Below are 66798 nucleotides of genomic sequence, written 5' to 3'. Positions count from 1 at the left end.
ATAGTAGTAATAGTAGAAGAAGTAGTAGTAGTAGTAGTAGTAGTAGTAGTAGTAGTAGTAGTAGTAGTAGCAATAGAAGAAGAAGAAGTAGTAGTAGTAGTAGTAGTAGTAGTAGTATAGTAGTAGTAGTAGTAGTAGTAGTAGTAGTAGTAGTAGTAGTAGTAGAAGAAGTAGTAGTAGTAGCAGTAGTAGTAGTAGTAGTTGTAATAGTAGAAGAAGAAGTAGTAGTAGTAGTAGTAGTAGTAGTAGTAGTAGTAGTAGTAGTAGTAGTAGTAGTAGTAGTAGTAGTAGTAGTATAGTAGTAGTAGTAGTAGTAGTAGTAGTAGTAGTAGTAGTAGTAGTAGTAGTAGTAGTATAGTTGTAGTAGTAGTAGTAGTAGTAGTAGTAGTAGTCATAATCATAGTTGTAGTAGTAGTAGTGGTAGTAGTAGTAGTAGTAGTAGTAGTAGTAGTAGTAGTAGTAGTAGTAGTAGGAGTAGTAGGAGTAGTAGTAGTAGTAGTAGCCTTTGTTGTAGCATAGATATATAAAAACGAAAAGTCTCAAATATTTCATGAATAAGGTGTAGAATGGCTGCTTTCGAGAACACAGGTAGGCCTGGTAATAATTTAAATGTATAATACCCTGCTCCTTATTTACCTCGTTGCTTGCACTGCCAGTAAAACGTGTAATTGTCATATTATAGGACATCATCAATATGACAGAGATACTGACGCCAACTTACAATGCAGAAGCGTTCGCCAAATCATTCATCCATATATCTTCCATTGACATATCACAGTCTATCAACAATACATCATTTTTTTTAGACGAACTAGAAATATTGACAGAATATTAGAGTGTGGATAGGAGTGCCAAGAACTGGTATTGTTGAATATTGCTTTGTATAGACATGCTGGCAACGAAATCGTCTATTCATTCGGCTCAAACCAGTAACCTCATTCCCGATATATTTTCAAAATAAATTGTACTTGTGAGTCGGTATATGCAGCGATCTAGCGATTCATTTACAAATTGATATTTCAAAGGACGTCAGTGCGAAAAAAAAGTGCAGAATGGTGTGATTGTTTATTTAAACTCATTTATGCCATCTGCTTGGGAATATTGTTGGTGATAGTGTGGAGGTTTTAATCGATCAACCAATACGAAGAGATGTATGACATTCCAAAATACATATCTGAAACTTTACCACGTTTCCAGTATTAGGCATATTTGCATACATAATTGATTATGATTGGATTGTATACCGGAACGACTCAACCTAATAACGCGTAACACTTGATTGAGTTAATTGAGACTTGGAAATTATTAATTTTCTCATTGGATTCTATTCATTTTCAACTTTACCATGAAGGTGGGATGTTATCAAGTTCAAATGCAACATTGGCTCGAGTGGAAGCTTAGGTTAGATCTGCATAATGCTTGATTTTGGATTGTGCTTCTTGTTTGCAAGCGTCAAACGTAAATCCTGTAGGTATAGTCATGACTTTCTTTCGAGTGACCGAGGTTCGTCACCACAAGACGCGGTCTCTGAGGAGCAAGAGATATTGGTTGTACCTTTGGAACCATTGGCCGACCATCACTCTGATCTATTCATTGGTCATCTGCATTCTTGTGACAATAAGAACCCACCAACGAGCGATTCAAGATATGCCTCTTCATCTGGAATATCCTGTAGATTGTGGTAAGATCTTGAAAGGGCATCCCAGAGAGATAGATCTCGTCTGGAAGCTCTACGAAGAGGTTGTCGAGATATCTGCGAATGGACTCATACCGATACCTTCGGACAGAGATGTGGCGGCTTATGCTGACAACTGCGACTTCTTCAAAGAACAGAGGCGATATCCGCGAAGGGCTGCTTCTTGGGAGGAAGAACAGTATCCTTTAGCATTTGTGATAGTCGTTCACCGCAATGCCGCGCAGGTGGAGAAGCTTCTGCGGGCGTTGTACCAACCGCAGAATGTATATGCCATTCACCCAGATGCCAAATCATCGCCTGATTTCTTAAAAGCTATCCGGAAATTGGCATCTTGTTTTGACAATGTATTCATCTGTTCTACGCTTGAGGATGTTCAATATGGAAGACACTCGCGTCTCATGGCGGACATAAACTGCATGCGAGACTTGATTAAGCATGAAGTGCAGTGGAAATATTTGATAAACCAATGTGGAGAGGCTTTCCCGCTGAAGACCAACTTGGAGATGGTTCGACAACTGAAGAGCTACAATGGCCTTAACGATGTTGAATCCTACCCGACAATCGGTAAGAAACTAAATAGATTTAACAGATACGGGTCGGACCGGAAGTTGGAGGTCGTCACCAGACTTCAGCACAACCCACCACCGGGTGACATTGAACTGTTCTCTGGAAACGCGTACAACTCCCTCACGCGAGGGTTCGTGGAGTATGTCCTGAGCGAGGAGTTGCCACAGAGGTTTCTGGAGTGGCTCGAGGATGCATGGTCTCCAGATGAACACTACTGGGCATCCCTGAACCGCATTCCTGGAACACCTGGAGGATTTGCTGGTAGTACCATGGACCTTACCACCTATGTCAACTGGAAGCATGATCACCGGCACGTCTGCAACGGCTGGATTATCCACCATCTTTGTGTGTTCAGTTCTACAGACCTTACCTTGATATCTTCCATGCCTCATCTTTTCGTCAACAAACTCTACTATTTCAAGGATCCAATAGCACTGCAGTGTCTTCAAGATTCGCTCACGAATAGAACTCACAAGGTTCATTTTTGGCTTCCTTGGTCATGGTGATGACGTATTGTTTGTCAAATTAGAATCTCTAACAGGACCATGGTCTATCTAAACGTTACGAAAACTTTCATCACGTACTGAAATATCATATCATTTTATTTTCATAGTGATGTCTTTGTATACATCGAGTCTTTTTTAATGATAAATTGTAATTTTTTTTGCGATACCTGATATTTCCTCTATTTAAAAAAAAATCGATATGGTTGGGGTTTAAAAACATCTGTAGGTCTATTTCTATACATTAGACCATAATTATCTATTGTTACTCCACTGTTTCGTTTCAGATTTGGATGCCCCCCCCCCTCTCTCTCTCTCTCTCTCTAACCGTCTCTTTCTCACCCCCTTCCCCCACCCTCTCCCCCACTCACTCATTTCTCTTCTTTTCATCTCGTTATGTCTTTGTTCGAATGATAGCATATCAGACCGTTTTAATGCCTATTATTTCATTTGATGTAAGTGAAGAAACGTAAAGTTTGTTCTTCAGAATCAATCGTATCGATTTTTTTTTTGCAATTCAGAAGAATATGGTAAAAGCTCCACTTCTAAATCCTGATTAGCAGTTGAAGACCATTGTATAATTTGTCTTCAAACCAGATCTGCATAACTGTCCTACGTAACCGACTTAACTAAAACACATAACACAAGAACAAATAGTATAAGAGCAAAAATAGGTGCATATGCAGGTACCAGTTTTAGTATTTTCATCTATCGCTGTTCAAGGGTAGGCCTACCTATATTAGTGTTATACCAGATTAAGAATTGCTATTGTGCATGATACCCGGATAATAATTATCCGGGTAATATCATGCTGTTAATCTATACAGCAAAACTGTGGTGTTAACCGGTGTACATAGAGGACCACATCAATTATTTTACACCAGCGTTAAACTGACAGTGTTAGTTTAACACCTATAGGTGTTATTACACCTTTCGTTGTTACATTTACACTCTTTGGTGTTATGTTCAATCCCTAGGGTGTAATTTTAACACCCCAGGGTATGGTCCTCTATAGACATCAACTGGTGTCATTTATAACACCACGGTTTTTACAGTCTGTGTATAATAAGGGAATATAAATAAACTATCACTGTTTGCTAGGAGCTTCCATTTACTTTTCTTTTTTCAATTTCATTTTGTAAATTTGTTGTATGAATGAAACAAAGTGAGGTATGAATTTAATTCATTTCATTTTCCTGTATTTTGTCAATATATTTGAATGGCTGAATAAATGAGATGATCTTTGGCTGGAAATCAACAATATTTGTTGCCCTCTTGTAGTTTTGATGACGTCAAACACTCGCCCAAGCCTGTGGATGCCAATTGGCCACCCTCCAAGATATAATGTGACATGCGCTTTTGACATTGGTTGAAAAGTTCAAAACTCTCCAGAACTTCACACAGCTGACTGTAGGAGATAAATGGGAGGTCAATCTTTCTCTCTCTTCCTCTCTCTTTCTTTCTTTCTTTCTTTCTTTCTTTATTTTTCTTTCTTTCTCTCTCTCTTTCTTTGTCACTCTCTCTATTTTTATCTGTTTTTTCCGTCTTCTTCATGATCTACACCTTAATTTGCTTCCCCCGGGACGCTGCTTCCACGATCTTCATTTTCCATCATTTATTTCGTTTATTGTTCTATTTTCAAATTTCAGCCCCCTCTCTTTCCCCCCCCCCCCTCCCTCTCCATTTTTTATCTTCTCGCCTCTTTCTTCCCCTCTCCCTTACTGTATCACCATCTCTCTCTCCCCCTCGCATTCTTCTACTCTCCGTTTATCTCTCTTCTCTCTATATTGAGTTCACATTACCGTCCATTCACTAGTGACTGTTCCTTCCAATGTGGTGAGAAAACAGCTGATGTGATTACATTAATTCGTGTACTAAATTTAGTTTAAATGAATGGATCGCGAATTCCTCGGCACTGAATTCAAACTGGTTCCAAAGTGCCAAAGATGGAATAAAATACAATTCGCTAGCCCCCCCCCCCCCCGCGCCACATACATTCACCAAATTTGTCTCAGCTTACCATTTTAGCAAAAGTTTAAATTTATTCCACTCATACCCGGAGCGGATACAGGGGGAGGGGTAGGTGAATGTGAATGCTGGAAGCCCTTTTATTAATGTTTTGCTTGTCGTTTTTCTTTGGGGAGGGGGTTTGATCCGCCACTGACTACTAAAATTACTACTACTACTACTACTACTACTACTACTACTACTACTACTACTACTACTACTACTACTACTACTACTACTACTACTACTACTACTACTACTACTTCTACTACTACTACTACTTCTACTACTACTACTACTTCTACTACTACTACTACTACTACTACTACTACTACTACTACTACTACTACTACTACTACTACTACTACTACTACTTCTACTACTACTACTACTACTACTACTACTACTACTACTACTACTACTACTACTACTACTACTACTTCTACTACTACTACTACTACTACTACTACTACTACTACTACTACTACTACTACTACTACTACTTCTACTACTACTACTACTTCTACTACTACTACTACTACTACTACTACTACTACTACTACTATTATTATCATTACTACTACTACTACTACTACTACTACTACTACTACTACTACTACTACTACTACTACTACTACTACTATTATTATTATTACTACTACTACTACTACTACTACTACTACTACTACTACTACTACTACTACTACTACTACTATTATTATTATTAATACTACTACTACTACAACTACTACTACTACTACTACTACTACTACTACTACTGCTGCTGCTGCTGCTGCTGCTACTACTACTAACTACTTCTACTACTGCCATCACTATCACCACCACCACCAGTGAATGAAGAAAATATATAAATATAAAAATCACTTTTCACATCTCAATCACATCTACACTTTTCACCCCACCTTTATATATTTTAATTTTTTCAAATTCAAATTCAAATTTATTTAAATTCAAATTTATTTTTTTCACTTCCATCAAACAAAAAAAAATTGTATACCATATATAACCATAAATATTTGTATCCGTTGCAAAAAAAAATAATAATACATAATTTATGTTGTGAAAAAAAAAACACTTAGACAATTTGGGCAACACATTGTAGGTTTTAAATATGTATACTATTTTTTAAAAGAAATTAAATTGTATATGGGCCCAGAAGTTATCAATCTCAAATCTTGACTGATTTATCAGATTTACATTTAGATTATTACCCTAAGCCAACGCTGAAACATATTAGTATTCATCAGGACCAGGTCTTATCCAGCTAAATGAAATTTGAAAACAAACATAAATAACAAAAATAACCAAGTTCCTTTATCTTTTAGGCCTATTGGTTTCAAACTTGATATTCTTATTGATTGTTGTTTTCATTTACTGCTAAGTGCCTGATGGTTATTTGATTTATTGTATCATATTTTCGTCAATTTCCGCCAAAATTGCCTGCCATATTTTGTTTGATATAAACTCTGCAAGATAATTGACGCCAGTATAAAAAGTTAATCTGTATTGTCATAGGCCTACGTGTACATAGCACAATGTAATGCCAGATATTACATGCCAAACTGTCAAGGCTATAGATGCAATGTTGCCAAAAATGTCCTGTTTCTTTGAGAATAATAACGATAAATGAATACTTCAAAGGTTCAGATTTTACAGCTGTTTTCCATGCGGCTCATTTCTTTCAGATCCAATCACTGACACCCAGCCGCCATGTTGGGCGTTGCCCACCCCCTCCCGACCAGATACCAGAGGATGCGTGCTCGCAGTGCGGATGCCGCTCTGACAGTGTGTGTTCCATCGATCAGAAATGCTGCTTTAATGGGTGTCAGTATACATGCATGAATCCCGTCAAACCACCGCCAGGTAAGTGGTCGTTTACCATGGTAATGATGTACCTCACCTCAAAGGGGGTAAAATGTGTTAGTTCTTGAGGAATTATTGAGAGCAGTAGACCCAATGGATTTAGACTTGGACCATCTTTGATATCAATCCCACTTTGTTACCCCAGTTATCTGAGTCCCCTCTCCCACCCTCTGTCTTTCTACCCTCCCCCTCTCTCTCTCTTTCTCTGTCTGTGTATCTCTCCCTCTCTGTCTCTCCTAATACTTAAGAATTGACTCCTCAATAGAGTTGAAACTTCAAATTTATGATCAAAATTGAATGAATTGTTGTTGTTGTTTGTTTTTTAACGGCGCTCTCATTAAAAAATAGAATATATGCGCCAATCAAAATTATTCTATCATATCAAAAAATGTTTTTTATTTTATAATTTTCAGTAGATAAGGTCTTATATTAATCACGAATTTTGTTATACCTCTAAACGAGGGATTTATTCATAATCCATCACCCATGTCATAATAAACTGAACATCACAATACATTTATCATTTTCTCTGGCAATCTCTTATCTGGCTTCTTCAATTCTTTTTTTGTAATTATTCTATTTTCCATTTCTCTTACAAAAAGGTATTTCAAACTTGAATCTCTTCTGCCTATACCATCTATCGCGACTTATATCAATCGCTACTTTCACTCTTAAAGTGACAGTGTGATTGGTTGATTCATTCAGGCACGGATTTAAGGGTGCGAACGCGGGCCTTGTCCCGACTCTTTTTTTGGGGGGAAGGGTCCTCTGTCTCGAAAAAATGGAAGGGAAATGCTTTACATGAGTGATGACAACCCCCTCTTTATTGCCATTTTTTGTTGTTCAGAAGGTGCCTCCTCATTATGGTAAATCCTAGATCCGCCCGTACATGCATGGCTTCAATGACTGTTAAAACAGTCTCTATACCCATACTACATGCACTACATAATGTACAAGAGTATAAACGAGTTCTTTGTATTTGCAGTAATTGAATGAGGTAAACTGATCTTAGGTTGATTTGCAGATATATATATATTGCAATGTCTGCGAACTAAATTGAATACACAAACTAAATCAATGCAGTGAATAACATCAATAAGGCATCGTTGCGTGATGGTATTCATATGGAGAAGGCTTCATATTGTCACAAACCCTTACAGGGGCGGCACCCAGGTATAGGGGAAGGGGGCACACTGCAAAAACTCCGGTGTTGATTTAACACCAGCCCGGAATCTATATAGGCCTATGTCCACACCAGAGAAGTATTGAAACAACACCAGTTTGGAATCAAACCGATGCTGTTTTAATACTAATTGGTGTTGTATAAACACATATCTGGTGTTAGACCAAAACGAAACTGATGTTGTTTAACACTTCTCTGGTGTTGACATGATATATTCCGGGCTGGTGTTAAATCAACACCAGAGTTTTTGCAGTGCAACTACCAAAATGTCATTTCCTTTCCTCACTGAAAGCATGGAAGTAATCATGACAATTAGACAATAAAGGCTACTTTTATTTGAATATTCATTTTTTTAATTATGTTTCATGTTTGTTCGTTTTCTGTTTTCCTTTTCGGTAGATTTTGCCCCGTTGTATAAAAGTTACTATTATGGTAACTCTACCATCCAATGGTAGCTACCATGGTAACAATGCTCATCAACCAATCAAAATCAAGTTACCATAATAGTAGCTTTTATGCAACTGGACCCAGAGCGTGTTACGTACGTGATATCGTAAAAAGTAAAAACAGAATGAATATAAATGATATGAAGGAAAATAAATCAATAATTGTTTTTTTTTTGTTTCAATCTTGTTTCATTCTACTGCAGCGTTTGACTGGTTAAATGAACCGATTCGGCAAAGAACTTCTGGTAAGTATCCTCGACTCTGGTACCCTTTCACGTATTTTATGTGGATTTTTTTTAAATATTTGATGTTGAACTGTTAACATTAATATACAGTAAGTAGCTCTACATTGTTAGTTCGAACAGAATGAACATATAACATTATAAGAGAAAACATACAACACTAGTATATTCACAGCATCGGATATGACAGGATTGTAATGATTTGGGGGGAAATGTTGATCGTTAAACAAAGAAAAAAAATTGTGAAAGAAAAGTTAGAGCAAAGAAAGGAACCCTATACCTGCATGTAGACGAACAAGATCATTCAATATAAATTTCGCATATTTGATTGTCACACAGCAATATGGGAAGAACGATTGTGACAGTTTATTTTTTAAAGGGTTAAACTTGGCGATGACCAGCTTTTGAGCTTGCCAAATATGATTAATTTAAAAATCAAGCCAAATGCAATTGGTGATTATGACGAGAATTCCCGAGGTCCTCCAAAACTGTAGATAATGATCATGAATTTAATCCCTCAAATGAACGGATGAAATATGACAGAAGAAAGAATGGAGGAAAATATGAAAATGACAAAGAATGGGAGAAGAAGTAGAAGAGGAGGAAAAGACGAGAAAGCATAAGAAGTATAGTGGTAAAAAAACGAGGGGGAGGAAAACAGTAAAAAGGGGAAGGAAAATAATAATGAACAAGACAAAATAGGAATACTGATACATGGACATGATGGAAGAATGTATGAAAGAGAAAAATGAATCAGATGATGATGACGACGATGATGATGATGATGACAGATGATGATGATGACAGATGATGATGATGGTGATGATGACGACGACGAATGATAGGAGAAAGGAATGAGATGGAGGAAGATTGCATAAAGGAGAAAGATATTTCATAATCAGGCAAAGAAAATAATAAAGCATTGGCAAAATTTGAAAAATCTTGACTTATTATGTTTTGTACTACATTCAGAGATAGAACGACAGGTATATATATACATAATATATATAGAGAGAGACAGAGAGCTGAGGAAGAGAGGGGAAGAGAAATGAAAAAAGGGAGGGGTAAAAGAGAAGAAGATTTGGAGAGAGAGAGAAAGGGTTTGGAATAAGGGGAGGGGTAGAGAGAGACCCGGAAAGGAATAATTTAAGGTGTTCTAGCGTAGTGCGTGTTGACCCATTTCCGTCATTAAACCTCAAACTTTCAAAAAGTTTTGAAATTTGAGCGTCATCTAAGACTTAATCTGATTTGAAGGTCCTCCAAAATGGAATTTAATAACTTCACCACTCTCCAGAGAAATACATCGATCGATTAACCGCATTTCAATCCTCTGAGACTTGAAATATTAGGTCTGAAATTTAGTTTTGGGTATATTCCGGTGAGAATTTCAGAATTTCCTTTGAGAAATATGGTCGAATTCTTTTCGAGCAGCGTTATATCTTTAGCAGTATTCGTATATCTTTCTTGCTGTGATCCGGGGTTGTGATGATGATAGCACAAACGTCATTTTGCAAATGGTGTCATAAGTTCTTCGCGATTATTTTTTTAGAGCTGATGTAGAACCTTTTTGTATTTAAGATTCAAACCTTCGTTTATCAACATCATTCTCCTGTGAGTTTTATATATATTTTAAATGCTTTTTATTGTATCAATGCTTTTCTCATGCAAGAATAAATTGTCTTACTAACAATTTCCCACTTTTCCATTATAAGAAGGGAATCCGATAGCGAGAAAATGTGTATTAATCACAGTTTTATAAAAGATCGCAAAATACAAACATTTACTAATATTCCAACTTCTTCCGTCCCCATATATATATATATATATTTTTTTTTTTCATAATGGAAATGAGTGAGTTCGGGAGTTTTTTTTTTTTTTTTATCAAAAATGATTTTTTTTTAATGGGTAGTCATCATTATCTTTGAGAACAATGCTGCTCAATTATAAGCGGTTTTTGGCAACCCATTTTTCTCGCTCAAGTTGATTTGATGTAAAAAAAAAAGTATTTGGCTGAAATGGCATGCCAACTATGCCAACATGTCCACGGGGTTAGGTTCAGGTGTTTTGTTCAATATATTTTGTTCATTCTTTCATTATTTTCTTTGAAGGTTAATTCCTCGTCATGGTATTTTGGCCAAGCCTTTTCTCGTTTCAGTTGGTTGGAATATTTTCCTATTAAAATAAAGAAAATTTCCTCTTTTAGCGAAATGGGCAATTAAGGAGCTACTTAAGGATTTTCGGTAGGAATGTAAATCTTTCATTTTGTAATTATCCTCATCTTAACAGGTGGATGAAAATCAATATTTCTCCGTTAAGAGTGGGCTAGGTGCATTTGACCTTTTTTTTTTACCGTTGGCAAAAATGACAACAGAATAGGGCAAAAGTTTAAGCTAAAATATCCTCTTTCGATTTATCGTCCTCTTCGTCATTTCTAATCTGTCGTTTAGAATCGGTTGAAGGCATTATTTCTCCTGTTCAAAGTTCGGATATGCTATCTTACAAAATGAAATGCCTATTTAATAATTTCTTCGATGGCATAAATTTAGGCGTTGTCTGGAAATCAGTTTTCCTATCTATGATGGATAACGTTTTTACTCGTCAGCTCTCCCTATATTATTTGCAACAATTTTGATTTTCTAATCGTCGTGTATTTTTATTTCTTTCCCCAGGTAACGCATGGTTAATAACTGGTCCTGAAAAGACTCACACAGGTTTGTTAGATTTATAGTTCAATGTTTTTGGTCGTGTTTATTCCTTCACGATTCGGTTTATTTTGATCGAGACCGAAGAGAGCCTTATTATGGTACATTTTTAATATTGATTCACATATTGGCGACCTCATATTTATTTTTGATGAACTTACCTAATGTGTCTGACATACCTCTAGTGTATCACGTATTACAGGTGACATTTTTATTGACTGCGAGGTACGCATGACTGTTGTAAACATTCACTACTCTAATATTGTTACGATGTTATATATCTCATCTACGTTTAACAGTATTTTCTTTTGAAATATTCTCTCTAATTTTTAACGTTATCATAATCATCTGAAGTCGTTTGATATCAATTCTAATTCTTGTTTCTTTAACTCAAGCAATTATATTCTTTTTTATCTTCACTCCATTATTTGTTTAGAGGAATCATGCAGCACATCAACGTTTGATGAGGGGGATGGTATCTTATTGGAATGTCCAACGGGCTATCGGTGTTACATCACATACGCAGGTGATGCGGAGAACAATATACCAAACAAAGGCATCTGTATTCAAATTAAATGATGACATCACCCATGATTGTATTAAACATCACAAGGGCTTGATTTGGTTGACCCCCACCAGTATATGTCAATGCGGTTTGTTCACTATTGAAGGGGCGGGGCAGATTACCACCCTGGCCGAACTCTTTGTGACTTTTTTTTTTGCTTTCCAGAAAATTTGGGACGGAAGAGTGCTTCTGAAAACAGTGATGACCTCCCCCACACCACCCCTTGTTATATTTATTTTGCCCCTCGTTATGAGGTTTGCCAGACGTGTACACCATTGGGTATATTTTCCTTTTTTCAAATGTAAATTTCATTTTCTCACTTCCGTGGGAAGAATTGAAATCCATATTAAGTCCAGTAGTTTGACATCGTATCAATGTTTGTGGGCCGGTTGCACAAAACGCTGCGATCAAACGCAACTCCAAATGTCGAACGAAACTTCAATTTCAACCAATGAAATGCGCGCATTGGGGACTTGTGCTTATAATTTCTTGAGTTGCGTTCAAACGCAACTGTTTCTGCAACGAGCTCCTGGTCATTTTGGGTAAAGGCATTATCATTCTCTCTCACATGGGGCTTTTTATTGGGGGTGGGGGATGTGTGTTTGCTTATCGATTGACATACGGGTGACCACACCCCCTCCCACCCACCATTATTTCTCAAGAAGTAAAAAAAAAAAAAAAAAGGAAAAATTCGAAGAAAAAGAAGGATGAAAAGGAAGAGAGAAGAAATAAGAACATAAAACGAGAAGTAAATGTCATGTAACTCTATATTACCCCTTTAATCATGGTAATTCAATATTAAGTTATTATTGAAATGGTCATGATCATGATGATCTTGCACTTAAAAACCCATTTACCGATGCCCTTATTCTCATAGACATTTGTGTCGTTATTTTGTTTTAAATAATGACGCGGGATTATCGGGTTTTATTATTCATTCACTTGAAATTACCGTAACATGTTCTTTATTCATTGTAGAATGCTACTATTAACGTGATTATAAATAGTGTGTAACTGTATTGCTGCACGTATGTACACTCAAAAGAATGTATTGTCGATGTTTTGTTTCGTTATGTTTTTGTGTTTTTGGTACTTTTGTAATGTAAATAGCCCTGTATGTTGATTCTATTATGTTTCCATATTTAATGAATTATACTGTATCATTCAATGACGTGATACTGATTACAGTGTGAATATATTACTGATGTTATTAAAGAATTACTGTGTGTAGAGTGATCATTATTTGTTGTAATTGAGAGTAAAATATTTTCCATTATGTTTCTGAACATGATTCGGATACTACTGCTAACATGACTTTTGCTGTTGAGATGACTTGCATGGGTTACAAGAAGGGTGTGATGCCTTGATCTCACCATTTTCCAAACGACTATTTACAACTTTAAACTTATTTTAGGGATCCGTGCACTATAATGCTTTACTTATTAGTTATGTTTCCGATCATTTATAGCAAGGTGGGCATAATGAGCAGATTCACGCTCAAAATACCTTCCTGATAGATGGTATGACGCGTTCAATTAACTATTTCCTCAATTTGTCATTTACCTACATGTAAGCATGTCTAAATCGAAGTATGACACAGATAAGATAATCCACACGTTAATCCTCTTGATCTGATATCAAGCGCTGCCGCACGTAAGATACATTGTTGTAAGGAGGGGTGTGGTGTCAGGGGGGGGGGGGGGGGAGGGGAGAGCCTGGAGAGGGGAAGAAAGAAAGAAAGAAAGACGAACGAATGGTGTAAAGAGAGGTATGCATGGGCTGTGTAACAACAGAGACCTAATACTCTATTATCATGAAACATTGTAACATGGAAATTTGAGGAATATGGCAATGGGGCAGCTATGTACGTGGTCACGAAATCAAAACTGTGGAAATGTGAAGAGAGAGAGATAGAGAGGAGTGAAATAAAAGAGAGAGGGGAGGATAGTGAGTGTGATAGAGAGAGAGGGGGGGGGAGGAGAGAAATGGGGAAGGGGTAAGCATTGAGGGAAGACTGGCGGAAAATAAAACGAGAGACATTCAGAGACAGAAAAAGAGCAAGAGAAATGATGGGTGAAGTAGAGTTTTAAGGTAAGAGTGCAAAGGGAATTGTAAAATAAGAGAGGGAAGAAAAAAGAGAAAGGGAAAGAGAGCGAGGGAGTCAAAGAGGATAGAAAAATATACAGCAGATAGTGATTAGAAGTTTGTTGATGTTCGTCAATGTAGAGTAGAAGGTTTGGGAGATTTTTCATCGAGAAAAAAAAGGCTCTCACAAATACCTCCATTGATTTACTTTTATAGAGGAGATTGTGAATGGGGAAAAAATATTGCTTTACAAGAATGGGATTAAAGTATCATTTCAAGAACATGGTTAAAAGGATCAGCTCGTCAAATCCCCTGTCATAAAGTGGCCTTGGTGTTACTGTAGATTATACATGTATACTAATGCCAAACACAGACCTTCACTATTAAAGTCAGTTCTATGGAGACTGGCATAGCTATGTTAGTGTGTGTTTGTATGTGTGGGTGGGGGTCAATAAAGGTGGATCGAGTTACCCCCCCCCCACACACACACTCTCACAGTATATTCAGAAACAAATCCTTAATTGATTGACATGTTTGTCAGTTTGAATTGCAAATGAATTGTGTCCAGGAACCATCCCTTGGAAGGATGTCAATACTCTCTACATCCATGGATGAAGATGAATTAAAAATATACAGCCGAGGCCAAAATATACACCCATGGAATTCAGTGAAATTTGTTCGCTTGCCAAACATCGTAAAATTTACTTTATCTTCAGAAATATAATAAATACTACCATGACGAAGCTGGTATCAAATGAAAGAGTGTATTAAGCTCTTTCACATAATTGGAATGCCATGCCATTGAGATTAAAGTATATTTCAGGTGGAATTTTCTTTGAAGAAAAGAAAATAATATTCGTGCCAAATGTATTCTATTGTTTGTTATTATATTTTCAAACATCGTTTCATAGAAATATATAAATGTCAAATCTATGACTTATATAACATTTTCTATCATGATATGTTACCACTGAACAAAAATTGTAATCTGAAATGTCTGTGTTGAGAAGTAACTAGCACAAATATGAAATGTTTTGACTAGTTTTTATTTTGAATTTGTCTAAACTATGAAGATTTTTTTTTGGGGGGGAGGAAATGGCACCTAAATATTTTTCAGCTCCTGATGACAAAGCAATGTGATGAAGGGGCATGACATACTCATTTATTTGATATCAAATTTGTCATAAAAGCACAAATATTTTATAAGATACGGTAAATTTTATGTTTGGCAAGTGTCAACTTTTCTTTGAATTTCCTGTGTGTATGTAAACTTCTGTCCTCAACTGTATATTGAGCTGCAACCTGCAAACCTGCTAAAAATGACAAAAATCTGTAAAAGCTTTGTGCAAATGCACAAAGCTGACTGACCTGATGAAACAAACCCCATTTTCCTTCTGTATTCTAATATATAAAAGTGAAAACTTTAGTTTTCAGAGAATCTCTCCCTTTAATATCAAGACTTGGACCAACACAAACAAACAGAAAGAAAACCTTTTATGTTTCTATAATTTCTTTCTTTATAAATATTTTTACATAACTTTTAATAATTAACAATACAAAATTAAGGATATTTATACAATTATTGCACAGATAGTAATTCAATATTATGCATGAAGAAAAGGAATCCATTTGGACATTCCATAGAATACTAAAAGGATTTTTGTTTTGTTTTTTAATCAAAACTCAAGCTTCCATCATCACCAAATCTGAGGGTGCGTTTATCCGCCACTTTTTAACCCTAGAATCATGATCTGAATCATGATTCAAATCATGATTCTGCAGAATCACGATTGCGTTTAGTCGAAATTGAATATAATCATGATTAGAATCACAAACATGAAACATGAAAAAAGGGGCGTTTGGAAAGACGTTTCTGCAGAATCACGTACGAAAATGTGCGAATAAACGATATCGTGATTACAATCATGATTCTATGACGTCATTTTGTCGGGCTACTTTAGGTTTGACTCTTGCCAAGCTCAAGACGCGCTATGCTCAGTGTATTTATACATAATATGATATGCATGCATTCTGTGTTGGGCATCGCATCGTCCTCTTCTTTCCATCTTTTTTGGTCATGTCTTCAACTTCAAGTGAACTAGTAAATGAACTAACTGAACAGACAATGATATCAATTGTTGTTGAGTTAACAAATGTCAATATGAAATTGGATCTACGCTAAAATTTACATCCGAACACAATTTTCGATAAACCGACAAGAAGAATAATAAGTAAACAAATTGTGGTATAATAGACTGAATTCGGAAGGTACAGGATTGATTTTTCGAGAGCCAAAACACGTGCGAAAAAAGTTGACCTAACTTCCTCTGTCAAACTGCGCACTGTGATGCGCACTGGATCGGTCCGAATCCGAGGAAAAACAGCTTTAAAATGAAGGTCGTCTGAACGCTGATTCTGTGGTATTGTGATTCATGTTTGTGTTTTGAATCATGATTCAAATCATGTTTCAAGTCATGATTCTGGCTTGAGGTCGCATAAATGCAGCCTGAGATACATGTATGGAAATGTCAAATTCTACATTTTCAAACTCTCAATCAATATTTTATTAAATACATGTAGTAAGAGAAATCATTCTTTAATCCCAATCATGAAATTTTACCAGTTTGGTAGGCTTTCACTTGCGAGGCTGCAAACTTCATCGGACCATTGTCGTTGTTATCGTCGCATCAATTGGATGAATCCTTTCAGTGATAAATTAGATGGTAATTTCTTCATTCATACATAATGAAATTTGAAGATCTCTTGAGCATTTAGTTATTGTTATGAATATCCATTTACTGGTTCTGTATCTTTTTTAAATATAAGGACTTTTGTAACATTCGAAATCCCTTTACTTTATTTTAACTTGGCTTTTCCAGGAGTCAATCCGACACCAACCCCCCTTGAAATTGAAAGAGTTTTGTGCAATTTATGAAAAGCACTATTTTCCATTTGTTTCTCCACTAATTCCTGTAAAAGGGGGGGGGGGGTTAGTGCCTGCGTGTGATTGCAAAAAGGGTTGTGTGACCCTGATTTACTTATCCAATTTTTCTTAAGCTTGGTTCCAAAAGATGTGAAAGACTTGAAAGAAAAAGTCATGAACGTTAACCTTGCATGCCAATATGGAGTAGTCATAAAACTTTGATGGGGGGTATATTGATCCCCCATTAAACCATGGATTAAACTAAGGGTTAAATTAGTTAGATTCGTGTAATTTCTATAGGCATACATGAATTAAGTTTGAAACTAACCATTCAAAAAGTATTGTTGCTTTGAAAGTGTACACAAGATACAAAAGGATAGTTTACCAGGAAAACGTTTCCTATTATATTTTCTTTTCCTAGCTGACACACTATCCCTAGCAGCTCAAATCACTGCACTATGCGCATCTTTATTAGTGCACTGCCAAGCTACATGTAGCAAGCAGCATATCCAAAAAGTTAGATGAACACATTTACAAAATGAAGATCCTATCCTTCTTTCTTATTACCTGTGTGATGTGATGAGGAATAAAACATTTGGAAGAGATATATAACAAATAAACAACTCATTCTCAGAACAAGCTAAAACTATTCACACTCAAGAACATCAACAGTACCCGACCTTCATTTTTGAGGAGCACGATCGTGCTGGCGCTCCTACCGCGCTCCTAAAAAAAATAAGGAGAACAAAATATCACGCTCCTAAAACAAAAAAAACAAAAAAAACCTTCACAAAAAGTTGCTGAAATTTCACATCTTACATTTATATTCATGAAATAGGCATCTATTTTCCATAATTCCTTGAAATTATTTTGATTTAGTTGGAAACTACCGAAAAAATGAAGAATATTCACCTCTTTCCTGACTCTGATTCGATGTTAAACTCTGTAAATATTGTACCTTGTACCTTGTAGTTTCAATCCCTGAAGTCCTCCACCAGGAAGGGTAACTCAGGGCTGACGAGAGTGGGAGTATTATTACTCTGTTTTGTTTTGTTGCAGGTTTTGCATGTTTAGTTTTGCTTTAAGTATGTCAGTGCTTTTGGAGGATACCATATCAGCTGTGAGGTTATTCCAGTGGGAGATTGCTTCAGGGAAGAAGGAATTAGCCAGTTGAGTAGTTGTGATGAACTTTGAAGTGACGTCATACAGTTCATCATGGGATCTTCTTAGTCTTGTTATTTTTCTTGTGGCATATTTATTTAAGTCAAGTTGAGTTTCTCCATGGATGATCTTATATAAGTTGATGATTCGGTGATTTCGCCTCCTTTCTTCGAGAGACATCCAGCCAAGTGTTGTCATTATGTTAGTAACACTGGATCCCCGTGTGTAGTTTCCTGTGACGAACCGGGCGGCTCGTCTCTGAACCATTTCCAGCAATTTGGTGTTCTTGACTGTGCCTGGGTGCCATGCTATCGAAGCGTATTCTAGGTGGGGTCTAACAAGTGAATGGTATAAACGTTCCTTCACTGTTTTAGAGCAGTGATAGAAGTTCCTTCTGATGAAGTTTAACGCCCTCGTACCTTTGGCGGTTGCCTGTTGTGACTGCTTATCCCATTTTAGGCTGTTTTCTATATGTATTCCTAGGTATTGATGGCTATTTACTTCCTGAAGTTGTTGACCAAGGAGTAAGTAATTGGTATGTCCTGGTACTCGCTTTCTGGAGATCCTCATGACAGTGCATTTGGAAGCGTTGAATTTCATCCCCCATGTGTTTCCCCATGTGACCAAATTATCCAAGTCTTTTTGTAGTGATTCTTCATCAGAGGGGTTGGATATTGCTCGGTAGAGTATGCAGTCATCTGCGAACAGTCTTGCCGTGCTGTGAACTGCTTCTGAGAGGTCGTTTATATATAAGATGAAGAGGTGGGGCCCGAGGACTGTTCCCTGCGGAATACCGCTTAGGACTGGAAACCACTTTGATGTTTTACCATTCACTACTGTTCTTTGATATCTCTGGGTCAGGAAGGATCTTATCCACTCAAGAGTCTTGCTACGGATGCCATACAATTGAAGTTTCTGCAACAATTTCTTGTGGGGGACGACATCGAATGCTTTACTAAAGTCGAGTATTGCGATGTCACATGTCTCCTTGTTGTTGTGATGAGTAGCAAGATCATGGATTGTGGCAACTAATTGTGTGTCACATGATCTACCCCGTCTGAAGGCATGCTGGTAGTCAGAAAGGATTGAGTTTGAAGTAAGGTGTGTCATTAGATGGCTGTCTACTATATGTTCCATAAGTTTGCAGCATACACTGGTCAAGGATATAGGGCGATAATTAGCTGGATCATTTTTAGGACCCTTCTTGTAGATAGCAGCGATGTTCGCTTTACGCCAATCCTCGGGAAGGATCCCTTGGTCGTATGACTGTTTAAATATGAATTGAAGGACGGGGGCTATTTCTTCAGCTGTAAGTTTAAGAATACGGTTTGGTATGCTATCTGGTCCTGCGGCCTTTGAGACATCTAACTTGTTCAATAGCTTGAGGATGCCACTAACTGTGATGTTGATATCTGGCATATCAGGGATGTTTCTTGTTGGAAGGTTGGGGATTTGGGTTTCGTCCCTGGAGAAGACGCTCTGGAACTGTTCGGCCAGTGCGTCTGCTTTCCCTTTGTCATCAATAATGATGTCGTTTCCCTTCTTAAGGCTCTGGATCCCTACGTTGTCCTTTCGCCTGGTTTTGATATATTTCCAGAACTGTTTATTACCGGCTTCTGAAAGAGTTGCTATGAATGTCCGTTGGGCTTTTCTAAGTTCTTTATTGACTACTCTTTTTATTTGTTTGTATTTGTCCCATCTATCTTGTCCTCCGAGTTGCTTTGCCTTTGAATAGTACCTCTCCTTCTTGCGGCAAAGTTTCTGGAGTTTGGGGGTTAGCCAGGGTACTCTTGGTTTTCCTGACACTGTTTTTGACGGTACGTGTTGGTTGACAAGGTCGTGCATTTTGTCTCTAAAGTTGCACCAATTCTCTTCGACTGATTTACTACCAGGATTTGAGTCCAAAAAGTTCACGCAAAAATTATCTGCGTCTGTTTTGATTTTGTTTTCATCCATCTTTTTCCATTGGTGGATCTCTCTTGGCGGCCTAGTAGGCAGGGGTGCTTTAATGTTAATTTCCACCATTACTACGCTGTGGTCAGAAAATCCTGGGTATGGGTGGATGTTCTTCACAAGAGATGGGTGCGTAGTGAAAAACAAGTCTAGGATATTTTCGGTTCCACTAGCATCTCGACGTGTTGTGAAATTGACGAGTTGTTCTAAGCTGTGTTCGTCAATAATTCCTAGTATGTCTCGTTGAAGTGGGGTTGTGGCCTCGGTTGGAGTCCATGACATATTCGGTATATTAAAATCCCCTCCAAGTATGATGTAGGGTGTGTTAGTTTCCTGTTGGATTTTTTCAAGGCTTTTGCTAAGATTTTCTAAGTCATTACTATTCGTTGGGGGCCTATAGTAGGAGCCGATATAGATACTGCTCCCATCATTTACAAGAAGTTGGCACCATGCTGACTCACTGTCTTCTTCAGCGATATCAGGTCTCTCTATTATAGGGATTGTTTGGTCGAGGGCAATGAAGACTCCTCCTCCCTTTATGTTGTAGTCCCACATGTAGATTTTCATGGTGTTGACCAAGTGTAAAACGATCAAAACGATTAAACGATCAACGATCATTTTCAGTTAATGTTGCAACACCATGGAAGTCATGGATTTAAAGTTGTAAAATGTGAAATTTTAGCAGATTTTTGTACAGTATTTTCAGTAAAGCAGGAGCGCGAGTGTAAACGTATTGACCCAGGCCTAGTTTCAACACATTAATTAATAGCTACACAGCTATTTCATTTACAATTTTAAGAAAAATCTACAATTTATCATACATGTATTGTATTGAATTGAGCTCCTCAAGGAGAACGATTCTGAGGAGCTCAATTGAAAAAATAAAATAAGGAGAGCGATTTAAGGAGCTCCACGAAATTATAAACTTGAAGGACTGCAGTACTAGTTTATATTCCTATTAATTGGAGGAATGATCATTATTTTAAAAAAGTGTCTCATTGACTTTGGCAAAATCTCTGTAAAGCATAAACCATGTGATAAAATTTGAGCTTAGCTGGATCCTGAGTTGAAACCAAACCATTGGTTTACTGCTATCTAACGGAGCACATAACTGGACGGATGTTACTAGACTCTTCCACTGCATGACCACAGGAAGGGCAAGTATAGGATGGGTCAGCTCCAAAGTTACTCTGAAAAGGAAGCAAGATAAAAAAAAATCATAGCTATATATTTAATACCATTGATGAGAATACTTATGTCGAATCGACAAAATGACGCTGCTTTTCAAAGTCTTTCAATTTTTCTTAAAAGTGACACAGGTTTCAGAATTCAGAAAGAACTAAATTATCAAGCCAAACTCAAATATCAAGATTAAGGATAAGTTTTGTTTGGTGTCATTCTGTATGCATTATTCATGTATGAAATAACACTTCAACCTTTTAAATGATTTTATGCACACACACACACACACAATCAGACAAGTGCTCAGACACTATGGCCCGAATTCACAAAGGTGGTTTTTAAAACCATCGGTTGAACCCATGGTTTATGCAGATTTCCTGTATAACTTACGCTTATTTATGCGTATATCAAAAAATGTCCAATGCTAATGCGCGCATTTGTCACAGCGCGCCAAATTAACACCTGTTGGCGTGGTTATCCACTCTATTTCATTCATGAGTCCACTGTTTTGAATTAATGAATCTACTCTTCAAACAGTGGACTCATGAATAAAATAGCGTATTTAACAATGGCAACAGGTGTCAATTTGGTGCACTGTGACAACAGCGCGCATCAGCATTGGAATCTTATAATATGAGCAGTAAATAAGCGTAATTTCTACAGAAAATCTACATAAACCATGAGTTCAACCGATGGTTTTAAAAGCCACCTTTGTGAATTCGGGCCAATTACTCTATAGGCTGGGGCGAACATTCAGGCATTTTTTAATCTCAAGCCCTAGCAACTGACCAGCCAATGAAAACAATGCACTAGCGACCTGTAGAGCCTACAATGCATCGCCTTCATACTTTGTGCTCAACGTCATGATAATCGAGTTTAACCATTTGGTTAGCTGGAAGTTTAAAAATCTTTCTGAAATTTTCAGTACTGTTTCTTACACTATTTTATAGTGTTTTTCATACTTTGTTTTCATCGCACTGAGGTCAGTGATGCCTTTGTTAAGCGGATGTGACGTCACTATGCCCCCGCCTATATAACAATTGCCCGGGGGCCGATTTCATAAAGACTTACAACTGTTGTAACTTTGCCATTATAGTAACTACCATAAAAACCTTGATCCTGACTGGCTGACGAGCACTGTAACAATGGTAGCTGTAATAATTAGAAAAGTTTCCATACTCGTAACTCTTCATGAAACAGGTCCCTGATCTTTGAATAAAAATATCTTTACAAACTGCATTAAAGACATATTCTTTCAACACATGACAGACATCGTCGCAGAGGTGTTAAAACCTCATACATGTATTTCAATATTCACAAAAATTTTAAAAACTTAGAAAAACTGTATTTTAGAATCTTGACAATGGTAGCAACCTTGCAAACAGTCTCCTACTTCCCAAAGAAAATTCTTTCAAGGCAAAAGGTCAATACTTATGTCACCAATCTAAATAGTGTTGTCTTAAATTTCTAAGATTTTTAGATATGAGGTTTCAATAGCCAAACGGCAATATATATACCTTGAGACAGTAGTAGCAGAAGACTTGCTGACACCCAATCTCCTGAGGACACGTCGGCCATTCTCCACAGACAACACACTCCTTGCACTCAGCTAAAGACCGCTGCAAGGTTCCCGGCCCAGTCCGGATGCCAGCAACTCTTCTTCGGATCACGTTCCGAATGCGGTGGATATTGATGAGAGGGAGGAGGAAGAAGAGGAATTCGGCAAAGCCGTGCCACAGCAGCTCTCGGGTCATGAACTCAAATGTCACCTAACATACAAAGGTCAAGAGAAAAGGGTGAATTAAACCTTGGCAAAGAAATGATTTCTTTTTAAGCAAAGCAATGAAAAAAAAAAAACATTGAAAATTTGAGAGAAATCTGACTAAGAATATATGAAAGTTATGGCTAATTGAAAAAAAAATGAGATCACCAAAACTATGTAAATTTCAAATTAGTAATTTGGTGAGTTGCCTCAAGTAATCAGGACTACTCTCCCAATTTTTCTGTGAACTTGATTGTCAGAAATTTTATAACTTGGGTAATAATCAAATAAAACATCAATAGCATATTGATACAGAACAAATTTAGCAGTGATCACCTAAAACAGCGTCAGGACACCTAAAACCTAAGACTCGTTGTCCCAGCTGGCCACCCAATTTTGGGTGTTCACAAATTCGATCTAAAAAATTTAAAAGAGGAAGAAAAAGGGGTGGAGGGAGTAACTAACCTGCCTGACAGACTGTGGTTTAGCAAACCTTGGAATGATGCCTAATACCCTCTCAAGAGAAAAGGGGAAGAAGAACAGATAGAAGAATGAAAGAAAAGAGGATGAAGGGGTAGAGGGGACAACTCACCTGCCTGACAGACTGTGGCTTAGCAAACCTTGGAATGATGCCTAATACCCTCTCAAGAATGCTGGGATAGAAACCTTGCTGCAGGAACATTAGAAAGTTGATTAGAGAAGCTATCTTCACCAGTCGCTCCAACAGATCGATCAGCTTCCATACCTACAACAATAAAGACACATATTTCATAAACAGAAGATATATAAAGTAGACTATATAATAAGATGAACCAAACTTACAACCTAGGCTAAGATCTCTAAATCATGTGTGACATTGCCGGGAACTTGCTATAAAATTATTTGAAATCAATTGCAAATTATTAATTTCAAATTCACAATCTATAAATCCATTTCAACTTTACCAAATCAATTTATAAAACAGAATACTCTCTGTTACTGAAGCTGGCTCACAATTGATTACCAAATTTAACATTTAATGCAAGATACAATTGATTGTACATCTCTTGTAAAGCCCTCATAGTATTTCAAGAGTTCCCGCCAAATTTCAAATTTATGAAATACACATTTTCTTTTCTTTTTTTTTCAAAGAAAGTTCTAGGTCAATTTAACTTTCTTACCAAATCAAACTTTTCGCTGCTCCTGGTCATCTGAGAGAGATCTGAACTCCTTTCCTGAAACCACCTGCATCCAACAAGGAGCAGCGCATAGAGTAACTTATGTTTCTGATCCAGGGTATGTGACCTTTGACCTTGTGGGAGACTGTTTGTGTAGAGCATGTTGAGCATTTGTTGACCAATGGTGGCTCCTGATTTACTGATTGAAAACTGATATTGAAGATAGAAAAAAAAAGAGGATGTCTATTATGATTAACATAATTTGTAAGGTCCCATACATATCTATTTAAAAAGTTTAGGGGATACAGACTCCTTCAAAATAATAAACACTAAAATACATGTATCTTGTAAAAAAAGTCAAACTGCTAAAGATTTTCAATTATTTCAATTATATACTAGTCTTTGGTTTTAAACAGATTGAAGAAAACTGGCAGTTTGAAACTTACCTATTTTATTTTCAAGTTCAAACAATTAAAAATATAAAACAAAATTCATGATAACATTTATATATATGTAAATTTAAGTCCTTTTCCAAAGACAATCCATTTTTTGTTCTTGGTTTATGATGCATTAAACTACTTCCTGGTCAGTTTGGATTTTCATCATAATAGTAATACCCAGGCCTAATTTCATGAATATTTCTTTCTTTTTTTTCTCTATCCACTAACATATCTTCATCTACTTATGTTAAAAAATTATGAGATTTTACTGTCATATGCACTATATAAAATGTGATCACAAAGACAAAGGAATCATGGAAAAGAAAAAAAAATATTGGTTAGGAAATAATAAAAAACAATACTCACATGCCATATTAATAGACGTAAAACAGCATTTACTTCAGGGTCACACTTTGAGAGAACACCGGGCTGAAATAAAACAGTAAATATCATATTTCTGATTATTGCACACTCTAGAAACAAAAATTGATATGAATGAAAAGGTATAAAAACAACTGGGTTTAATTTTCTTTGTAGCAGGGTGGCTTACATGTATGTCTAAAAAGTAACCAATCATAAAAGAAGTATTTCACTGTCATTCAATCTCAAATGTTAAGTCCACCAAAAACATGCAAGTTGAGTCGAGTCATGTTATAAAACAAGCAAAATGACATTACAAACGGCTGCGGATCTACAATGTAGTGATCTGGGCCCTGTCTTACAAAGAGTTGAGATTGATCCGATCAACCTTAACTTTGAAAAGTCAGCAACGCCCACATCTAAAATACATTTGTTCAAAACATTTTCTAGATATGATGTATATTACATAAAATCATTGTTTTCTTGACAATTTTGTATGTTCGCCTTTGTTTAAAAGGACATAATTTTGCAAATTTCATGTTGAAAAAATTATGAGACACTGATGGATTTTAATAGTTACGATTGACTGGATCAAACGTAACTCTTTGTAAGACGGGGCCCTGATCTATTGACTACCTGTAGTACAGAATGAGATTTTCTCTCTCCAGTTATTAAATTTAACCCTATTACTTAACAAATTATAAACTTTGCATTCAAATGCTTAACAAAAAGACAATTTATGTTTAAACACAGATCAGGACCCTGTCTAACAAAGTGTTGCAATTGATCTGATCGACCACAACTATGGAAAGCCAGTAACGGCAACATTTAAAATACACATATCTTCTAAATGTTTTCTAGATATTATGTATATCACACATTCAATATTGTATATCACACAATTCAATGTGCTTCCTCTTCGCTCAGAAAAAACAATGTGCAAATTTCCTGCAGGATAAATTTTGACAATGATGTATTTCCATATAGTGGAGGTTGATCGGATCACTCGCAACTCCTTGTAAAACGGGACCCAGATATCAAGTTTAGCTGAAAGGAAGAGATCTACCAATCATTGAAAATCTTTTATGGCATCCCACAACAGGCCACCAGTGCCCCGTCTTACAAAGAGTAACGATTGATCTAATCAAACGTAACTCTATGGAAAATGGAAATCTATCAGTGTCATAATTCTTTCTACATGAAATTTGCAAAATGTCCTTTGTAAAACAAAGGCAAACAGAATTGTCAAGAAAACAATGACTTTATGTAATATTCATCATATATCTAAAATATATTTTGAACAAACATGTATTTTAGATGTGGGCGTCGCTGGCTTTCCATAGTTGAGGTTGATCAGATCAATCGCAACACCTTGTAAGACAGATATTATGTGACAACATGAAGTTTCATCTTTAAATTAAAAAGAAAGATTGTGTCATAATACCCTGAAGAACTGGAATGCCTTTGTTAACTGAGCTCTGAGGAGGAGATGAATTTCATCATCCAGCTGATGGGCATCCAGCTGAAATAATAAAAAGAAGTAGAAAAAGACTGTCAATTAATCATTTACTGACTGTACAGACCATCATTGAGTGAACTAGTAGGCCTACACCAGTCACTTGTTCACAGCAACGACCCTGCATGTGGCTAATCTACCTATGCAACATAAAACATTTTAAAATACTAGTTCCAGGCACCCTGAGTCTCTGACAAAAAAGTTTATTGTACAAAGTAGCAGATTTTTTTATTTTTAATATTGCCAAGGTTTGAGAAAAATCCTTCAAAGATTAAAAAAGTTATCAGAATTTTGATTATTTGATAATTTGTGCCTTCATATGCGAGCAACTTTCCTACATATCTTATTGTAAACAATCAATGAAATGTCATTATCTCAGAAAATTGATAATGGTTTTTACTGTACCTTCATTATATCAATAGAAAAAATTATTTCACACCCATTCCTAAAAAGAAACCAAAAATAAGTCATCGCGAACCATTAAAAAGTTGAAATATATGCATTTTATATTACCTGTTCATAACATATTGGGCAGCTACTTGTTTATGAAGTCACAATCCAAAACTTAAAAATTCTAATAACTTGCTTTATTTAATGGATTTTCCTCAAACCTTTGGCTCACCAATATTTTCCATTATTTTTCTGCTATTTTTACAATAAACTTTTCTTCAGGGTGAACTTCCCCTTTAACTTGGGAATCATATTTTTCCTTTATAAATCAGAGTGCTAATAAAAAAAAATATTTTGAGCATAATTTTGTGTAGGCCATCTATTGGTGGAAAGTAAATTTGGTCTGAATCGTCACCAAACAATCTCTCTTTTAAATTTTGAAGAAAAAAATGTAAAACAATCCAATTTACTTTTCAGCCAAGTTTTTTTTATGAATAGCTGTAATAATAGTGTTAAAAAATCAAACATTTATCCCCAAGAACAAGGGAAAACAAGCCAAACATTGCAAACCTTATTTCACGACACAGGGAGCCCTAATACTAAAATAGTAGCAAGAGAACAAAGTTATATCATAACCTTGGATGAGTGACTATACAGTGACCTGCATACTTTTGTCTTAGTTTAGCTAGGGCACCATGCCATGGCAAACTTATTATTTTGCTTATTTTTTATTCAACAAGATAATCACCAAATCCTACAATGCATAATAAAGTGCCCTAACTTTATAAGCTTTCAATTGATCAATCTCTCCCTCTCATTTTTTTTTAATATTCGTACATGAGCCCCCCCCCCCCCCCCACAAAAAAAGAAAGGTGAGCCAGCCGGCCCAGGTCTGAAGACTGAGAATGTTTGCCCCCACCAGCCACCACCCAACTTCCAAAATTGCTTACCATGAGCCTGGTAAATAGCGACGTTCCTGTTTGACTTTTTTTTTCAATCCTTCTTATGTTTAGTCACCCAGTATTTAGCCCGGCCTAGGGGACCTAATGCGCTTTCACATCCACATCGTGCCTAGCTAAATAGTCACGCCCGCACTCCGGAGCTCTGCGCCCATGCTCTCGGGTTAATAGGTTGTGAAACACTGACGGTTTTGAAAACGGGTGCGAAAGCGCATTAAATCAGGAAATTAAACTACACAATGTCAAATTACTAGCAGAGCAAGCAATTATATTTACCTGATTAACTCTGAGAACACTGTGTGCCATCTTATGTCCCTTTTTCAACTGATTTCGTGTTCCAAGCCGATCTCGACCTCAAAAGTCAAATGAGGGAAAGTCAGACTTATTCAGCAGCCTCTCTGCCGAACAGGAAAAACAATACGACCGACCTCTATCGCCAGGCTATGTTATGTACTGCAACTTCATGTACGTGCTGCAACATTATTTATATTTTTCTCAAACAGGGCCGTGGGCATGGGCGGAAATCCCAGGGGGGACAGGGGGGACGTGTCCCCCCTACAAAAAATCGTAGGGGGGACACAATATCAAATGTCCCCCCTACTATTTTTGGTCTTTTTTGATGGATAAAAATGCATCATTCACATTCGAAATAATACATGTATTTTGGACTAAATGACCTTACATTTTGAGTGAAAACCTTTGTTTGTTTTTTTGCTTGTCAAGTTTTCCAGAGTGAATAAAATAAGATGAGGGGAAGACTTGGAAAATAAAAAGAATCTTTCATGTCACTATATAAAATTTTCGCTCACACTTCGCGCTCGCATTGCCTGTTAGATGATTTTTCGATATGGAGCTTAAATATCAAGTTTGGAAGTTAATATACATTATACATTTTACCTCGGAAATCGAACTTTCATTATTTTGTGTGATCTACAAACTGATTTTTCAAAAAGTGCTCTGTAAAAGAGACATCTTTATGGTCTGATTATTGACATTTTCTACTCGCACTGAGCGCTTGCAAAATTCGATTTATTCAGAACCTATTATTTTCGTGTATTCCATTTAGTTTAGAAAAATATCCCTTTTCAAGTCTGATTGTCAAAACGTATAGCAGATAGCGCTACTCGCATTTTGATTGGCGATTTATGTATGTCTCCATACTGATTTTCATGAGAGTTTATCAAAGATTTTGGTTAGCGATTTGCGCTCGCATTAATGGTTAAAAAATATTTTAACTGATGCATTCTATTCATAATTACTAAAGTGCTTGAAATGTCCAGTTTTCAGGCCATAATATCATCAGATTTCTCGCCCTCATTAGGCATTAATAAATAAGATATTAATTTAATGATCCATATCCACCTCACAATTTTCCTACAAAGTGCTTTTTTCAGATCGGAATATCAAATAGTTTAAGCTCGCGCTTCGCGCTCGCTGATAAATGTGTAGAATGCCGAGATTCTAGGTCTAAATCTGAAACACGCGCATGTTTATTCAGATATTCAACTTGTTCTTTATTTAGATCAAAATCCAGTTTCAGATCACAATATCAAAAATTTTCTGCTCGCGCTTTGTGCTCGCATTATTAATGTAGAAAGATCCCTTATTACTCACCCTTTTCATGATTTACAAAACATGAGCAGAGTGTCCCGTTTTTAGGTCTAAATCTCGAATTTTTCTGCTCCCGCTTCGCTTGCATCAATTGTTTAGTTATATAGCTACCCTGTTCACGATTACAAAAATTGATTAACATTTTTGATTCTTTTTGTAGAAATGTCAAAAATGTTCAGCTCGCGATTTGTGCTAGCATTATTTGATTGTTGAAATATGTAACGTCTTCATGGCTAAGTGCAAGCAGTCCTTAACAAGTACCTTTTCGATCGATTCAAATAAACGTATATATGTTTTGCACTCGCATTATTAATGTAAGTACCGGGTGTAAGGAAGTCGACCCATGCAATTACTCATCCTTTTCATGATTTACAAAACATGAATAGAGTGTCTCGTTCTTATATAGGTCTATAAATCTCAAAATTTTCCGCTCGCGCTTCGCGTTCGCAACAATTGTTTAGTTATATACCTATTATATGTTTAAGTTACGAAAAGTGCTTAGAATTTCCAGTCTTTGGGTAATAATTTCAGCTCGCGCTTCGCGCTTGCATTATTTGATTGTTGAAATATGTAACGTCTTCATGGCTAATTGCAAGCAGTCTTTAACAAGTACCTTTTCCATCAGTTAATCTCTGCTCGCACTTCGCCTTCGTAGTAAATATTTAGTTGTATATACATCTAATATATCTAATACAACAAACATTGCCCAGAATGTTCAAATTTTAGGAAAATACACATAAATTTGCCCAAAAAATTTTGCTCGCACTTCGTGCTCGCATTATATAAATAAGGACAATGATATTATCTATTTATGTTGATTTATAAGAATAAAGCTAAAAAGTGACAATGAGGACTACTCCTTCAATGAAACAGACAAAAAGGCAGTTTATAATCACTCGCGTCGCGTTCTGGTTCGTAATCACTCGCGTTTTGATATTTTGGCGATTTTTTTTATTTCGGTGCGATTTTTTTTTAACGGTGTCTTCAAGAGGACAGACATGCAGGGAAATTTGAGTTTCGTTTTAAGCCGGCAATTAAGTGCCTTAAAATAAAATGTACTCGACTACTGTTCTAAGTACCAAGAATAGATAACAAGCTTGATCCGCCCCAGACAGCTGGCAGCAGTCTGTTTCGAGGAGTTTTTTTCAAACATTTTTATTTTTTTTTAAATTTCTCTGTATTTGGTGAGTGGAGCCAACGGAGTTCAGCTGAACAACCAACATAATAATTAATAGACACAAAGACCGAAGCTTTTGGTCAATATCAACGAACGTAGAGGGCAGCAACACACAAGCATGTTGCTCTAAGGAAGGTCAACTCCGCTCGAATTTTGTGACCACTCTAAAAAATAAAAAAAAACTTATATCACACACACACACAATTATTTGTATAAAGGAACAATTTTGTTGGTCCCTCGGACTTCTTTGTAACCAGAGTGCACTTTACTCCCCCTCCTACTTCTCTTTCTTCTCAGTCTTCTTTTTATTCCCATTATTATGTCATCTTATTCTTCTCCCTGTTCTTCTATACTTCTCAATTTCTTCCCTTTCTCCTTATTGTTCATCTCCCTTCTCACTTCTTCCTTTTCTCTTCTCAGTCTTCCCCTTATTTTATTTTCTCTTTCTCTTCTTCTACATCCTCCCCTCAATTTTCTCTTTTTAGTTTCATTTTTACCCCCTTATGTCCTCCATCTTCTTTTTTCTTCTTCTACTTCTCCTCCTCCTTCCTTCTTGCTTTTCTTCTTCAGCACTTTTTTCCTCCCTGATTTTTACGTTAGTGTAGAATAATTCACAAAGAAAGGGAGAAGCAAATAAATAGTGATATTATGAAATTGTAGCACCTCACTATGCTTTATAAAGAATACCACAGACTTCAGGAAAATCCTCCAAAGGCAAAGCTAAATCGAAAGTAGCCTTTCCTCCTTTTTCTTCTTTATTCCTTTTCTCCTTTCTTTCTCCTTTTTTCCTTGCTTCTTTCTTTCTGTCTGTCTTTTTTTTTCTTTCTCTTTTCTCCCTCTTTCCCTTCCTTTCTCCCCCCCCCCCCCCGCTTCCGCCGCCTATGGCTCTAAGATTTAAGATGTGGAATGTGATTATGTTAAAACAGTAGTCAAAATTTGCTTGTTATCTTAAAACAGTGGTCGAGAACGTTTTATTTAAGGCACTTACCAGCTTAAAATAAAACGAAACTCGAATTTCAATATTATTTTATTTTTCCAGTACGTTTGTCCCATTGAAGACACCGTTAGAAAAAAAATCGCACCGAAAAAAAAAAAATCGCCAAAAATCAAAAACGCGTGTGATTACCAACCCGACGCGAGTGATTACGAACGCGAGTGAATATAATAAGCCGACAAAAATTACCTTTAAGCGGCCGATCGGGGATTAACATATGGCTGAAAACATTTTTCGCCCCCCCCCCCTATTGGCGAAGGCTGGATCAGCCCCTGTTGTCCCCCCTACCTTTGGGGACAGATTTCCGCCCATGGCCGTGGGGACGATATTTTTTTAACTGGGGGTGTGCTGATGTAAATTTGACAAGCAAGCAAATAAAAAAAAAGTTTTCATTAGAAAATTAAGGTCATCATTTTGATACAGAGAAATTTAACAAGCCAAAATACCCGCCATCAAAATAATAATAAAAAGGATTCCAAGCAAAAAAATATATATAAAAAGGGGGGTCACTAAATATTATCATTTGGTTACATTTATCAATTTGTTCACACCTACCAGAACCCAGGGGTGCTGACTGTGGAGAATAATACACGCAGCACCCCTCCTATCCTGGGCCATGCCTTCCAATGTTGTTCCCTTCTCCACTAGCTGGCTGTTCAGTATCACTTTAAAGTTGTAGAAATGGGGGGGGGGGGGGCCCAGGACCAAAATCCAATTGAAACCAGTTGGATTTCCAACTGGTTTCAATTGGTTTCAATTGGTTTCAACTGGTTTCAATTGGTTTTAACTGGAATTTAACAATTTCCAGTTGAAACCAATTGAAACCAGTTGGGCAACTGGAAATCCTAACTGGAACCAGTTGGGTAACTGGAAATGACTTCCAATTGGGAATGATTTCTAACTGGAACCAGTTGAGTAACTGGAAATCCCAACTGGAACCAGTTGGGCAACTGGAAATCCTAACTGGAACCAGTTGGGTAACTGGAAATGACTTCCAATTGGAAATGATTTCTTACTGGAACCAGTTGAGTAACTGGAAATCCCAACTGGAACCAGTTGGGCAACTGGAAATCCTAACTGGAACCAGTTGGGTAACTGGAAATGACTTCCAATTGGAAATGATTTCTAACTGGAACCAGTTGGGCAACTGGAAATCCTAACTGGAACCAGTTGGGTAACTGGAAATGACTTCCAACTGGAAATGATTTCTAACTGGAACCAGTTGGGTAACTGGAAATCCTAACTTGAACCATTCAGTTGGGTAACTGGAAATCCTAACTGGTACCATTTGGGTAACTGAGATGACTTCTAACTGGAAAGATGGGTAACTGGAAATGAATTCTAATTGGAACCAGTTGGGTAACTGGAAATTATTTCCAATTGGTTTCCAATTGGAAATTTTCCAGTTACCCAACTGGATCCAATTGAAACCAGTTAATTTGCATATTATTTGCCAGTGTGCACAGATTAATGTTTTATGAGATTAATCATCATTAACAATGTATCTATTTAATTCTTTACAATTTCAAGTACCACACTTTTTAAAGATTAGTATTTAGAATACTTAGCAGTGAAAACCATGTTCATAAATGTTATAGATTATAATTAAAACAGATTAAAGGATAATTAGTACACCACTAACTGTTACCAAATTACATCAAATAAAAGTACATATATTTGAAGATCTTCCATATAAATATATATACATGAAAGTCTGTATTTTATCAATGCCCTTTACATTGGTATTAATAGACATATAACACTGCTTCTGTGTTGGCATGAGAAATAGTTACTGCAAATGCTAATTAATTTGTAACTAATTAAGTTCGTTCCAACTGGAAGTTCCAATTGGATCCAGTTGGAAACCAATTGGTTTCAACTGGTTCCAGTTGAAACCAGTTGCCTCCAATTGGTTTCAACTGGAACCAATTGAAACCAGTTGCCTCCAATTGGATTCAATTGGTTTTAATAGGGAAATTGGAACAACTGGAACCAATTGACAACAATTGCCAACTGGTTCCAGTTGCCCAATTGGTTTTAACTGGAACCAATTGGCAACTGGTTTTCAATTGGTTTTTAACTGGAACCAATTGGCAACTGGTTTTCAATTGGAACCAGTTGTTCCAATTTCCCTATTGAAACCAGTTGGCCAACTGGTTTCAATTGGTTTTGCCCTAATTGGTTTTAACTGGATTTTGGTCCTGGGGGGGGAGGCTATAATATGCTTGGGCGGGGGGCTTGGGTTCTCTCAACATTAGGCCTACTCTGGGGAGTGTTTCATCAACATTTTCATGCGACAAGTTGTCAGATCTGACATCTTTCTCTGATGTTGATTGGCTGAGAGGTACTGTTACTATATGGTAACTGTCAGATAAAACGTCCGACAAGTCCTTTCATGAAACGCCCCCCACCGTGAAGGAAACCCCTTTTCGTAAATAGGAAAATCTCATCTTAAAAAGAGATATCTAGATTTCCAAAATGTCCTTTTATCTTGAGCTTTGTTTGTTTACATCACGTAACTGAACGCCACTATAGTCATTGAATATAGTCTTTTTTTCTTTCTGTACAAAGAAAAAAATATAAGAAAAGGAAAATTAAAGAAAAGGAAAAAAAAAGGTGGAAAGTGATATTGATTTCTGAGTACTATTGCAATATCTATGATTAAGAACCCGAGGACTATTGAACATCTTTTTCAGCACAACTCCTTGCAAATTATCAAATATTTACGACTGAAAAATCTCCTTTAATATTGCTTGTCATTTTAAACCTTTCCACCCCTTCCCTTTCTCCCTCTTACTATTAAACGCATGGTCTGTCAACTAGGCATATCTTGCTTGACTTTATACCCACCCTTCCATTGGTAGGGCATAATTATTCTACAATTAGGGTCAAATGGTCCCTCTCCAGAGTAATGATAAAGGTCCCCCCAAACCCTGGAAAACTGAAAAAATAGCCCCTGATATTCCCATTTAGTCCAATCCAAGCAATTATACAAATGTATGAAATTTTGACTGGCGAGTTAAAAAAGTAGCCCTCGAAAAAAAAAATCATCAATTATTTCCATGTCCCTCTCTCACTCATTGGCTACACTCTCAGATTACTAACACTCATTTTGTGATGAAGAAAAGAAGTGAAGACACACCACGTATTACATTATGTACAGTATTTTAATTTCAATTTCTTCACTTCTCATCGTGAAGCACTTAATTGAAAAAAATAATTACATTATTGCAATGTACATGATACAATTGAGATGTTTGTAATCAAAATATTTTACATTCTCTTCTATTTCATTTTCCACTTCAAGGAAATACTTTTTTTAACAAACAAATACAATGTATTACTAAAAGTACTAACTGGCAAAAGTTTTTAAATGCAGCAAATCAAGAAGACAGAAACTAGAAACTCCCATTCAAAATGTCAAGCAATTCAGAACTGCATATCTTCAATAAAGAGAGATCAAAACATTAGAGACTGCGTAAGTCGGACAATAGCCACAGTCAAAGCATTTTTTAAAACCAGAGTATGCAAACATGTTTTAGGGTGTGTTCAATGTCAATTTTCAAATTTTAACAGCAACATGAATCATGATTGCAAATAATACTACAAAACACCGAACACAAACAAGATCAGTGTCTAAAATATAAAGCCGTTTATATGTCCATCGTCTTTAAATTTCTCGTTTTCGTTAGCGCAGCTTTGGTGCTCAGTTTGACCAATCCCCAAAAAGGTCAGTTCTGGCACCTGTTTGAGTAGGCTTCCACTGTGAGAGTTAATTTAAAGATGCTGAAAGACGTAAAATCTTTGCTGATCGCGTTTCCAAATCATGATTCTCATTATATCCACGTTCTGTAATTAAGCGATTCCAATCATGATTCAAGCTGCTGTTTGAATTTGGAAACTGACATTGAACACACCCATATACACCTCCTTAAGTAGATGAATTTCGCCTGAGTCGAACAATTTCTGTGGTTCAAAGAGATTTGACTTATGCAGATTCTACCATATTGAGCGTACTCACTATTATGATATTATGACAACCATACAAGACATAGAGCGGCAAATTATACATGTATAACAAATGATTCCATAATTTCATGGAAAGAAAAACAGGTTTTGCTAAATTTATAAATACACAAACTGCCCATAATGATAAGAACATATATGGCATGAATACCACTGGCATAGCACAAGGCAAAATAAGTGCTCCATTTCTCCCCCTTATATATATTTTTTTTTGGGGGGGGAAGAATCATGGGTAAAATGAGTGGTTCACACACATAACTATGTGACTATATTTACAAAACAAATTAAAAGGGAAAAAAATAAAAGTTGCTATGCAACCTTGCAAAATAAAATATCACTGCCTGGGAAGTTGAATGAAACGAACATACATATTTAATTTTGCACTTAGAAAAATAATAGAAACGGATGACAGTTACATTAACTAGAATACATAAATGTAATTTTTTTTTCTTCCCTTTTTTTTTCTAATATAAAAATATGCTTTGGCAAAAATACAATGCATAATTATTGATCACATCATGATTAAAGTTCATTTGAAAATTAAGGCATTATTTCAAGATGACTACAACCCCATCACACAAAGCTTAGGAATCAATAGTACAATTGATTTGTACAAGTAAATGTATATAATGACCAAGGAACATGTCCCGTAGAGACTTTGCAATTGATTTGAATGAATCTCTATGTAGATTGATCACAACTTTAATTTAATTTTAATCACTACATGCATGACATAGACTTTACAAGACACATTCCCCAAAACAAACTAAAGAATTGCCAATTATAAAGTAGAAAGACTTGCTCAGCCTCTAATCTCATTACAAACACGGCACATCATCGCTTTTATCAAATGCTTGAGCACACACTACACCATCAAATAGATGGTCTGCCAGCAGCATTCATTCTCAATTGCAAATTTTAAATTTTGTTGTTGTGGATGAGTTGTTTGTACCGCATACATCAAAGAGGTGGTCTTCGTAAAGTGCTGTATGCCACCATAAAAATGCCATAATAATATGAATTACTCACTAAGCTATTATGCCATTTTGAAAATAATTATGTATGACTTGATTTGTTAATTGCATTGAGTAATTTGTACACCTGTTTTATTATAAGTAAAATCAAATATTCATTAATATGAAAATAATTCCATTCACAATTCAATTCAATTGGAAATTCAATTTGAGCTAAATGTATAGCAAATAAATCTCTAGTGAAATTGCAGTATAAATGCAAATAACTTCTGATTGATTTAGAGGGCAATATTGACTTTTTTACAGTTTAAACCTCTGAGTCATTGTGAAACAGACCCCCAGTATGTCTCGGCCTCCAACACATGGCCGATCAGTTCTGACCCAGATAAATCATTACAGTAAATCTAATCAATGATTTTCAAATCTGTAAACAAGCCTTTGACATTGAAATTATACTGCCAGCAGCTTCCATCTTGAATGGATTATAATTTGCTCTAAAGAAAGTTAATCAGCCTAAAATCATTCCAAACATTGATTGTCAATCACTTGCTAATGACGAGTATAAAACTGTTAATAATGATGCATCAAGTACCGGCCCTATTATAAGAGTAATCGGCATCTTACATCCAGTTTTTCAGGTTCTCATCAAGCAAGGTATACATAATCACGAGTGCTTCAATCTGTTCCTTCTAAATTCTGGTCACCAGGCACTAGCTCTCACACAACACTGTCAATTACGAAGCATTGACTAAGGACTCTGTATAGGTTTAAGGCATTCAACATCTTGACACTGGTCTTGGGGTCTTATCTAGCAAGGTATATCATAATCACAATGAGTCCAATTACATTGGTACTAGTTTCTTCATTCTGATACACTGCCAAAGCCAGTCTGAAGTCACATTCGCTGCTGAAGAACTGCTACCATTCTGTATCCATATCAAAATCGAAAATGAAATTGCAAGTTGGTTAGTTTGTGACTTAGGTACACTAAATTATTATCGTAATCAACATTAAAAAATTTAAAGTATTAAAAGTATCAAAGGTCAAGTCATTAGAAAAGACAGTAAATTAAAAATGCAAAACTCTAAAATTAAATCAAATTTGGAAGAAAATACAAAAGTAATACCATTCTAAGGCTGTAAAGCTGGCTTTGTTTCATTGAGAGAACACTTGTCTGGTGCATGCAAATTATTAAGCCAATGATGTTGTTTCTCACCTCCCCTACAATCAATTTCATGATGACGAACTGGGTTTATGAAACGGAGGGGGGGAGGTAATTCATTTATGACATTTATCACAACCAATATATCCCATGGCATGGGTATATGGTAAAAACAAGAGAAAACGTGACAATGTATGAGGTACAAAGAATAATAAGCAATGAAGAGTGACTTCAGAACCCCTCTCACCTCAGATGCTTTGCTCTCCCTGACGACATGAGTGGCTTGGGATTTAGAGGCTTTGTCAACAACATCCCCATCATAGGCTATCACATACCGCTGTAGCTTCTCATTGTCTTTCACCTCTTTCGGAATGTACATGACCATGCCTGTGAATACGTTGGGTAGACCCTGATCGAAGGAAAACAACAAGCACATTATTATCAAGTACCACGATAGATTTCAAAGAGACGCTGTTCTGAAGTGAGAAATACCATCATTATGGGCTCCAATGCTTGAAGTGTAGTCTCAATATTTTGATAAGGAAATAAAAAATAGATTGTGAATTTTTTTCTTATGGATCCAATTAGCTGCTAATCTTGACAGGAATCTTTGTAAGAAAACTGCAATCTTATCTGTTCATTGGCAACGTATGGAAGAATATTGTAAAAAGTAGCAGATAAATTACTTTTCTTTCTACTGGACTTATAGAAGACTAAATTACAATTTCTCTTTACTTCTGACAGGCAGAATAATGGAAAATTAGGATTTGCGCCCCCTCCCCCCACCCCATTACAAAATCCTAGATCCTCCACTGTTAAACTATTTAACCAATGCGCAGAACAAAGGGGGATTGGCCTCGATAGGTCTTTGGCCTTTGCCAATCCCCTACATCCACTGCATGTTGGTTCTACTCTTTCTATTTGTCATTATATTGATTTGTTTATGTATTGATTGTTTTTTATTGTTCATATAATATTGTATATTGTACCTTTTTAATGGATGTGAATAAAGTGAATTGAATTGAATTAATGGCACTACATAAATGCTGATTATTATTAGTATTATCATTATATAATAAAGGTCATAAAAATCGTCTTCTTTAATAGGTCTTACCTTTGATGGACTGTGCTTTGATGGTGAGCTTGTGTGTCTGAATTTCCCTTGATGATCCTTGCTTTTCTGATAACAATCTGTCCCATACTTGCACTCAGCCTTCTCCTAATGGAATCAAGAGGAAAGAAAATACTTTTCACAACAATTCATAATTATACACCAGGGCCCTATCTTACAAAGAGTTACGATTGATCGGATCAATCGCAACTCTTTGTACAACGGGGCCCAAGGCCCCATCTTACAAAGAGTTACGATTGATCCGATCAACCTCAACTCTAGGAAATCCAACAATGTCATAATTTCTTTCTACGGTAAATTTCCACAATGTCATTTGTAAACAAAGAAAAGCACACTGAATTCTCAAGAAACAAGTGAATGTACGCTTATATATCATAACTGGATTTTTTTTGGAACAAACACGCATTTTAGTTGTCAACGTTGCTAGCTTTCCATAGTTGCGATTGATCGAATCACCCGCAAGTCTTTGTAAGAAAGCTCAGTGATTGATTGTAGGGTTGATTTTAGGATTGATCATACACAACAATCAATACAATCAATCGTAGAAACAAACTACATGATCTATTACAATGCTTTATGTTACAGGGACAGGTGAATGTTCATTTATTAAGATATCCATTTCAGAAGAAATTCATGTCTCAATAGCATTCAACGGTATTTCAACCATACCAATAAGAATTCTACACATAGGCCCAGTTTCTATGTCGTAGGCCATTGCTCTTGCCCGCATGTATATGCTTTTGCTGCTTGACCCCCCCCCCCCCCCCCGACACCCTGGTAAACTCAAATAATGTGCGTAGCAAACTTTGATAATTTTTCACATTTTACAGCTAATTACTTCTATTTTGTAAAAAAGTCAACCTTCCATAAATCAAATATTTGCCTAAGCCAAAGCAGCTTTCATACCAGATTATGCAAAATATGTGTTATATACCTCTTCTAAGTCGAGTTTATCTCAAGTCAAATAGATTTCTATGGTCCCACGAGATTTCACTTTTAGACAAATGTACCTAACATTCCATCAGAAGCAAAACTGTCAACTTTCTAGAAAGCAAATCCGTCCCTCTAAAGTTGCTCTCTGACTTTTGATGATGATGCACAGCATTTATATAGCGTCATATATCTGTCAAAGATATTAAAAGGCACTCTTGGAGGAGCCAGCCAATCTGGGTCGCCTACAGGGGCGCGCACACAGAACTGTGACCCACAGGTCTCTCCTTCTGATATAACTGATTGGGGGAATGCATGTGGACTTTTCACATAGAAGTGAATAAAAGATAATTGCTTTGAGCACCAACCTTTCTCGGGCTTGGTGAATTGCTGTTGTTGCCGTTCTCTGTCTTCACCTTCTTCACTGGACTGTCTGCTGCCCTCTTGGCCGGACTGGCTCCTTTCCCTGAAGTGCTGGCTCCGGTACATCCTCCTTTCCCAAAGCTAAATCCGGTGATCTCTTCCTCATCGTCATCTTCGTCGTCATCCTTCTTCCGCTTGGCAGACACCTTGGATGGTGAGGATTTAACTCCAAGTATTGCACTCACATCAGTACTCTCTTTAGACTTCTTGAACAGTGTCTGTGTTAATGAATAGACGAACAAAATGCTGTTATCATTTTCAGATTATTCCCTTTATTTTAAATATTTCACATCATCTCCTCCTGACCTTGATATATGCGGTGTGAATTATAGATAATAGGGAAAATCTGAAAAATTGTGTACAAAACAAATGGAAGGTTGTCCAGAAAATCAGCCATTTTGAAGCATGTTTGCCAATTTGAGGATCCCCATAGAAAGTACAACAAGACTTTTTTAAACGTCCATAACTTGCTTATTTCACAACCGATTTTGATGAAACTTGTTTTAAATTGTTCCTCTCATTTTACTTGTTCCAATAAGATTGCTTCTTATTGTTGGGTTTTGGTTTTCTTTAACTACCCTCTTCATTGCCCATGCAAATAAACAGAAATGGCTTGGTTTTCTTTTTTCTGTGTCAAGCTTGGAATGACATAACCGATCATCAGGAGAGAATACATCATCCAGTTGGCATATCGTGTACTTGGCCCTGGACTTACCCTAAGTCTTGGTAGATCTGTGGCCGTCTCAAAGTCCTTGTCATCACGGAAACGTGTCACTCTGGGAAACCTGATGGAGATGCCTCCTGCTGTGTGAGTTTCTGACTGAGTGAACTCGGCTCCGATGATCTCCCAAACTGGAGCTTTCTGGAGATGAATAGAATATATAATAAGCAATAGGCTATTTCATTACCTTGACTTTTATAAATTTCGGTTAAACATGATGTGTAAAAGGTTTGATGCCCTTAAAGATTCCTGTTAAATTACCCGAGCACCATGATGCTTGTTAGTTAATGATTTCTATGAACAGTAAAATGGACTCATTGGTTTAGATTGGCCGAGTGCTCAATGGTGACTATCATATGACATTTAGAGAATAATAACACTTGTCAATGCTGATTATATCATGAGAATGTACCTTGTAGGTCTGATTCCTTGATTGTCCAGTAGCACAATTGCTAGACCCATTTGGTCCAAGTTCTAATCTCTTACAGTATTCTTACTCCATCTACTATCTTAACCTTGGCCTTCACCTCTTCCTTAGCCCCGCTATAATTCCCGCCAATATACTCTTTTCAGCCTATCATTCCTTCGCATAACGTGACCAAAATAAGATATAATTATGTTACCATTTTGTCTACAATTGATTTTCATGGAAGTGTAATCCAAACATCTCTCCTCTACTCATCATCAGCCATACTCCTTACCTTTGGATCTTTGATGACAAAGTCTGGCACCAAGGTCTTGTTGACCCTTAACCATGAGGGCACCTTACTGCTGTCCTTGCTTATCTTCACCATGTCCAGATCACGGTTGACCTGATCCATGGTCTTGTCATCCAGGCCATTGGCACACTTGGTCACCGTACGGAACGAGTTCGAAGCTGGGTCGTAGACACCCATCAGGAAGATCGACATCATACCGCCTTTAAAAGAATTTTATACAACAGGTTAAGAATGTAGTCATTAGCAGATTAAAATGCAAGTCACATACATGTACTCATGTTTTGATCCATTTAACCTCCTAGCTTTTTATTTAGGGTGCAGAACTGTGCATTTTGAATGCAATACTGTATCTAGTGCTTCAAGGAGAATGAAACCCTTGGAAATATCAAATTTAATGGGGAAAACGAGCTTAGAGAGACTCAATTAAAAAAGGTTCAATCAAAATCAATCATGGAGTGAAAAAGTCACAAGCGTTTGAAGTCTCAATTTACTTACTAGGGTGATCTTCATATAGGCAAATTTGTTTCAAATGGCAGATTTATCATAACAACCCTTATAATATTTTATAAAAATGTCAAATTTTCTCCATTATCAGGAAAGATGATGCTAGTCTGTTTGTGAACTCAACATTATGCCGTGTCAAATATATTTCCTCTAGATATCTAGAACTGATGTTCAATCCCATCATCACAGAGCATATATCATCTCACCTTTCGTCCCAGTGCCGTAGAACGCTCCAAGGACCAGCAGATCAGCCGAGTCTGCCATGGCTCCTTCCTTCAGGTAGTCCTTCTTGACCTTGAGCCAGTGGCGCTTGCCTGGCTCATAGACACCCTGGATATCCTTGAGAACCAGACCTTCAAGACCTTCCTGGATGACATCAGCAATGAGGCCAGAGAGCTGCCTGGACTTGGTGACAAACTTGGACTCGGAAAGCATGATGCGGTTGGGGATCACGTCAAGGTTCTCCTCCAAGATCTTCCGTCTTGTCTTGAGGGGTCTGTAGATGAAGTAGAAGAGAGTAAGCAAATGCCTGATTAAACGGTGCAATTCATAGAGGAGATTTTTAGTTTTATATGGATTCAGAATGTTTTGGGACAAATTGGAATCAAAGCACTGATGAATACAATATTACAGAAGAAAATGTAGTTAAAATTATCTCCAGAGAGAGGAGAAAACATGTTGACAAGCTAGAATCCCATGACCAAATTAAGTATATATTGGCAAAGCACTTTATGTTATTTTATGTACGAAGTGCTAAATCAAATCATTATTTATATTCTAGAGCTCAGGGGTAAAAAAAATGTGTCACAAAATAAGTGATATCATCTTCTTAAAATCTGTTGGGCAAAGCTAAAGATTACTAATTTTTCCAAGTTTGAGCAAAACTCACTTGTCCATGAGGTCCTCTCCGTTGAAATGAAGACAATCAAAGACAAAGAGACATACATTGGCATCCTGGAAGGCGGATTTCTTGTGGATACCCAGTGTACCAAATGGGAGAATCTTACCATCTTTGTCTACCATCAAGATCTATGAACAATAAAGAGAAGATAATATAATACAACAGGCAACAACAAAAAAATCTTATTTTCGGGGGTTACTTTTCACAGCCTAATGCCTAAATCAGCAAGAATATGTGAGTTTTAACATTCCAGTGAATGGGGATTTTCCCAGAGCTCTATCTTTTTCTATTTTCCAGGGCTATTTTGAGCATTCAGGAAAACAATTGCCGCATATTTTTTCCGTTATACAACTATAAAGGGTTATTTTTCATGTTATTCTTCATTCAAGATTACAAGAGTACAATGATCATTTAATGGGACCATATTTGACAATTCAGGGGTTAAATGGCCCAAGCCGCCAAGGGATTTTCCCCTCTTAATAACCAGGAACAACAAAATAACCCCAGTCATCTCATACCAATATTCAGATAAGAACCAAATAAAAAATCTTCAGCTTTGAAATTATGTACATGTATAGCATAATGGCATTGGGCACTCCTACATGTACGTGTAATTTTAATATCCTGTATAGAGAATGCAGTACCTCTGTCCCATAGAATCTCACTCAAAAAGAAGAGGGGATTAAATATTGTATTAAAGTATCAGTTCTCTGTCAAAAGTATTGAACAAAGGTAACAAAAGGTTGATTAGACTTGGAAAGAAATTTCAATGAAGGGATTATCCAAATGGCTCTTAGAACACTATTAATTATGCATATCCTGTTCATTACAATACCCAACTTTTAAGAACAAAATCATGTAATTTTGGGTTCATTATCAAAGTTTATTAGGATAATACAAATTCAACCAAGTAGGTATGAAAAAAGCACACTAGTAGCCTAAAATAAAAGCTGTTCAAATGTCCAATCACAAGAAAAGGTAACCAGGGGCCCGTAACCCAAAGCTTAGCAGTGATCGTAGAACATTTTTCTATGATCGATTGCATTGACTACAATGTACAATCAATCGTGGAAATCAAGTGTACGATTGATTGCTAATATTTGTGTTACGGGCCCCAGTTTGTGAGAAGTAGTATGTACCATACAAACAGCTTTATGAAATGATGCCAAGTAGCCTATTGCAGAAAGATTTGCATTCAAACACAACTCAAATCCAGAATGGGTGCTTCCTATTGGTTGAAAGTCAGGTTGTGTTCGAGTTTTGGAGTTGCATTTATTTGCAACTCTTTATGCAATGGACACCAGGTGGCTGTTTGATAAAGCTATTTTTAACTTACAAACGACTTGACATTCTTTTTTCTGGTAAATAATACAGACCAGATTTTCATTGGTGTCGCTTTAGTTCCCAAGAAAAAGTCACCAATCATTCTCAGAATTACTCATAATTTACAACCAGCTTTATGAAACAACTACCAGGTGTAGTAAATGGGTACCTGTCAGGAATCCTTTCTTTTTTCCGCCTCCTCCTTTCCTCTTCCTCCTCATCCTTCACCTTTCCTGACTTACCTCACTGTCGAGAATAAGACTATTTCCATGGGGACATGCCTTTGGGATCCAATCCTTGATGTGGGCCACTTTGTGGGGCAGGACTGGTTTCAAGGATCGACTGAAGTACTGGAAGTTATCTCCCTGTTTGTGGATCTGTACTCTCTCACCATCGTACTTGATTTCAGCATACATGCCGTTAGGGCACTTACGCATTCCCATCTCAACAGATTTACATGCCTCCGCCTGGCAATAAAGGCAAGCCAAAATAAAATGGTTAATCTGGTCTTAGTTAACAACAATTTCTGAACTTAGTTTGAGTTGTAAAAGAAACTGTCTTAAAGTGACCAAGACAAGTTAATGAAAATACACCAAAGAATTTGTGTACGGTGGAAAAATTATGAAAATACAGAAATGATAAGAAATTAACACTTATTTCCTGTGAGTGGCATGCTCTGCACAAAGATTTAGATACAACATTTCAGCATCTTTTTTTTTTTTTGGGGGGGGGGGGAAGGGGGGGTCATATTTTGAATATCAGGGCATCTGAAAGGCAATGATGTGCAGTGAACCACTAATAGTCTTTCTAAATGTCTTGATAAGAATTTAAAAGCTTACGACTGTTTACCATTATTCTTGTGGCAGTGGGTCATGCATTTTGTTTAAAAAGCAAAACTATTGAATATTTCAAAACAGGGGAGCATTTCATGAAGAACCATGTCAGTGATTTTTACAAACTAATTTGCTCTCAGCCAATCAGATGCAAGGATTTCAGTAGCTTATAACAACATGAAACGCTCCTCATGTAACAAGGTATTGAAATTGAAACTTTATTTACCACAATCTTCATAAAAAACATACAAATCAAGAAGTATAAATATTTCAATAAAATACATTATAACACAAGTGAGTATATTTAAGAATAATGGAAGGATCACTGAAAAGTTACAAAGAACTTATAAATTAGTGATCCTGAATAAATTAGTGATACTCACCAGCATAGGCAAGACCGGTGTCATGAGAGCCGCCCTGACACTCAGCTTCTTGGTCATACCAGGGACACCATTACTGGCTTTCTGATTGGCAAGGACACGGGTGACTACATCCAGGAGATCCCTTGATGCTTGAAAGGCTTCGTAGGCATTGGGGTCTAACGCATCAAGTCTGTTAGTGATAATAGTATCAAGGGTGATCAGTTTGTCACAAATGGATATTTTCACATTTCAAACTATGATATGGTCATCTTTCTGGTTGATAGTGAGTTTTATTGATGGGTTGTAGTAAGAAACTAACGTTCAATTCCAAATCTAGAATAAATCGAAATATCAAGTGCAGGTTCTTTGAATATACACTAATTCAGAGTTGACTTGCGTTCAATTGCAACTCAATTTTCCGGCAACTCCCCACGACGCTTGATTCGCAATTGAACATAAGCATTCTCAGAAATAAAAGCTTGGTTGTCATGATTTCCTATTAAGAAGCATATCACTTATAAATCCAAAGTTACAGACAAGATAATAATTACATGTGTGACTTTCAATTGTAGTTTTCTTTGTAAGTATGACATCTATAAATTGATCTTGCCAACAAAATTTCCTTGATAAATGAAAATTATGTCAATATTGGGTACTATCTAATGTTCAGTGCTATGCTCAAGGAATCACCAATTCTCAGACAATATTTAAAATTCTTTCTCACATGTGCTTTGCCCCCGAGTTGATGCGTAGATCATGTTTGAGGAGACGGACCACCATCTTGAGGTCATTGGCTGTACATTTCCTGGTGATCTTTGTAAGCTCCCTCTGTTGATCAAGTTCCTTTGACACTGTGGTCATGCTGTCAAGAAACTTGTCCATCTGAAGGAAATGTGCAGAATTTTTAAAATGCAGTTAGAATTTCATAAAACCTTATATTTCAACCTTAATAAGATAAATCTTTTATGAGGTTGAAATAATGAGCAAGCCAAGTAAGCGAGTTTGGGTCTAACTACTATACACTCAAGCATAGCAATGCCTGTTACAGGTCAACAGTTGAGTGCTAATTGTAAAGAAGTATACACACATAATAGTAACACACAGGTTCACACACACATATTTTTTTTGTCATCAGCCATATGTGAACAATCCATTAAGTATTTGATCTCAAAATTAAAGAATTTTTACCCTTATCATTACTGTAAACTTTGTAATCAAAACATACAATTTTCTATGGAAACCGTTGTTTGGGGACACTTTGTAATTGTATACAAACTTACATCATAGAGTGTGAGGACACTTTTCTTGATTGGTGGCTGATGGCTGCTCTCGACAAAGAACTTCCTCACCGTCTCAGAGACATCTCCTTGTTCCAGGTCTGTCACCATGTCATCCAAGTCTGCTCCAAATATCTGAAGAAGCAAAGGCAAAAAGTAATAGTTACACTTTCATGTGGATACTTTTATCAAGTCTCAAAAGTAAATTGTCTTATCTTAATATTATAAATGAAAAGGTAATATCACTGGGTCCAACTAAGCATGTCAACCCATAAAACTTTGGCGAAAATAGATGACATCTTACCTGACTAAAAAGCTTGACCAGTTGTTTGCTGTTGATGTTGTAGACTCTCTTCACTACACCAGGAAGGAGCAGCTTCAGTACAAGGTAAGTATCACCTTGAAAGGATTCTGTAATGAGAATATTAATAAAGCATAATGTAGACAAGCTGCAATAATAACTGTTAATCAGAGATGGAAGAACAGTAAGCCCAGTTATCATATCACATCTTTCCACACATCTCTCTTGTACTTACGTCCATCAGAGCCACTCTTTAGAAACCCAGCAACGACTCTGGTCTTCGCATGGTGGCCAGCCTGGTCTGCAATATTGGCACAGAGCTTGCGGTACTCTCGGAATGAATTGTCTGGATGTTGGGGGTCACTGCCGTCCCCTTGGTAAGAGATTTTGGAGGGGGTTGGTGATGGGGTGGCAGAGGAGGAGGATGCTGCAGCAGAACTCGATGAGGTGTGGTGAGAGGATGCGGGCTGGCTAGTACCTGTAATCACAAAAGAATTGATGAAAGAGTTCAGATTATTATCATAATCATAATCATGATTATCTTTATCATCACCATCATCATCATCATCATCATCACCATCACCATCATCATCATCACCATCAACATAATCATCATCACTACAACTTCACCCTCAATCGTCCCATCTTGTGCAGTTGGGCCTTTCGCCTATCAAGTCCTTCAAATTTGTCAAACAAGAAACAGATCAGCATATAACTTACAATATCTTCAAGTGAAATCTTGATTTAGACTGACTGTTCAGCTTTGTTGCAAATGTAGTTGCAATAATAGTTTACCAACCACTGATAGCACATTTATCGATGGGATAAATTCTTGCAGGAGGGGCTTGTTCAAATTAGCTTCAATGCAAAGACTATTATTCATATTTTGCAATTCAATCCAATTCAAAAACACTTCCTTGAATGTTGTGATAACATTCAAGGATTACTTCCTGTTTGGTAACATTAAATATGCCGGTACCTAGATCTTCTGATTTTTCTTTCAGCCCATATTCTTCATTTCCCTCTTAAAAGCCATTTTTTTACATTATGTGACTGAAATATTTTTATATCTAGCCAACATTCCTCCCTTATACAAATTGCTTTCACAAGACCTGCTTCTTCAGAATCTAGTAAGAATCATTTCACATTTCCTTACAGACTTACTTGATTTTGGATGTTTGGATGGGGATAAAACTTGACCGCCTGTTGTAAGGACACCTTGAACTGTGCCTTTCTTCTTGGTTGGCGTTTTCTTGGGCGTTTTGACTCTGGACAATAGCTCTGTGTATGAAAAGATCCAGAAAACAAAAAAAGTACATTTAAATGATTGTTTATTAAAATCATGAAACTAGGGTAAAGGAAGAAGAAAACAAGAAAACAGTAAAATGACAATGAGTGAGAAAAGGAAGAACAAAGACAAAGGGAGGGGAAGACTGCCTACATGAGGAAATATGGCCAGATTCCAAATTCACAAATATTCTCAGGTTTCAACTGCACAAATACATTGAACATTCTCATTAAGATCAATAATGAAAGGTGCTGGAAATGGCGGGATGATGTTTCAACGGCCAGAAGATAATATAAGCAATAGGCAAAAAAGGGGGAATAAACTAAAACGCATTTAAGTAGCTGACAAAAATTCAATGTCTGTAACTAACTACATGTATGAACAACTTATATTTTTCAGATTTCAGAAACATGTCAAAGTAAACGTGACATTCTCACCTTCTATGTTCTTTCGGATTAATTTCTTCTCCTCGTCCTCCATCTTCTCAAAACCATCCAAGTCGCTTGGATCCTCAATCTTCTTCGTTGTCGCCCTCGCCCGAACAAACGTCTCAAACACACAGTTGATGTGGAAATAGTTCTTCATCATGCCCCCATCGTCACTGAAAGGATTTGCTGTGAGTTTGGCAATCCTGGGTGACTTCTTCTCGATCCCCTGCTTGCATCGCTTGCATTTTGATGTCCCAAGGCGGGCATAGTCAACCATGAAGGCTTTCTCATCATCCATTCCTGAAGCTGTCTTTGACAAAAGAGTACTAACCCTTGAAGAGGAACCAATCAGACCTAGGATTCGTTCTGCTTCTCTTATGAATTTGAATGAAAGTGCACTGCTTCGATAGGACTTTGGAAATTCAGGTTGTCTACAGGAGCAAGTGTCATATGTTAGTTGAAGATCAACAGTGAATGACACCGAGGTGTGATAAACTAGATGTTGCTGACCATGCCTTGCAGAAGCTCCTTTTAATGCAGTCCAACCACGATGGAATGCGGTGTAAACCTTAGATCTCATAGATCCACATCACCTGAATATCACTGTGATCAAAGAGAAATAAAAAACATAAGATAGTTACCAAACCTTCTTCTTATTCCTCCAACTCCCTATCAAAATGATAAATCATCACCATTACACACATGCCTATTCTCCTATAAAAGCCCATTTTATTTGGTAAACTCTCTTGAAAGTGTTGGTTCCTCCAGTTTACTACATGTATTTATGAATATGTAGGACTATGTCCTAATACTGTTATCGTGTGAATGCCATGAAATAAAAACACATGTTACTAAGTTAGATGGTGAATTTTTGTAATTTTGTAATTTTTTTATTTTGGTGGGGGGGATAGGTTAGTCTATAAGCAGATTAGGCAAAAATAATGGTCTTCGCTAAAGTAGGCGTAAGTTCACAAATATAGATCTCACAGCCTGCAATGTATATTTATTCATAAGTTAAAAACATATGTACATGTAGATGTCATAGCCTATATCTGTAGATGATGTATCTCAGGCAGCATTATTCCAGATGCCGAAATAAAATAAAGATAAAGAACTTTATATGTAGGCCCTAGGACTGGTCTCTATCTACTAATGGTCACTGCGCCCACTTTCAATCTTTTGTTGTTGTTGTTCGTTGTGAGCCTGTTTCATGCCCTAGTAGCCTCCTCAGCTCAGTAGACACTTAGTGTTGAGAACTCAAAGGTAGAAAATGTGCTAGGTAATTATTTTGTTGGTAAGCTTTTAAAAACTAAGTTAAGAAATACAAAAGAAATTAACTGGGAGCTACAGCTCACAAGTTCTTATGAACTTTTCAGTAGTTTCCGTTTTTCTCTCATACATGTAATTTTCATTCTTTATACATATTTGCATATTGTTTTTTATATTGGTGAGAAAATAAATAAATTGAACTTGAACAAAAGAAATTAAAAGGAAATTATGTTGTCATTTTTTTTTATCTTATGTTAAATATTAAATGTCAAAATTAATCTTTTTCACCAAAAATTAGTATTACTAGCAAAATGAGAAATTTAAAGTGAGCTAAAATTAAAAAAGGCAAATGTGATTTTCATATGCTTTTATTTGCATAGAATTAAAAAAAAATTAATTAAAAAATATACAATTTTTTACAAAATTATTTTTAAATTTATCATTGTCTTGACTCTTGTACTTTTTTGTAGTCAACATCCGACATTAGATCTACACCCTTGCAAATTTTCATGGCGATCGTGTAATCACTAAAAAAGACACTAATCAGTCATTCATTCAGTGTTCAAAGTGAAATTGGCATGCTATCGATCAAACTCAATTTTAACAACATTACTTATCTAATACTAAGTTAGTCAAAAGTTACACTGCACTCTGTCGATGTCAGCTGTGAGTGTGACTTTTCTTTGCAGCCGGCCCGGCACTTTTTTTGTCGTCTTCTTCTTCTTCTTCTTCAAGCTACACTGCCTCCTTCAATCCTGGAGATTCTTGCAGTATTGTAGTACCGGGGACCGGCAGGTGCAATACACCGGGTGAACACCCTACTCTTTGACGAATAGTGTATATTGGTTTTAACGTGCATAGGTTGTGACTCTCCTATACACGGGACCAACATTTGCGTCCTTTCCGATGGACGGAGTGTTTTCCAACTGCATTCACACCCGCACTGAACACAGCGGCGAGGCACGTTAACACACAACGCTAGCATCAGTTTTTTTGTTAGACGTCTTCCGGCATGCTGCGGGACTCGAACCCACGCACGTTGAGATCTACGATCTTATCCGGAACAGGCGCTCTAACCGACTGAGCTACACCGCCTCCCTGTCTTAACTCTTAATAGGGTGTCTGAAGCCACACTGAAAAGTGTCAGCATAAGACAGGCTGATTTAGGGGAAAATATGGAACATTTTTTTCGGGAAGTTCAGGCTACTAGAAAAATGTGATCTGAATTGATTATTAACTTGTGTTTGGCATGTATGGAAAGAGAAAATTCAGGGGCTTCTTTTGACAGTAAGGACAAGTTTATATGATCATTTTGAATAAGGATTTAGAGATAAATTGCAAACCCTTATTTTTGTGTGTGTTGAGATTGCCATTTCCCCATGCGTTTTCTATGGGAAAATGAAATTTCTGTTTTGCACAATTTTTTCACTTTGTCGCAATTTTTCATTGTGATCTGGTTTCCAAATCTTTATAAAAATCATACCATCAGAAAGAGCATAAAAATCCTATTGGACTCTTTATGGACAAGTTTTTGGCATTAATAATAAATTTATAACAGCTCTCGGAAGCTAAAAATTTGGATTTGTGTGTGTCCATTTCTTAACTACACAGTATGGCAGAGAAATGCTGAAAATTGACCTAATTTCATTCTTCTTTTTTGCAGCCAATAATCAGATTTTTTTCAAAAATGTTACATTTCTGTCAGTCTGAAGGTCATTTCTCTTCAAATTCACAAAGAAAATGTGATATTTTCTTGAAATAAGAAAAATAATATTTTTCTCCAGACACCCTAGGCCTACTCTTAATTACAATACAATTACAAATACAAACACCATATCACGGTCAGAGTCACATCTTTGCATTACACTTAAACATATTGAAAATATATAGTAAAAAAAATCATTCATGCCGTTTTTGAAAACATTAAACATTCAGCTCTCAACTCAAGCTCAAGGAAACGTGAGATTGGCCATTCACTTGCGTGCAAAATAAATCGCACATGCCGGTAATTAAACCGGCATCCACTTTTTATTGCATAGGCGGCAAGCACCGAGTACCAGATCAGAAAGCACACTCTTCACCTCTTGCATTTTCTGAGGAGGAAAATCCTTACATTAATGATGGAAAACACTGAACACTCCAGAAATCGGCACGGCTGAAGTCCATGTAAAACTGATCTTTACTCCAGGAAAGCAGTTAGATTTATAGTTCACTCCGAGAGTTCAGTCAATGATGCATGGTGCGATGATACACCACTACTTGTCCAATCATGCCCAAAACAATAACGTAATCGCTAAATGCGTTTTCGCGTTGGTGTTTGGACGTGTACCCTTTGCGTGTACCAGCCAGCTGCGTGTGTTGCATTTAGTCTGCAAACACAGACTCCTATTTGAATAATCATGTCTAGAGTGAAGCTGAGGTGAAGCCTATAAACTTCAAACTCTTTTTCTGTCTCTTTGTAGAGCCATCCATAGTATTCAGTGAATATAGTCTCACTAATTCAGACTATGCATATTGCATATATGCACTATGCGAATTGTGAAATCAAAGGGTTTGTGTCTGCAGACTATGTTGTATGAATTGCCAATATACGTCGAGACCTTACCATGCGTTGCATGGAAGTTGTATTAATCAATTGCAATCAATTACTAGTCAAATTTTGGTTAGAAAATCAGTCACAATTAATAAATCTGGCAATTATTGCGAATCCACACTTGATTGCTGATCTCCTTCTTTTAACAAGTAGTTAAAATAATATCATTATCAATTGTAGATTAATTTAGCAGCAAAAATTTGCAACTGATTGCATGCAAGTTTCTTTAGCACCGCGGGCTTAAGCAACACATGAGCCGAGTCAAGGCCGGGTGGATAGGCTAGGCATAAGGTATCACAGGCCTAATTCAATCCCCATAGACTCGTGTGTTAAAGTGGTACCTAAAAAGAATTCCTTAAAAATAAGGAGGAAATTCGAGGGTTGAATGTTTACTATCAGTGGATAGGATAAATGTCTGACATTCCATATCTGACCAGAAAAGGGTACCTCGACCGGCTCATTTTAAAAATAAATCAGCATTTATGAAGATCTACGGGATCAAATTCATCACTTGAGATCGAGAGTCAAATGGCCCTAATTCTTCCGCCCGTAAAAATTTAGTTCCATAGTGGTTATATATCTTTCCAATTTGGAAAAAAAGAAGTTCAGTACTACCCACTGGGCAATTTGTTACCGATTACCAATTTTACCGGTAATATCACCCGGAAATTTGAGTAACACCAAATATTACCGTTAATTATTACCATGTTATTACCGAAATTATAATTCCTGTTGATACCTGTTACTGTAATTATCACCCTGATGAAACCTACATTTACCTAGTTACAACAGGGTGATGAGGGGTAATAAGGGTAATGTTGAATGAGGTGGTCTTGCACGATTTCCTAGGAACTTTTCTTTCCTATCTTTCCTTTACTTTTTTTAACTGATATAGATTGAACAAAGAAATTATTCTTTTTGAAAAAAAAAGGGAAAGCAAATTTACAAGGCAACAATAGTCAAAACTGACTAGTTTGCCTATTTAAAATAACAACAACAACAACAAACTTTGATTGGTTATAACATTGCAAACTTTAGTAATAAGAGCAATCTTACAGCAATCCCAGCGAAATTTTCAAAGTCCAAAAAATTACTGTTATCACCCTGATGAAACCAACATTTTACCCAGTTACAAACAGGTTGATAAGGGGTAATGGGTAATGTTGAAACGCTTCCATTCCCAGACAGCAAAGTATCTGGATCACATACGGTTCTTATCTGGGATATCTGGGTCCCATATGGGCCCACATGGAACCCAGATGAAAACATATACTTGAACCCACATGGTGCCCAACAGTGGCGTAACTACGGGGGGGCATGGGGGGGCACGTGCCCCCCCCCCCCCCCAATCGGCTGACACACAAAAAAAAAAAACGGGGAAAAGGAGAAAAAGAGGGAGAAAGGAAGAGGAACGTAGTGGGAAAGAAGAAATTATTATTCATTATAATTGTATATTGTATTACAATCATGTTGTTATTTTACATAGGAAACATTTTTATCATAACTTTATGAAACATAATTTGCTCAGGGTCCATGTCTTCACTGTTCCTGGTGCTCGCATTGTCTGTTTAAAGAGATATATAAACCTGTTGTACGAAAACCTCCCGTTTTCAAGTCAATATACACCAAATATATTATTGTTTTATATAGTGACATATGGTTCTTTTTCATGACTACTTAAAGTGATTGCCCCATGTTAAGGTCTTAATATAAAACATTTCCTGTCCGTGATTACGTTCGCTTCAGTGGATTGGTGAGATATGTCTGCTCTCCATGAATTCCTAAAATCAGTCCTTGAAATATCCCTTTTTCTGCATGAGTCTAAATATCCAAAATTTTCAGCTCGCGCTTCGCGCTCGCATCAGTTGGTTAGTGAAATACGTATGGTCTTCGTGAATTCCTACAAACAAGCCTTAGACTGCCCCGCTTCAGGTCTGAATTATCTAAATTTTCAGCTCGCGCTTCGCGCTCGCAATATTTGATTAGTGAGATGCGTATGATAATCATGATTACATTGACTACAAAAAGTGCTTCATGTGTTCAGATGTGATTCTAACAAAATCAGCAAGCACCTGGCACTCGCATTACATGACTGTAGTGAAATATGTATACTCTTAATGGGTTCCTTTAAAAAAATCCTGTTTTGGGTCAATATATACACAAATTTCAGCTCGTGCTTCGCGCTCGCATCATTTGGTTATTGAAGTACGTATGGTTTCGCTAATTCCTACAAACAAGCCTTAAATTGCCCCTCTTCATGTTTGAAATTCCTAATTTTTTAGCTCGCGCTTCGCACTCGCAATATTTGATTAGTGAGATGCCTATGTTATTCATTATTACAATGACTACAAGTGTTTCATATGTGTTTAAATGTAATTCTAACAAAATCAGCAAGCGCTTGGCACTCGCATTAGATGACTATGGTGAGATATGTATAATATTAAGAGATTCCTAAAATATAGTCCTTAAGATCTCCCTGTTTGTGATCAATATATACAAAAATTTTCGGCTCGCGCTTCGCGCTCGCATTGTTTAGCGAGACAGGTACGTATCATGATCACAAAAATTCGATTGTTAAGTCCCTTTTTAGGTCTGAATATCAAAAATTTTCAGCTCGCGCTTCGCGCTCGCATTATTTGATTGCTGAGATGCGTATGTTATTCATGATTACAATGACTACAAGTGCTTCCTCAAAATGTCTCTATTAGGTCAGAGTACCTGACAACTAAGTGACTTAATTTTTTGCTGGTGCCCCCCCAATGCCGTGACCCACGGTACGCCACTGGTGCCCAGATAGGACTCAGATGGAAACGAGACCTCCAACCCATGCGGAACCCATTAATATTGGGTAAATGGAGTAATATCAGATGGTAAAATCAGGAAAATGCTGGGAATATTAGTTACTCATGAATATTCATTACTACAATAAATGGCCAAAATTTTAGCTAATATAGCTGTAATAATTAATATGTTTATGCAATTATTCCACCCAGAAAATTTTCAGAAAAATGTGTAGTTTATATATCATATTAGTCATAATCATGACATTAATTTTAGAAAAATGTTTTAGGGTTGAATAATTGTTAACCATAATTTGTCAAGTGTTGTAAACTCGCTCAATATATAGAAGTAAATGACAGGGTTTGGTGGATAGGTGTAGGATAGGATTAGGATTAGGATGTAGGATTTTAGGATAGGATAAGATGATATGGCTTAGAGTATGGAGTTGTAAAAATGTGCTTCAATGACCCTAATGACACTAATTGTTTTTTTAATGAGCCGACATTAATTGGGTAATATTGGGTAAACAGAGTAATATGAGGTGGTGATATCATTAAAATAACTGGAAATATCGGTTACATCATACTGGGTAATATTGGGTAAATTGAGTAATATCGGGTCCGGGTAATAACGGGGAAAGATTGGTCTACTATTTCCCCGTTACTACCCACTGGTGTTACCGTGGTAATAACTACGTTATTACCTGTTACAACCCGGGTAATATCGGGTAAAATGCCCAGTGGGTAGGTGCCCTCCCTAGAATCAGTGTTAGATTCATAGGCGGATCCAGCTTTTGGCGAAAGGGGGGGGGGGCGCACTGCATGCCGAGCGCGCGGCGCACTTCACCGGCGCCCGAAAGGGGTAAAGTCTGACCCTGTCAAAATAATGCTCTTTTCAAAATGTATAGGATTTCCAGTCATGTCATTTTGCATGACCATACGCAGATAATATTTCCAGGGGGGGGGGCAAGACTCGAAAATTTGGTGCACGTACATCTCACATTTGCACATTTTTCATAGTTTTCATGAAATGTTAAGGGGGAAAAAAAAATCGTTTTTCACAACAGCAGATCGCGAATGTGCCCTCCCCCCCTTCTCCCTTGCTGCGTACGACCATTCCCTGAATTCCACTTAAACATATCTCATTATAACAGAAATATACATCAATTTAAAAATATAATCTTTCTAAAACATAATTATATAGAGAGAGATTGAAAAACTTAATTAAAGAAAGAAACAAGCAAAAAGTAACACAAATTATCATGCATGTTATGTGCGATTTCAAAATCTCGTGTATTAACCCTTTTATTGCGATGAGGCCAATACATTTGTATATTAATAGAAATACAAGCTTTTTTACTATATGTATATATATATATATATATATATATATATACACGGGGGCGTCGATCCTTTTTTTAAGATTTGAGGGGCAAAATCATGAATCAACTTTCCAAAGGCGCTCGATATCACACAAAACAAACAAATTCACACAAACACACACACACATATGCATATATATATATATTTATATGACTCATGAGATAGAAACACATATCTCACCAACAAATTAATGCGAGCGCGAAGCGCGAGCTGAAATTTTTTACTGACCTGAAAACAGGAAAAAGGTGCCTGTTTAGGACTGTTTGTAGTAACTCATGAGGAGGATATACATATCTCACTACACAGATAATGCGAGTGCCGAGGGCGAGCTGAAATTTCTTTATATTCTGACCAGAAAGCTTGATATTCTATGCATTTTTGGTACCAATGATTAAGATGGGTATCTAAAAAAAACAATAGATGCGAGTGCGAAGCGAAAAAAAAATGACAGTTTAATGGATGTTTGTATAATAAAGAACAAGATTATATCCAGGAAAAGATTATTGCAAATCGAAGCGGGAGTTCTTTTGACGTTTAGTCCTGAAAAAGGGACATTCTATTCACCTATTTAATCATGAAAAGTATGGGGTTTTGCTACTGACAGAAATGACGCGAGCTGAAAATTTTTATATTCCAATCTGAGAAGCGGATAATTTAAAGGAGAATGAAAGCCTTGAAACCAGCTGAATCCATATCAAAGAGAAAAATCAAAGAAACATATTGTTGAAAGTTTGAGGAAGATTCATGAATAATAAGAAAGTTATGAGCATTTGGATATTGAGATCACTTATGCCATGTAGATCCTCCCATTGGCAATGCGACCAAGATCTGTGATGTCACACACGTACAACTCCCTCATTACTTTAGTACTTATTTCACTTATATTCTCACTTTTATAGAGTCTATCACAAGGTGAGGTGTTCTCTTTATGAGAGGACAAGTACAGATGTTTCACAACATTATATCATTGATGAATCGTTTGTCATATGATTAGAATGAGCAAAAAGAGATGTTTTGGGGTATATTTTCAGCACTGGCGTAAATCCGTGTTGATGGGTGGGGGGGGGGGTGACTGAAATATTTTGGCATTTTTTTTGCAATCATGTTTTTAGATATGCAAGGAATTGCCATTGATATGTCCACAGTGGCGTACCGTGGGTCACGGCATGGGGGGGGGGGGGCACCAGCAAAAATTTTGAATCACTGCTGAGTGAGTGCGCTAGTGAGCGCGCTCAGTTGCCAGTTATACTGACCTAATAGAGACATTTTAAGGACAATGTCATTAAACTGATATGTATCTCACTGATCAAATAATGCGAGCGCGAAGCGCGAGCTGAATTTTTTTTATATTCACATCTAAAAAGGGACATTATAGTCAAATTTGTGTAATCATGATAGGTACCTGTCTCGCTAAACAATGCGAGCGCGAAGCGCGAGCTAAAAATTTAGATAATTCAGACCTGGAGTGGGGCATTCTAAGGTTTTTTTTTGTAAGAATTAACTAGGACCATACGTATTTCATTAACCAAATGATGCGAGCGCGAAGCGCGAGCTGAAATTTTTTGATATTCAGATCAGAAGGGACATTTTAAGGACTGATTTTAGGAATTTATGAAAAGCAGACATATCTCACCAATCCACTAATGCGAACGTAATCACGGACAGGAAATGTTTCATATATACGAAGACCTTAACATGGGGCAATCACTTTTTGAGTCGTGAAAAAGAAGCATATGTCACTACATAAAACAATGATAACTCAAGTGCTAGGAAATATATTTGGTTTATATTGACTTGAAAACGGGATGTTTTAGTACAACAGGATTATATATCACGTTAAACAGACAATGCGAGCACCAGGAACAATGAAGACGTAGGCCCTGGGCAAATTATGTTTCATAAAGTTATGATAAATATGTTTCTTATGTAATGTAACATAACATAATTATAATATAATATAACATTATAATGAATAATATTTTCTTCTTTCCCACTACGTTTCTCTTCCTTTCTCCCTCTTTTCTCCTTTCCCCCTTTCCCCGTTTTTTTTTTGGTCAGCCGATGGGGGGGGGGGGGATGTGCCCCCATGCCCCCCGTAGTTACGCCATTGTATGTCCATATGGCAAATACCCCTCCAATATTATTATCTTTTTTACCCCATGATGGTTTAATGGTTTTATTAGAGATTACATTAAAAAAAAATTGACATTCCATCTTAATCCCTTCCCAAAGACCCCAACATTGATGAATTGGAAGAAACGGGGGTTTCTCTTCAATGTTATAATAAGGACATAAGTATTTCGTTTGGAAATGGTGAACTGGCTCTTTATTTAGTGCATTTTATGATTCCATAATATTGTTTTATTCGTTAAGCGGTATTTTAGGAAGAATTTTCACCAATAAAACAATTATCTCTTGTGATTTTTTTTCATTTCTTTCGTAAAAAGTGGGGGGATGTTTGTACAGGCCACCCCCCCCCCCCTTCTCGAAAGTGGGGGGATATATCCCCCCATCCCCCCCCCCCCCGGGATTTACGCCAATGATTTTCAGTGTCCAAAAGGGGAGAGTTGTTCATCTGTGACATCATAGATCTTGGTCGCATTGCCAATGAGAGGATTTCCATAGCATTAGTGATCTCGACATTCAAATGCTCATAACTCTTCTATTGCTAGTCCTATTTTACTCAAACTTTTGTTGATCTTATATATGATTTTTCTGCTTTCACAAAAGTTAACTTTCTCCAAGAGTTTCATTCTCCTTTAAGCACGATTTTAAATAAAGAACGAGTTGTGTAGCTCAATCTCAATGTACGACTGGTTGCGTAATTATACACTCCCGGTACTAGCAACGGGTTTTAGCAAAGTTTTGGGCTAAAATATCGAATCAACTTCATAAAACACTATAGTAGCTGTCTTAAACTAAAGGCCATAGAGGCGGCACAATGTGGAATGTGTAAAGTAGAAAAGTGACTGACCTTCTTTTTATTAAAGCATTGGAAAATAACTTAGATCAAAATTAAAGGATTTGCTCTACGCTTTTGTATGATTCTGGGATTTTTTAAATAAATTAAAAAAGATCTCATGACATCTGTCATTCTGTGGGCAACTGCCCCGCCCCAGTCCACTCTGTAAGGGCATGCGATAAGCTTTGTTATGACCATTCAACAATAAAATGTATACCCAGGTGCCGCTGATCATTCTTGACCGGCGCCGATCTAGATGTGGTTGGCAATAGGCCCTTCTTATTAGGGGGGTGCGCGCCCCCTGCGCCACCCCCTGGATCCGCCACTGAGATTGTCAATCATATTCATTCATTTTTGTCAATCAGCAATATCAAATTAAAAAATTTTGAATGGGTTGGGTCGAATGAATATTTTTTGACTGCCAGTTGTAATTTTGCCCGTGTGACCATAATAAGCGCGCGACGCTCGAATGAAAATCACGAGCAGAATAATTTGTTGACATTGACTTGAAAACGGGATATTTAAAGCCCCATCTTTGTCCCGTTGAATAGGTTATTATATGCACTCAACATGCAATTAATGAAAGCACGAAGCGAGATGGTCAGGAGCGAAAATTTTATTTTCATGTGATGAGCTGACAGTAATTATTCGCCCCTTTTCACTCGTTCACTTTCTTCCACAGGGGCCGAGGAAGCGGGGGGGGGGGGGGGCTGAACCCCCCCACTCACCTTTTTCCAAAACCGTGTACAAAACCGTAAAAATGACCATATGATTGTGATTTTTTGCATGGTCAGCCCCCCCCCCCCCACTTTGAAAACATAATGGTTAGTCGCGTGTATTTGAGTGTCCGAAAGTCCCCACACACAGCTTCAACACAGGGAACAGTGGTTTTCATGAACGTAATATTGCAGAAATCCGGGTATTTATAGCTATTAATAAGATCACACCAATAGTGTGAACATTTTATCCAATTCCATTAATTTGATGTAAATATCATTACAATTAATTCACTATTTACGTCTCGCTGTTCATTTGAAAGTGTCCATGTTCACAACTCTTGCTATGGCAAACGGTCTAAAACCACCCATATTTTCGAGACGCTGGCACCTTTGTTTTCCCACTGGAATATCCCTAAGGGTCAAAAAGGGCGAGATTGATTGTCATCTCAATGCTAAATAGATTACCTACAGTTCAATGTATAATACTTTATGACTGGTATAATGGTTACATATCATTTTTCTCCCAAACTTTGAGATCGAGCAGGCAGAAAATGGCATATTTCTGTGTACAACGTCAAGTGACTAACGTATGATAGTTTCCGTTCCTAGACCCTGTTCATTTGAAACAATTAATACAGTCTAAACTAACTTAATTGACACATTTAATGTTGAAAGTAACATGTTCTTGTACTATAAAGCTTTGCCTACTGATATTTATAATATAGCTACAGTTTGAGGAAGCAAATATCGAGTCCGGAATTGATTTTGATTTGCAATAGGGTCTGCGTAAGTATACTATATACTAGCAGGCTAGCATCGTCTGCTACGTAAATGAGCGAACATGACCGAAACTATTAAACCATTATGCGTTCCGCAGCCCCTGTTCCATGCATCATTCTTTCCTCGATCTCCCCCACCCCCTTCCCCTTCCTTTCTTTTTTTTTCTTACTTTCCCTCATTTGTGTCTCCATGCAAGGGGGGGGGGTATAGTCTGCAACTAAGCTCAGAATCATATTTGACACTTAAAAATGTGTACTAGGGATCGAGTTCGATAGACTACGCCAAATTTAAAGGAGAATGAAACTCTTGGAGCAAGTTAGCTTTTGTGAAAGCAGAAAAATCAAAGAATAAGATCAACAAAACTTTGAGAAAAATAGGACTAGCAATAAAAGAGTTATGAGCATTTGAATGTCGAGATCACTAATGCTATGGAGATCCTCCCATTGGCAATGCGACCAAGATCTGTGATGTCACACACGTACAACTCTCCCATTTGGACACTGAAAATATACCCCAAAACATCTCTTTTTGCTCATTCTAATCATATGACAAACGATTCATCAATGATATAATGTTGTGAAACCTCTGTACTTGTCATCTCATAAAGAGAACACCTCACCTTGTGATAGACTCTATAAAAGTGAGAATATAAGTGAAATAAGTACTAAAGTAATGAGGGAGTTGTACGTGTGTGATATCACAGATCTTGGTCACATTGCCGTTGGGAGGATCTACATGGCACTAGTGATCTCAATATTCGAATGCTCATAACTTTCTTATTATTCATTCAATCCTCCTCAAACTTTCAACAATATGTTTCTTTGATTTTTCTCTTTGATATGGATTCAGCTGGTTTCAAGGGTTTCATTCTCCTTTAACTCTAGCTATCTGTGTCAAATTTTTGGTAGAGGCAGCCATCGACAAAGTGAATCTTGTCTCACTACTTCAGACTCTGCATAGTATGCGAATTGAGATATCAAATGTCTGATCGATATGCCTCAGACTATGGGGGTACCGACACCCACCGCCCCGCCCCCCCCCCCCCCCCCCCCCGTTACTGCCGACTCCGGTATATGGGGGCATGCAGTATGGGACACTATAATTATAGAACCCCAAAAGTTCCATGAGCAAAACAAAACAAAAATAAAAGGAAAAGGGGAAAGGGAAAGAAAAAGTACGACTTTACTCTGTAAAGAGGAATGTAGGCCTACTCAACGGAAGAAGAAGAAGAAAAAAGTGTACTTTATTTCGAATAAAATGTCAAAATCTAATCAAAGACAGATTTTGCATTAAATAGAATGATCCCTTTTCACTCACTTATAATTTGCTCAATTGCTAATTATAGAAAGTTTGCCACATTCGCTTTGTCGCCACGTTTTTTTCCTTCATAATTCTTCTTCTTTTTTTATTCTTTCCCCTTCATCACGTTGGTCCAATTAAAGTGCCATCTTAGTCTTGGCAAAATTGCCAAGTCGATCGAAATCTAGAAAGATCGACAGACATCCTCATGCCACTTTCACTTACAAGTGAAAGGACAAGTCCACCAACAAAATTGATTTGAGTGAAAAATTCAACAAACATATAACACTGAAAATTTCATCAAAATCGGATTCAAAATAAGAAAGTTATGATACTTTAAATTTTCCCTTAATGATTTCACCGTGACAAAATAGTTTATAAGGTCTACATAATACACATCCTGCATGGTCGGTATGCAAATGAGGGGACTGATTATACTCACTATTTTTTTTTTTTTTTGGGGGGGGTATTTCATTGCATAAAATATAAAATATTTACATTTTCTCCCCATTGTCATGAACGTGAAACAAAGTTTTCATACCTCCCTGTATTTATGTGGATTGTAAACATTTTGTGGTTCAAGTTGGAAATTATTGTCAAATCTATAAACATTAACAATTATTGTATAATCAAAACTATAAACAAAAGATCGAAGTAATGACTGAAGGAATCGACTCTCTCTCAATTATAACGTAATTGTGCATATTAACTAAAAACTTAATAAGCGAAACTTTTAAATGTCGATATAACCTTTTTAAATTTCTTATCAAAGTTTTACATCCGATTTTGATGAAATTTTCAGCATATATACTTGCTTGATTTTGCTCTAAATGACATTTTGGTGGACCTGATTCAAATTGACGACATGCTTCATTTTACAATCTACTTGACTTAGCTGACTTACACACTCTCTCTTTATTCCTTGCATGCTAATCCCTCTTTCTGTTAATTATGCCAAAGCCAAGTAGACTTACAAGTTTTTGACAAATATATAGGCCTACTATTATGTTTTTGTTACGGTCTGTTTAGTCCTCAAATTGTTTATTTTGTTTTGTATTACTTTGTATTATTTTTGTTTAGGACAAAATATTGGCGAATGCCAATGATGTTCTAATAATAAATCAAATTACGAATTCAATTCAAATTTGTACACAAAGACTTATAGATGCAATTTAATTAATGATACCAAGCAACCCTATCTTTAAATCGTGAAGAAAAATAAACGATATCTTCATTGTCATATCAGGGGGAAGCTTAAGAAAATACCCTTCCTGATATAACTATCACAACAACTCCATCAACAATATAAAACAGAAAAAAAAATAGAGACAATAATTCATAAAATTACCTTGAGACTTCTTTATTACACAAAAGCGCCCTCATGCGCTGACAAGAATCGCACATGTACATAACATCATGCAGAAACCCAGCCACATGAATTACCAATTTTTCGTAAAGAATGGATGGATTTTTAAACACTATTAATTAAAAAAGTGTCAAATTGTTATAATGAAGCATGAACGAGGCAATTGTAGCGATGAAAATTGATTTATTTGTCTAAAACAGACAGACAAACGCAGCAACTGCAACAGCGTCAACAGCAACATCATCTGGCTAAAACTAATAGCCCTAGCTGCTTCTGATTTGCAGAGCAAATAGAACAAAGAATTTTCAGAAAACATTCCAAGCAACTTAAATCAATAACTTGCTAAGCAAAGTCTTATTTTTTAATTTTGTACTTAATTTTAATCATTCTTGAAAATGTAAATATTATGTTGATTTACTAAAAAATTATAGGCCTACTAATCGATGTGGAAGTTACTTTATAGAGTTAAGTATTTAGTGATAACCCTTCATGTTAATCTCTTTTTATAATTATTGATTTTCAAAACCTTTAAAGGACGACTCTTCCCCAATAAAAGGTTGATCTGAATAAAAAGAGAAAAACAAGCATAACACGTACTGATTATTTCTCATTACAATCGGATGTAAAATAAGAAAGTTATGACATTTTAAAGTTTCGCTTAGTTTCATAAAACAGTTGTAATGCACATCCTGGGTGGTATGCAAATGAGGAGACTGATGACGTCGCCCACTCACTATTTCTTTTGTATTCTATTATATGAAATATGAAATATTCTAACTTTCTCCTCATTGTCAAGTGAAACAACGATATTAATTCCTCACTAAACATGAAGAATTGGCATTTTTTGATAATATGTGGTTCAGTCAAGTTCGTCCTTATTGTCAAATCTGTAGAAATGAAATATTGTATAATTCAAACAATAACAACACAAGAATTAGTGCCAGATGAACATTATCGACTGACTCATGTCACTAAATTGTGCATACAACTGTTTTGTGAGCTTTGAGCGAAACTTTAAAATGAAATAACTTTCTTATTTTAGGCCTATATCCGATTTTGATGAAAATATCAGCTTTATGCTAGCTTGATTTTTCTCTACTTATTCAAATAAAAAGTTTTATGGGGTAGACTTGACCTTTAAAGGTCAAGTCCACCTCAGAAAAATGTCGATTTGAATAATTATAGAAAACCAAACTAGCATAACGCTGAAAATTTCATCAAATCCGGATGTAAAATAAGAAAAGTTGTGATAGTTTTGCTTATTTTTCACAAAACAGCAATATGCACAACTCAGTGATATGCAATTGAGAGGGTCGATGATGTCCCACACTCACAATTTCTTTTGTTTTCTATTGTTTGAATTATACATAATTTCATTTTTTTTACAGATTTGACAGTAAGGACTAACTTGACAACCAAAACCGGCTATGCTAATTCCGCATGTTCATGAAGGAATCGATCGTTGTTTCACTTGACAATGAGGAGAAAATTAGAATATTTCATATTTCATAATATAAAATACAAAATAAATAGTGAGTGGATGACGTCATCAGTCTCCTCATATTGCTCCCGACATATATTGTTTTGTGAATTAAGCAAAACTTTAAAATGTCATAACTTTCTTAGGATCCGATATGGATGAAATTTTCAATGTTATGCTTAGGCCTAATTGTTTGATTTTTCTTCTCTTATTCAAATCAACATTTTGTTGGGGTGGATTTGTCCTTTAACTTAGTTTGAGGACAATATGGGACATCTCGGGGTGAAATGGCCGGGAAAACCACATGAGTATCAGTAAAATGTTAACAAAGTAGATTATAATAAAAAAGGCAAACTAATATGGGCAAGCGAGCGAAGCGAAGCGATCACAAGTTTTTGACTTAGTCAAAAACTTGTGATCGCTTCGCTCGCTTGCCGCTCTTTACAAATTTTCCCCGAATGCCATACTGTCTGGCCCCCTCATTTTTTTTAATCTCATTACGAAGCTAAGTCATGGGGAGGAGCTGTTGGGCCAATCAAAGACTAAACCTCTGCAAATTAAAAGGCGGTGAGGCATACGCTTTTTCCACCTCCGGCCGCGGGGAGGGGACTTTTTTTTATTTATTTCCCCTTTAGTTTAGTTTAAGGCTACCGTAAATGCAGCGCAAGAAGAATTCGTGAATCGAGATCGGGCGAAATTCGACCGAGTTTCATCGTTAAATTGCATTTAGAATGGGGCGTTCTTCTAAAGATAAACGCGATATTTATTATCGTCTTGCCAAGGAAGAGGGATGGAGAGCTCGAAGTGCATTCAAGTTATTACAGATAAACGAAGAATATGATATTTTTCGAGGCAAGTAATTTTCTAATTCCATTCTCAGCTCTGCACAGTATAGTACGGTAGTAGGCCTATTACTATTACCGGTGTGTGTAATTTCTTATGCACACAGTTTGCAATAGAGAAATCACGACTCTGTGATAGGCCTACACTCTACAGTAATTTGAATTGTACAGGAACTGATATACTTATAGCACATTCATTGTTCATGTGTGCGAGAGCTGTGTGAGTTGGGTGTAATAGCTGCCATAGAATTTAGGGAACAACTGCAGAATACCCGGACAGTGCACTGCGTTACCTTATCGTTGGAGAGCCAACGCACAACGATGTACTTAAGCTATCAAATCAGAAAATCAGCTATAATAAATAATTGAATGATTTACAACTTACAAGTATTTTTTGAATAGATTCTAAGTGTTCAGACTGCACTGTAACGCTAACGATGCGAGCGCGCGCGATTAGTATGTAGACCAACAGTGTCCGCGATAATGTTGTAAATCGGATCAAAAATCAGATCGAAAATCGGATCGGCAGTTAAGCTTCTAAAATCGAAATCGAATC

General features: G+C 36.7%; 4 protein-coding genes across 7 annotated transcripts; 2 read left to right on the top strand and 2 right to left on the bottom strand.

Annotated features, from left to right (window-relative positions):
• The first annotated feature begins 1479 nt into the window (after positions 1–1479).
• Positions 1480–2769, top strand: LOC129276067 (beta-1,3-galactosyl-O-glycosyl-glycoprotein beta-1,6-N-acetylglucosaminyltransferase 4-like). Its single transcript, XM_054912508.2, has one exon. The coding sequence runs from the start codon at positions 1480–1482 to the stop codon at positions 2767–2769; it is 1290 nt and encodes a 429-aa protein (XP_054768483.2).
• Positions 2770–6484: 3715 nt separating this feature from the next.
• On the top strand, positions 6485–13013 carry LOC129276068 (WAP four-disulfide core domain protein 1-like). The gene is made up of 4 exons (XM_054912510.2): positions 6485–6657; positions 8490–8531; positions 11198–11239; positions 11667–13013. The coding sequence occupies exons 1-4, from the start codon at positions 6633–6635 to the stop codon at positions 11807–11809; spliced, it is 252 nt and encodes an 83-aa protein (XP_054768485.2). The 5' UTR covers positions 6485–6632; the 3' UTR covers positions 11810–13013.
• Positions 13014–15372: 2359 nt separating this feature from the next.
• LOC129276358 (peroxisome biogenesis factor 2-like) lies at positions 15373–28140 on the bottom strand. Of its 2 annotated transcripts, XR_010295700.1 has the most exons (9): positions 27960–28101; positions 26263–26340; positions 24825–24887; positions 24022–24228; positions 23454–23606; positions 22617–22868; positions 20557–21107; positions 16387–17761; positions 15373–15586 (listed from the first exon to the last, which is right to left on the bottom strand). XR_010295700.1 is itself a non-coding variant. In XM_054912739.2 (7 exons), exons 1-7 carry the CDS (start codon positions 27987–27989, stop codon positions 21009–21011), a joined length of 882 nt encoding a protein of 293 aa, XP_054768714.2. In that variant the 5' UTR covers positions 27990–28140; the 3' UTR covers positions 15373–21008. The 2 variants fall into 2 exon arrangements, 1 of the variants encoding a protein (XP_054768714.2); XM_054912739.2 differs by having other exon boundaries at positions 15373–21107; positions 27960–28140.
• A 6473-nt stretch (positions 28141–34613) lies between these two features.
• Positions 34614–52321, bottom strand: LOC129276789 (DNA ligase 3-like). 3 transcript variants are annotated; one of them, XM_054913194.2, is made up of 17 exons: positions 52152–52321; positions 48779–49372; positions 48218–48334; positions 47289–47531; positions 47057–47163; positions 46756–46887; positions 46200–46357; positions 45497–45665; positions 44523–44747; positions 42946–43085; positions 42263–42552; positions 41535–41752; positions 40828–40974; positions 40058–40330; positions 38742–38846; positions 37875–38036; positions 34614–37391 (listed from the first exon to the last, which is right to left on the bottom strand). In XM_054913194.2, exons 2-17 carry the CDS (start codon positions 49347–49349, stop codon positions 37308–37310), a joined length of 3141 nt encoding a protein of 1046 aa, XP_054769169.2. In that variant the 5' UTR covers positions 49350–49372; positions 52152–52321; the 3' UTR covers positions 34614–37307. The 3 variants fall into 3 exon arrangements, with proteins under 3 accessions (XP_054769169.2, XP_063965383.1, XP_063965382.1); XM_064109313.1 differs by having other exon boundaries at positions 38742–38843; positions 52152–52304; XM_064109312.1 differs by having other exon boundaries at positions 48779–50766; positions 51848–52302.
• Positions 52322–66798: the final 14477 nt, after the last annotated feature.

Source organism: Lytechinus pictus, chromosome 14, assembly GCF_037042905.1.
Source record: "Lytechinus pictus isolate F3 Inbred chromosome 14, Lp3.0, whole genome shotgun sequence".
In the NCBI taxonomy this organism is placed as follows: Eukaryota; Metazoa; Echinodermata; class Echinoidea; order Temnopleuroida; family Toxopneustidae; genus Lytechinus; species Lytechinus pictus.
This window is presented reverse-complemented; position numbering and strand designations above follow the sequence as displayed.

Coding starts and splice junctions, on each gene's coding strand:
- LOC129276068 (XM_054912510.2), top strand. CDS start 6,633: ATGAATCCCGTCAAACCACCGCCAG. Junction 6,658..8,489: donor TCCCGTCAAACCACCGCCAG/GTAAGTGGTCGT, acceptor ATTCTACTGCAG/CGTTTGACTGGTTAAATGAA. Junction 8,532..11,197: donor GATTCGGCAAAGAACTTCTG/GTAAGTATCCTC, acceptor TTCTTTCCCCAG/GTAACGCATGGTTAATAACT.
- LOC129276789 (XM_054913194.2), bottom strand. CDS start 49,349: ATGAGATCTAAGGTTTACACCGCATTCCATCGTGGTTGGACTGCATTA. Junction 48,335..48,778: donor AATCCGAAAGAACATAGAAG/GTGAGAATGTCA, acceptor TTTCATACACAG/AGCTATTGTCCAGAGTCAAA. Junction 46,358..46,755: donor GTGTCCTCACACTCTATGAT/GTAAGTTTGTAT, acceptor CATTTCCTTCAG/ATGGACAAGTTTCTTGACAG.
- LOC129276358 (XM_054912739.2), bottom strand. CDS start 27,989: ATGGCACACAGTGTTCTCAGAGTTAATCAG. Junction 23,607..24,021: donor GCAGCGAAAAGTTTGATTTG/GTAAGAAAGTTA, acceptor TTATTGTTGTAG/GTATGGAAGCTGATCGATCT. Junction 21,108..22,616: donor TCTGCTACTACTGTCTCAAG/GTATATATATTG, acceptor CTTCCTTTTCAG/AGTAACTTTGGAGCTGACCC.
- LOC129276067 (XM_054912508.2), top strand. CDS start 1,480: ATGACTTTCTTTCGAGTGACCGAGGTTCGTCACCACAAGACGCGGTCT.